The sequence below is a fragment of the Cornus florida genome, unplaced genomic scaffold (assembly GCF_030987335.1).
Source record: "Cornus florida cultivar Cherokee Brave unplaced genomic scaffold, ASM3098733v1 CherokeeBrave_3.0.0_Hap2_Chr06, whole genome shotgun sequence".
In the NCBI taxonomy this organism is placed as follows: Eukaryota; Viridiplantae; Streptophyta; class Magnoliopsida; order Cornales; family Cornaceae; genus Cornus; species Cornus florida.
In genome coordinates, this window is record NW_026775576.1 from 22,447,784 (window position 1) to 22,519,872 (window position 72,089).

General features: G+C 37.0%; 2 protein-coding genes and 1 pseudogene across 4 annotated transcripts in view; 2 read left to right on the forward strand and 1 right to left on the reverse strand.

Annotated features, from left to right (window-relative positions):
• The first annotated feature begins 420 nt into the window (after positions 1–420).
• Positions 421–519, forward strand: LOC132315218 (small nucleolar RNA R71; annotated as a pseudogene).
• Positions 520–18,279: 17,760 nt separating this feature from the next.
• On the forward strand, positions 18,280–36,597 carry LOC132311183 (uncharacterized). Its single transcript, XM_059808966.1, has 4 exons — positions 18,280–18,465; positions 34,962–35,209; positions 35,497–35,640; positions 35,939–36,597. The coding sequence occupies exons 1-4, from the start codon at positions 18,441–18,443 to the stop codon at positions 36,212–36,214; spliced, it is 693 nt and encodes a 230-aa protein (XP_059664949.1). The 5' UTR covers positions 18,280–18,440; the 3' UTR covers positions 36,215–36,597.
• Positions 36,598–56,181: 19,584 nt separating this feature from the next.
• LOC132311184 (nuclear pore complex protein NUP1-like) overlaps positions 56,182–72,089 on the reverse strand; it is a 22,741-nt gene continuing 6,833 nt past the window's right edge. The window contains exons 2-13 of one of the 3 annotated variants that reach the window (XR_009482875.1): positions 69,747–69,815; positions 68,942–69,192; positions 68,779–68,868; positions 62,155–65,270; positions 61,320–61,437; positions 60,202–60,412; positions 59,752–60,054; positions 59,566–59,658; positions 59,359–59,478; positions 58,766–59,263; positions 57,911–58,564; positions 56,182–57,828 (exon numbers count right to left, since the gene is read on the reverse strand). Coding sequence is in view for 1 of the 3 variants with exons in the window: in XM_059808967.1 (XP_059664950.1) it covers positions 59,162–59,263; positions 59,359–59,478; positions 59,566–59,658; positions 59,752–60,054; positions 60,202–60,412; positions 61,320–61,345 (855 nt within the window). In the remaining 2 variants the exon portion in view is untranslated. Of the gene's footprint in view, positions 58,565–58,585; positions 59,264–59,358; positions 59,479–59,565; positions 59,659–59,751; positions 60,055–60,201; positions 60,413–61,319; positions 61,438–62,154; positions 65,271–68,778; positions 68,869–68,941; positions 69,193–69,746; positions 69,816–72,089 lie in introns of those variants that run through there. The other 2 variants (XR_009482874.1, XM_059808967.1) reach the window with 2 other exon arrangements.

A 72,089-nucleotide genomic window follows, 5' to 3' on the forward strand; every position in this document is an offset into this window, starting at 1 on the left:
TTAGGTTCAATTTGCACTTGTCCATGAGGACAATGATAAGTAGAATGAAAAACACTAGAACAAGTCATACATGTTTCATTTGATGCACGATGAGAATGGTTAGGGAAGGAAGATACTTGGTTCGCCGAGTTTTGGTTAATCAATAATTGATCAAACCTTTGAGATAAAGACTTCATTTCGGCAGCTATTTCATTTGAATGGTCGACTTGATATAAGCCAACACTCTTCCTACCTTGTGAATTTCTACCGTTCTTGGATGATAATGTTCTATGCAAAGAATTTTCACTCATGCTCTCATAAAGACGCCACACGTCATCCTCATGCCTATCAATGTATAAGCCACCCATGGAAGCATCAACCATGCCTTTGTAATTGTCCGATAAGCTCTTAAAGAAATATTGAACTAATTGCCATTTGGGCATGTCATGATGTGGACACTTCCTAAGCAATTCATTAAAGCGTTCCCATGCCTCATGAAACGTTTCTCCATCCCCATGTGAAAATTCTCAAACTGAGGTTCGCATGGCATTGGTCTTAGAAACCGGATAGTACTTCTTTAAGAACTCTTGTTGCATTTCTGCCCAAGAAGTGATTGAAAAAGGCCTAAGATTGTTAAAACAATATTTTGCCTTATCTTTTAAGGTGAATGGAAAAAGTTTGAGTCTTAAAACCTCTTCCGGCATGTCCGTATATTTTACGGTGGAACATACTTCTTGAAACTCATCCAAATGCTTGTAAGCTTCTTCACTTGGAAATCCATGATAGTTAGGAAGCATTTGAATGGTTTGTGGCTTAATTTCATAGTGATGTGCTCTAAATGGTGGCAATTGAATGCATATGGGTGCATTGTATTCATTAGGCACATAGTGATCTCTTAAAGCAAGTGGAGGATTAGCAATTTGAGGTGCGACATGGGCACCTTGATTTTGATTTCCTTGAATGATGGGAGGTTGTGGAGCATACATTGGCCTTGGCATTCCAAATGGAACTTGGCCTTGTTGTTGTTGTGGTTGGTGAATGAATGGCCTAGGCATGTCTAATGGTGCTTGAATCTTCTCATGATGCACATTTGGATGAAGGATACCTTGTTGGTCTATATGACCAAGGTCCTCTACATACTCTTCATTATGGCCTTCCATTGATGTAATGGATCGGGTAGAACTAGAACTTCCTCTTCGCCTAGGATTTCTAACTACGGATTCAAGATGCAAATCAAGAGGGACAAGAGTTGGTCTTAGTGATCTACGACCATGCATGCACAATGTAAAAACACATAAACACAATGAATAAACAAACACTTTGGTTTCACAACAATTCAATGAATCTTCCTCCACAAACACTTAACCCATACTCCTATGCTTTAACAACAATGATGCAAAGAACAATTAAGAATGCCTCCACGCGGGCTCACGATTTATCTACGAAATTAAAAACAAGCCTCCACGCGGACCGACGATTTAACTAAGGGATTGAGTAAGAAAAAGCTCACAAAGGTCCTTTAGCACTTCAACTCCAAATTTATAGCTTAGCTTAGCAATTTTTTAAAAATTTTTAGTATTTTTCCTTGCTTGCTTAGCTCCTTTGCTTGGTGGCTCCTTTGCTTGCCTCCTAACTCAATGCTCCTTGTCAAAGATGAACAAACAAAATAAGTAACAAAAGAAAAATAAAAATAAAGTAAAGACACGATCAAAAGAGTACTAATTCCTAATTGATTCCACAAATACGACGTTGCCTAATCCCCGGCAATGGCGCCAACAACTTGTTGGTTGTTTGTCGCCGCACCACAAGCTTAAGAGTGTGCATGAAGGCGAGGGTCAAGTTTTACATTTATAGAAGCCACTACTACCTTCACTAAAAATATAGTTAGGGCAAGTAGGGATCGTCCCAAGGGATTGGAGTCGAATTTGGTTGTGGAATCGTTATTAGGGTTAGTAGGTCAAGTGATCAAACAAATGGTTGGTTGGTTGATTAAACTAGAGAGCAAGTTAAACTAAATAATTGAATGCAATAAAGAGTAAGTAAGAGAGAGAGAGATCTTGAGGTTTAGAAGTCACCACCAAATAATGCTTTTCTACACCCTTAACTAGTGACTAATTAGGGAAATGTGTGTTGCAATATTGATGTGTGTGTGTGTTTGGTTAATTCAACTAGCAAGGGTGACCAATTAAGCATACATTGTCTAATCAACATGTGAAAAGCACAATATATCTAGCAATTAAGTATATATTGTCTAAATAGCATGTGAAAAGCATAATATATCTAGCAAGTCATTAATCCTTTCATTAAGCTCACAAGCCAAATACACCACAAGGTCAGAGACATATGCTAATTGCATTCAAAAGTATGGAACATCAAACAACAAGCATAGATTATCCTCCCATCTAACCACTATGCTACCACTAAACTATAATTAAGCTAATGACATGAAATTAAACTAATTAAGCTAAGAGAGAGGTATAATCCATCAAGAAATGAGCATGAACCATCTAGAAAATTACAAGAGCATTCCTTTCAGCACTATGTTTTGACAATCTCTAGATCTATGGCATTAATACACATAGACATGCACCAATAACACAAAAAATAGAGACAAACACATGAACATCTATTCTAGCATACATAGACATATGGATAGAATGAAATGATCAATTGGAAGCATTAAACCACATAAATCATTGAATAAACAAGATCTATAAATATAAAAGTGCCAAAACATGTATTACAACATTAATCCCTCAATAATACACAAAATCAAGATGTAGAAAGCATGCTTGGGGCTAACTCTAGCCCCAAGAGGATGTCTAGCCACTCATGGTAGTGCTTCTCTAATCCTCAAGGGCTAACTCCATGGTAGAGATTTGCTCCTTGGTTGATGAAGAGTCTCCAATGGTGTCTCTAGCCTCCTCCTCCTCTAAGCTTGCTCTCTAAGAGTTCTACAAAGTATGAGATGATATCTTTCCTATGTAAAAAGCAATCCTTATCCTTATATAGGTAGGTCAAATGACACCCAAAATGAGCTGGGGTCGTGCACAAAATATTCCCCAATGATAAGATAAAGGACAACTTTTATGAGCTGGAAATTTAACTTTTTCACACTGGAGGAAGTTCAATCGATTAAACCTTGGACTTGGATCGATCGAACATAGCTGAGATCTATCGAACTTAGGCTTGATCGATCCTCAATGGTGGCGCTTTTTGGATAAAGACAAATCTGAGATATTTTGAAGATATTTCTGGGAAAAGGACAAAAGTGGTTGGTAGGGTGGTACAGCTGGATAAGATCTGGCATTAGGATAAGGATAAGAAGGTTCGATCGATTAAAGAATGATGTTGGATCGATCGAACTTTTGAGATCTCTGAAAATTGCATCATGGCTTGGGTCTATCTTGAAGTGCTGAGATCGATGGGAGTTCGATCGATCGAAGACTAATGTTAGATCGATCGAAGATGCTGAAATTCCACATTTGCTTCCTTTTTACTCTACTTTGCTCCTTTCTTTGATTCATCCCAGAATTACTTCATTTCTACTCTTATTTGGCTGAGTTAGCTTATTTTCGGGATAAGTGCCTGAAAATGGAAATAATACGAAATCAATCTAAAACGGTAAAGTAAGATAGATAAAAGTACTAGAATGCCTAAGCTTAAGGGGTTTAAATACGCACTTTTCAGCGCTCATCAATCTCCATGGTAGGACTGACCTCTTTCTTGATGGAAACCCTAGAAGAATAGAATAACTTCTAAAATGTGTAAAAACTCTCTCTAGTTTCTAGCCTTCTCTCCAAGATATGAGATATATCAAGATATGATGAATGTTGAGTGTTGCTCTTAAAATAGCTCCAAATCCTTATATAGGTAGCTCAAGTGTCACACCCAATGGTCTGGGCTCGTACACCAAGGTCCCTCCAATGATTGCACCATGAGCCAACTTTTAATGAGTTCGAATTTATTTTATTTCAGACTTGAGGAGGTTCAATCGATCGAACTGTGTTGAGATCGATCGAATTTTGGTGAGATCCATCGAATACTGCAGAGATCGATCATCCTTAGCGGCGCCTTTTTGAATAACGACAAATCTCTGAGATATTTTGGAAAAGAGACAAAAGTGGTAGGTGGGGTGGTAGGTGTGGATAAGATCGAATAATTTCGATTGATCGAAGAAAGGTTGGATCGATCAAACTTGTTGGATTCTTTTGGATAAGGACAAAAGCTTGTATTCATCTTGAAGTGTCCAGATCGATCAACATCAGATCGATTAAAGGAATATTGAGATCGATCGAACATGCTGAATTTCCACACTTTTCTTCCTTTTGCTTCCACTTTGCTCCTATCTTCCATTCAGCTTGAGATAACTTCATTTATACTCTTATTTGGCTAAATTGACTAATTTTTGTGATAAGCACCTGAAAAGGATAATAACATGAAATTAGAATAAAATGGGGAAATAAGATAGATAAAGGTTCTAGAATACTGGAGCTTAAGGGGTTTAAATGTGCACTTTTCAGCACTCATCAGAATGAGCATGCAAAACTTAAACTTATACAACTTTGCAATTCATGTAAATTAATCCAAAATGCTATCTGATATTGAAACTTCCAACACAATGCAATAAGATGCAAACTCACAAGGTTATCAACTTGGAATTTAAAATGCAAAATCAACCAAAGTGGATACTTGGACATCACGCCGGATCAAACCGACACCATAGTTACTTTAGGGTTACTAGCCCATGGGTAACCTCCCTATGTGCGCACTAGACTTGTAGATGGACAGTCCCCCGTACTAAAACCATGCCCTAGCCTTAGTCATAACAACGACATCCCAAGTTTCCAAAATCAACAATTTGTGTAACAATGTATATATTTTAGCATAAACATATATACACAATGTAAAACCATCTACCATGCACAAACCAATTTTGGAAACACAATACATGCCCTACGTTAACAACTAAAATGGCATGAAGAATGTTGAATCATCACTATCCAACTTATTACATTCTAGAGCAATATTAACCCATATTAAGAACATAATCTCATAATTGGGATACACGTCTAAAATCATGGTTTAAATAGGTAATCATCACAAAATAGATACTCAACTCATTGATACAATAAGGATGGAAATTAATTACACAAAATACTTAATTCCTCTATATTTTCATTTCTCATCCAAATGTGCTCAATTTAATATATGTTAAGGAATCTACCATAATCATTGCATATATTACTTCAAAACTTGATTTAAATCATAAGAACATATAAATGAAAATTAATTTAATTAATTAATTTCTCTAGTTTTTAAAACAACCCTAAATGACTTCAATTTAATATATGTTATGAATCAAGTCATGGCCTTTCCAAAAATCATGTCCTAGCTTAATTTCATGCGAGATACTATTTACTACACACTTAAAATCTAGATTAGAGACATGTATTCCATTTGTATCAAGATATAAAGCATATAAAACATCAAAAACATAACTTAGAACACCCACTACCTCAATAGAGAATTGAATCTCTATAAATCAAAGTAACCAAGCTTTAAATGGAAAACCAAACTAGGGTTTTGTAAAGGAGAGTGAGAGGAAGCAAAAGTATTCCAAGTTTAAAGGACTTAGATGAGTGGAAGGAGGTCAAAAATGAAGTCAAAGCCTTGAGTCAAGCTTTTTGTTCTATGGAGGTTAGGTTAGGGTTTGAGAACAAAGTGGTGACGAAGATGAATTAAAATGTGGTGAGTGAATGATTTAGCATTCCTCCACTCACTATGTGAGTCTACACCATGGTCTTCACACACACATGTAAGACCTAAAATGAACCCTACAGTTGTCATTAATATAAGGCTCCTTCCTACACTAAATCCCTAACCTACACTTGTCAACTATCTAAGCCAACAAGTGCTCTAATCCTAGGCCAACAAATGGGTGAATCTCCACCCTCCATGTGTCAAGAGATTAAGCTTCCAAATGGTTCCACCAAAATGTCAACAAGTGGTTCCATAGGAGACTTGTCACACTTTTCAAAAATTACAAAAAGGTCATTTTTCCAAAATATCTTCCAAATTAAATTGCAAAATAGTTCCCAAGATGAAAAATAATTACTTTATTTAATTACACTAAAACCCCACAAGTTATGAATATTACCAAAAAGTTATGCATCCATACCCTTTACAGGGAAAGTAAACACTTAGTATACTTTTCTACAAAAGTAAAAATGTAGATATCATGGAAATTAAATAGTATGCAAAGCCGGAGTCAAATCCGAACACAAAAGTGAGGTTTTGCAAGGAAAAATGATAAACGAGAAAAGGACAAAATAGGAAAAAAGATGAAAAAAAAATTACCGAAAAAAGAAATGAAGTAAAATGACCGAGTCATTACACATGATGTATATTTATTCCAGGATTTGTGATATGGTCACTATATGCGTAGTTATTTCATGATGAGGGACATAGTTCCCTATTGGTATTTTGTTTATGCCTTAGGCTTACATGAGATTTTTAGAAGTGTCAAGCATGACAGGAAGGGGTAAATTACGAGTATTTGATGATTTTTATTCGCCTAACTTGCTTTTGTATTGATGCTATCGTTGTGGATATTTGAGCACATATGTGTTTATATACCTTTAAAGTATTTGATTAATTTACTATTTGAGTAGTTTAGACATTTTTGTTGCATTGAGATCATTTTTGTCATGCGTGGGTCATACTGTGTGTGCCACTTTGACCATGGGTTCATTATGGTCATCATCGGGTTCGGGAGTTGTTTATGTATATCATGCATAACATATTTGATGGATAAATGTTATCCATAGGGTGTGGAAGGGCACCCATTCATATTTGCAAGTGCAAAATATGATTCCGGTAATCCCAGTACATCATTATTATAGGTGCAGAATATGATTCCGGTGATTCCCGCACATTATCATTGTGGGTGTGGAATGTGATTTCGGTGATTCCAGCACATTGTTATCATTTTTACATCATAATATGGGTTTATAACTGTATTTCATGGTGTTCATACCATCTTGTCACTCATTCATTATTGCATGAGGTTTGTGACCAACCGTTAGGATTGTGTGTCGATTCAATTGGTGACGTGTTTCACGATTTGGTGTTTTCCTGTTCCTTTGTGTGGTCTTGTGACCTTAAGAGTTGTCCGGTTGTATTTGTTGATCCATTCCTAGGTGTGGCATGGTGTCAGATTCTTATTTTTTCCTTCATAGGATGTGTCTGATTTCGGGGAGGAAATCTCTTTAAGGATGATAGGTTGTAATGACCAGGTCTTTTTTCTTCCTAACTTTTTCCAAGTTTTCTTTTTCCATCATTTTTTCACTATCTTTTTATTTTGCGTAACCTATCGGGTCATACTTGGATATGATTTCGACTTTGTATACATCCATTATACTTGATTCCCAAATGATACGCATTTTTACTTTTGTAGAAAAGCATGTTACATGTTTACTTTTACCCGTAGGGGTGTAAATGCAAATATTTTTAGAAATTATTTTTCTTGCTTGAGGTGTCTTTCGTAATTATCTTTTGATGATATTTTTTATTTAGGATATTTATAAATGTATTGTTTGAATGGCATTTCATTTTAGGCCTTTTGTGCGATTCACTTTTTGAGATATTTAGTGGAGGGGTCTTTGTATAATTATTAAAAGCTTTCAGAAAAGTTTTCATTTTGGGCTCAAATCTTTGTGAGGGGTTCCATTTTACTTTTTATTGACCTAGGCACTCCCAGATATTTTTTTGGATTTTTATTTCATTTATTTTGGAATTTCTAACCTCATTAGTCGTCAATCTTGTAAGGAGCATATCTTTTCGCTCGGGACTCAATTTTCGATGTCGTTTCTTTCATTGATCTTATAATTCTATTTAGAAACTTTTTTTGTTCACCTACCTTCTCCATTTGAGCATGTCTTGACAATTTTCATTTTTCGAACTCGGGCGGGACCCGTTTGGACTGTTCGGGGGCTCTTTTTGGACATTATAAATAGGTGGAGGAGAGAGAAGACTACTTTTTCATTTCCTCTACCCCAAGTCTGCTCCCAGCTACCATTGATGAACCTTGGGGCTGCCATCTCCTCTTTCCTCTTTTGATCATCTTCCTCTTTGATTCTCCCCTCTCTGATGAAGACTTTTTTTATGGCATCGATGATGCGGTGATTTCTATCCGTCCTGATTTCAATTTTGACCACTTTGAGTTTTGGGGTGTTGGTTCAAGTTTGGATTCAAGCGCTGTCACAAGAGGACTACTTGCTTTCTTCGTTGTCCCCGTCATAACCCCAAAGTTTCATCGCATCCGGAGTAGTTTGATTTTTGTGTGATTTGAGATTTTTACCTTAAAGTGAGGTAAGGGGCGTTTCATGTTTATAATCTTAGTGTATTTCATGTTTTTGAGGTTTATATAACTTGTATACATGTCTTTAGTTTCGATCTATAAATGTGTTTAATTTTAATTAAATGATGATTTAATTACATGATTGTAACATGCTTAGATTAGACTAAAAACATGTTATTAAATTAGCCCATCATTTGTTGTTCAACATATATTAATTGTGGAATTTTTTAATGAGTTTTGAAATCTTGTGATTTTCATTAAATGAATTAATTAAAATTTAATTAATTGTTCTAATGGCTTAATTAGACATTTGACTTGATATATGTGATGATCATGACATGTCTCTTAACATATGTTGATTTGAAGTCATTTGGGGTTATTGGAAATCTTGAGAAATTAATTGCCTTAATTTATTTAATTTCAATATTATTGTTCTAAGGATTTAATCATGTCTTTGATGATGTTTCCATACTTAAATTGTGGATTTGGTGCTTATAGAATACTTATATGATTATGCTGAATATTGTTGAAATTGAGGTTATGTATAACGAATCGCGCATTGAAGATTCGACATATTACATGCCATAGGAGTTGAGGACTTAGAGCATATCTTGTGTGATTCCAAAACTTGATTGTGCATGGTACTTGGTTAAGTGCATTTGGTATATGTGTATATACGTTATTGCACAATTTGTTAATTTTGGAAATTGGGGATGTCGTTGTGTTTGACTATGGCTAAGGCTCAGCTCTAGTACAAGAGATATGAGAGCTCCCTATTTTATAATGGGCACTTAGGGGAAGGTACCTACGGGCTAGTAACCCAAAAGTGGCTTTATTTGTCCAGTTCTATTCCGGCGTGAAGTCCAAGTATCCGCTTAGTTGATTTCGTATTTTAAATGCCAAGTTGATTACTTTGAGAATTTATATGTTAATACATTGTATTGGATGTTCTAATGTTGTTTAAATTGCTTAACTATTATGGTTTATGATGAGAATGTTCTAATGTAGGTTAGGATGATCCTATAGTCTCACTTTGCACATAGACGTTAGGCGGCATAACCCACATGGATTAATTTATATCAACTTGTAAAAACTTGTAAAACTTTAAGTTATAAGCATGTTTATTTCCTACGAGTAACTTGTTTACTCACCCTCGTTGTTTAGGATATTTTTCAGGTAAGGAACCATGTTTTAGGGATGCATAACATCCTTGAACTTGCCTCGTAGCTTGATGAGTTTGACATTTACCATTACATGCATTTGTTAGCATGTTTTTGCTTTATTTCGATTTTATATGTCAAAACTTGTATTTTTCAATTTGGGATATGTATTATGTACTTAAGTACATCCTTTAAGACCTATTTGACTTGTATGTAATGAGGTCAAGGGCCAAATACTTTACGTTTTACTTTTATGCTATTTGACTGTATGTTTAATTATTATAAATTAAGAAAATTCAAGGTTTTAATATGTCATTTTCTATTCGGATTGTGTAAAATGTGTATAAACACACTTTGTATGACTCTTTTAATATATATGATGTGTGGCCAAGGGCAAACGGTCTTTTGAATGTATTTATATCCGGTTGTTTCAAGTTTAATTTTAAATGAAATTTTTAGCAAATTTGAGGTTTGATACATCGTATTTTGTATCGGGCATATTTGGGAGTCACAAACCACTCCTGCACACTTTAAAACACATATTACATTTGCGTGCACAATCGTTTTAGCACACAACTTCATTTTTGATCATTTGAACACTTGAAGCAAATTTTATTTTTTAGGTTTTTTGTCAAATCTGTCATAAGGGCATTTTGGGTATTTTACTTGAAAAATAATAGTTGCTCTTGACATGGTTGACTAGAAAACATGATTTTAGGGGGGGTCATTTCACAAATTTTTTCCAAAAAATGTCATTTAGGTCACAAAAATGGGGTTTTATCAAATCTAATCTGTGCAGAGGCATTGATCGCTTGCGATGCGATCGATCGCACCTGCACCTGGCATTGATCACTTGTGATGCGATCGATCACATTTGTGATGCGATTGATCGCACCTAACCTTAATACTTTGCATTTTTTTTAATTTTGTTTCAAACTTCGGGACTTGATATTTTTTGCATCCGGATTCCAAATAAAGTGATTCTTGAGTCAAACTTTATTAATTTTTCGTTGTCTTTCCAATGGTATGCATGGTAGCATCCATTTCTATTTTCAAATTACTATTTTGACCTTAGGGTTAAACTTGTCAATTTTTAAATCATTCGCTTCCGCATTTGATTTCTTTTGGTTCCGTGACTCGTGGAGGGTCGTCACGTTGGTGTCATAGGAATGACGTACATCTCTATAGAAGTTGGTTTATCTTCGCTTTCGTATTTTGGGTCCGTTATCGAATTATCTTTCGGGTCACATTGATGCACCAGGTTAAAAAACCCAGGGCTGTCACATTTATTCCGTTATCTTTAGAGTTAAGTGCAAAAAAAAATCCTGATATATAGGATTTGTGCAAAACTAGTCTCTACTTTTAAAAATGTGTATAATAGTCCGTAAAATTCAAAAAAAAAAAGTGCAAATAAGCCCCTCTGACCACTTTTTGACAAAAAATAAATATGAAAACTCTATTTTACCCTTTTGATTCCCATTTTGTCCCTCACCCATTTGTGTATATAAATCCCTTAATACCCATTTGGTCACCTCTCTCTCTCTCTCTCTCTCTCCATATCTACATATTATTCCACATTTACATATTATTTGTTTACAAAACCCTCTCTCTCTCTCTCTCCCTCTCTCCATATCTACATATTATTTGTTTCCAAAAACCTCGATTACAAGTACTTCGTAATGAAACCTAAATTAATTGATAAAAATATAACAAAAACTGATAAGTATAATAAAAATATAATAAAAACACATATATACATACTGATATAATAAAAATTATAATAAAAATATAAAACTGGTAATATAATAAAAACTGATAATATAATATAATATGATAATATAACAAATAAACTGATAATAAATATATATATATATAATATTCTGATAATGTATAAAAAATATAATAAAATTGATAATATAAAAATATATATATAATATAATAAAAGAATATAAAAAACTGGTAATATAATAAAAATATAATAATCTGATAATATAATAAAAAAAATATATAATAGAACTGATAAGTATAATAAAAATAAAAAAACATAATAAAAATTGTTAAGTAGATATATGGTATAAATATAATATATATATATATATACACACAGATGTATATATGTACTGATAATATATATACATATATAATTATATATACACACATGTAGATACTAAAATTTTAATGGACTTTTGTTTTCATATTTAATTGAATTATTTAATTGGCCTAAACTTGATCCACTTAAATTTTTTAATTAGCCCAGTCCAGGTGATTAAATAAAAAAATAATTATTCCTAATAAAATATATTTGAAATAATTATGGATAATTATCACAATATATGGATAATTATCACAATATAACCAGCCCATCCCAATTATGATTTTGTTCTTATCAGGAGAGGACACGTGTCATCATCCTATTAATCCAAAAAGTCTATAAATAGAGGTGTGGAAGAAGGAGGAAGGGGTCTAGAAATTGAGAAACTCAGAAATCCAGGGGTCTAGAAATTGAAAGACTTATAAATCCAGAGAGCCAGAAATTCCAAAAAGAAAAACAGAAGCTCCGTCAATACTTATCCCCAACATCCAAACCTGAAGGCGAAGAGCAACAAACACATCAAATCGTGTCGTTATTCATCAGAATTCCATGGTGATCAGCAATAAGCACATCAAATCATGTCGTTCTTCATCAAAATTCCACGGTGATCAACAATAAACACATCCAAAGTCGTGCCATTCTTCTCCAAATTCAACAAATTCTCTCTGAAGATGAAGAACAACAAGCACATCCAAAGTAGTGTCATTCTTCCTCAAATTCAACAAAGGACAACAAGCACATCAAAATCGTGCCATTCTTTCTCCGTGATTTAACAAGTTTGACGAATCACCAAACAACACTGTCCAAGATCAAGCTTCATCAGCCGTCGATCAAAAATCATCAGTGATCTTCTTCAACTACAAATACTTGAAGAAGATTGTTAACAACCCGATTCAAGATCAAGCTCCGAAAGCCCTTGAATCCAACCAACAAAGGAGATCGAATCAAAGGATATATATATATATATATATATATATATATATATATATATATTGTAAATAACATCTCAGAGGATTGTATTCAAATTTGTACAAATTAATAAATTACTATTTGCCCTTCTTTCGTTCTTTTATTTGCAGATATGAAATTTGTGTGTACAAATTTTTGGCACACCCAGTGGGACATCCCTTGCCTCTCATCTCTTTCTCCTACATCAAATCCTCACCAAATTCATCATCAGAATCTATGACTTCCAATAAGATTCAAATAAAGAGTAAGAATACCAAGGACATCGCAGTCGTGATGGATAAAAGGTGGCAAGAAGGTTGTAACTTCATAAATTGGTACAAACATCTCTATAAGTTCATTGATGTGGAGCATGGTCAAAGTATCCATTCCTGCCAAAAGACAGCACGATATAATGAGAGTCAGTTTCGTCAAAGTAATAACTCAAACTCATACTGCCTTCACCTCACTGGGGGCAAGGAGGAAGGATCCTACAACCTTAAAGGTTGGTCCAGTCACAAGTTCAAGTTTAAGGCTGGTCTACCCAAGGCCAAAGAGTTTTTTCTGACTCCGTCACTATGCCAGTCATGATAACAGGTACTACCTCGTACGAAGAGCAATTGACGAGTATGGCCCGTGCAATTAAAAGATTACAACACACTCTCAAGGAGCAAGATGTGAAAATTGCCTCACTGACAGAAAAATAAAAATTGCATGACGACAATGTTAAGTTAAGCAAAGGCCGAGTTCCTCATTTTAATTTCATACCAGAGACCACTCCAAGTGATGATCAAAATAACATGTCCGCTAACCCAAGAATTGAAGCTTCCTCCATCACCTCACTTTCTATCCAATAACTTCAAGACATGATAGTGAATTACATAAGAGAACAATACAGTGGTGTTCCTCAAAGTGCTCATATGTACTCAAAGCTTTATACAAAAAGAATTGATATCTTAAAAATGCTGGTTAGGTATCAACCTCCAAAGTTTCAACAGTTTGACGAAAAAGGCAATCCCAAGCAACATGTTGCATACTTTATAGAAACTTACGGCAATGTTGGTACAGACGGAGATCTCCTTGTCAAGCAATTCGTTCGTTCCCTCAAAGGGAATGCATTTGATTGGTACACAGAACTCAAAGCTGAAGGTATTGACAGTTGGGAGCAGATGGAATGAGAATTTCTTAACCGTGGTTAACCTAAAACAGATGAAGGGTGAACCCATAGTTAACTACATCAACCGTTGCCAAGCTCTAAGTCTTGACTGCAAGGATCGTTTATCTAAAATTTCTGCAGTTGAAGCATGTATGAAAGGCATGCGCTGGGAGCTTCTTTACATCCTACAAAGGATTAATCCTTGCACATTTGAAGAGCATGTTACTCGAGCCCACGACATGGAGCTTAGCATGGAAAATCATGGTGCTAAGGAAAATGTTCCTAATATAGCCGATAACCTTCAAGAAGATGAGGGAAGTGAGTCCGAAGAAGAAAACAATATACTTCATAACTCGGATAACGAAATAGCTTCATCTTTTATTATAAACATCATCTCGATAGATTTGGATCAAAGAATACACCATGCTACAACAATGACTTCAACCGAAAGTGCAAAATCACTGGGGGCATTAAGTCAAGGAAACCAAGAAGAAAGGCATTAAGTCAAGGAAACCAAGAAAAAAATCCTCAAAGTGTGACGAGATAGTCCGTGTCCTCCAGTATAAGGTTGGATTGTCATTTTATTCTTGCAAAGTTAAAGAATAATAAAAATTAAAGTGCTCCTAGATACAAGTGTAAACTTTCGATGACACTCCTTGACACAGTTTAAACTGTTTATTTGGAAAAAAAAATCAAGAACTCCTTGACACGAGTATAAACTAACTACCTGAAAATATATATATATATATATATATAATTAAAAATAAAAAAAAAAATCAAGAACTCCTTGATACGAGTTTAAACTGTCTACCTGAAAAAAATATATATATCAAGAACTACGAGTTTAAACTGTCTCCAAAAATAAATAAATACACTCCTTGACATGAATTTAAATTGTTTACCTGAAAAAAAAAAAAATCAAGAACTCTTTGATACAAGTATAAACTGTCTGGGAAAAAAAAAAACTCCTTGACACCAATATAAACTTTTTCGGGAAAAAAAAAAAATTGAACTACGTGATGACTTGATCCCTGTTCAGGGTACGTAGGCATCTTGGAGGCCTGTTCCAAGTTCAGTCCACTAAAAAAAAAAAAAAAAACTCCTCAGAGTTGCAAAATGGCAAAGTGTGCTCCTTAAGAGATATCAAAGGGACTAGTCGCAATTAATCAACTTGGCTTACTGTCAAGATATTGTTGTCGCTCGTCACAAATTTTCAACTTAGCTCGTGATCAAGATGTTGGCACTCATTATGCGATATCAAAAGTGCTTGTCGCACCTGTCAACTTAGCACGCCACCAAAGTGTAGCTACGAAGAAATAAATTGGTTCATCGTCAGACTATAGCTACCAAGAAAATTCTGCTCGCCACTAAGGTATTACTAAAAGGGAAATTTGGTTTTCCGTCGAGGTGTCGTTGAAGAAAAAAATTATGCTCGCTGCTGAGGTATTGCTAAAAGGAAAAAGTGACTTTGCATGTCCAATGAAGTAGATAATTTAATATTAAGTCCAATGGATTCTTCATTAATCTAATCAAAATCGAAGTTGGTAAAGCCACAAATGGCTTTGCATGTCCAATAAAGTGGATAACTTAATATCAAGTCCAATGGATTCTTCATTAATTTGATCAAAACGGAAGTTGGTGAAGTCGCAAGTACCTTTGCATGTCTAATGAAATGGATAATTTAATATTAAGTCCAATGGATTCTTCATTAATCTGATCAAAACCAAAGTTGGTGAGTTCGCATGTAGCCTTGCGTGTCCAATGAGATAAACAATAGTAATTGTCAGGATCAGGCATTCAAATGTGTGTCCAAAGAGATGAACAATTTTCATTGTTAGGATCAGTCACTTGATGGCATTGCGACCGAGAAGTGAGTCAGATACACTTAATGTGGTTCCTTGGCCTCTTCGACCACTTTCACCCTCTAAGATAGTCATCTTTTGCTTTTTAAAATACTTGAATACCACTATGATGGAAAAACAAATAAAATTTGAAGCTCGATCGGTGTTGTTTGAGAAAAGGACTCAATCTTATGTTTTGCAAAATTTTGAAAAAAAAAAAAAGAAAGAAGACAAAAAGCGGAAAAGACAAAAATTAGAAAAAGACAAAGAAGAAAAAGATAGAGCATAAAAAGACGAAAATTAGAAAAAAGACAAAGTAGAAAAAGATGAAAATCATAAAAGACAAAGCTGAAAAAGATAAAGCAGAAAAGACAAAAAGCAGAAAAAGAAGAAAATCAGAAAAGACCAAAAAAAAAACCAATTAGAAAAGACAAAGAAAAAAAAAATGAAGTAGAAAAAGATAGAGCATAAAAAGACGAAAATTAGAAAAAAGACAAAGTAGAAAAAGATGAAAATCATAAAAGACAAAGTTGAAAAAGACGAAGCAGAAAAAGACAAAAATCAGAAAAAGACAAAAATCAGAAAAGACCAAAAAAAAAAAAAAACCAATTATTTGCTCGAGGCAAGTCGAGGTTGCAAACTGACAAGTCTTCAAGAGCTGCAATCTAACAAGTCTTCAGAGGTTGCAATATAATAAGTCTTCAGAGGCTATTGAAATTGATGTCAAACCCTATAACATTTGTGATATATATAAACAACAAAATACCTTCTATTTGTACTATGATTTATATAATTCAATTCAAATTGGAAAGGGATTTCAAAATACCTCCTATTTGTACTGGGATTTGTATAATTCAATTCAAATTGGAAAGGGATTTTAAAAGACTAAGTTAGATACTTCAAGTTCCACTTGAAATAAGAGACAAGTCCGACCAAACGTGGGACTCGAAGTGAGGGCAATTTTTAGACACTAAAATTTTAATGGACTTTTGTTTTGACATTTAATTGAATTATTTAATTGGCCCAAACTTGGTCCACTTAAAATTTTTAATTAGCCCAGTTTAGGTGATTAAATAAAAAGATAATTATTCCTAATAAAATATATTTGGAATAATTATGGACAATTATCACAATATATCGATAATTATCACAATATAACCGGCCCGACCCACTTATGATTTTGTCTTTATTAGGAGAGGACGCGTGTCATCTACCTATTAATCCAAGAAGCTTATAAATAGAGGCATGGAGGAAGAAGGAAGGGGTCTAGAAATTGAAAGACTTAGAATTCCAAGGGTCCAAAAATTTAGAGATTCAGAAATCCAGAGGGCTAGAAATCCCAGAGAGAAATACAGAAGTTCTGTCAATACTCATCCCCAACATCCAAACCTAAAGGCGAAGAGCAACATGCACATCAAATCGTGCCGTTTTTCATCAGAACTCCACAGTGATCAACAACAAGCACATCAAATTGTGTTATTCTTCATCAGAATTCCACGGTAATCAACAATAAACACATCCAAAGTCGTACCGTTCTTCACCAACTTCAACAAATTCTCTCTGAAGGGGAAGAACAACAAGCACATCCAAAGTAATGCCGTTCTTCCTCAAATTCAACAAAGGACAATAAACACATTAAAATCGTGCCGTTCTTTCTCCGTAATTCAACAAGTTTGACGAATCACCACACAATACTGTCCGAGATTAAGCTTCGTCAGCCCTTGATCAGAAATCATCGGCGATCTTCTTCAACTACAAATACTTGAAGAAGATTGTCAACAATTCGATTCAAGATCAAGCTCCAAAAGCCCTTGAATCCAACCAACAATGGAGATCGAATCAGAGGATATTTTCTTTCTTTTGTAAATAATATTTCAGAGGATTGTACTCAAATTTTCACAAATTAATAAATTACTATTTGCCCCTCTTTTTTTCTTTTATTTGCAGATACGAAATTTGTGTGCACAACACAAAACATATATGCATGAGTTGGTACTGATGTGAATGGTAACTATTCAATGTGTATTGTTTGAGATTAGGAAAGTAGGAAACGTAAATATTGTAATCATAGAGATACTAATATGAGAAAGAAAAGCTGGGTATGTTACAAAAGAACAAATCAAATAAGGAATCTGGCCCTTGGAGAAAAAAGGGGAAATCTTACTTTCGCGAACCAGTAATTTGTTTAAGTTCCTCCATCTGCATCTTTTTATAGAAGGAGTCCTTTCCCTGAATATGGTGTAAGCTTTTTGAAAATAAAAACAAGGTTTCGGATACAATGGCTTCTTGAGGGTATTATCATTATTTTACTTGCCCTGAATTTATAATTATTAATTTATTCAACTGAAGTGGGGGTATTATCGTCATTTTAAGTCTCCAGGGGCCTATTTGCACAAAATTGATAATATATTTGGGTTTTATGTTATGGAGGGACCTTTTTACACTATATCGATAGTAGAGGAGAGTTTTTTACACTTAACTCTTATTTTTATATATATTGCTAGTAATAATAAATTTTTTTTTTTTACACCAATAATAATAATAATAATATCCATGTGTGTGCTTGTTGTCGAGATAAAATAATAATAATAATAATAATAATAATAATAATAATAATCCTATTAAATGTTTTATAGGAACAAAACAAAACATTAAATTTTTTTTTTGCTAATAAATTGCGAAAAACACAAATTGGGAAGGGAAAAAAAAAAAAAAAAAAAAAACCAACAAATAACGGGTGGGATCGAATTGGTTTTTCACCCGCAATTTATAGCCAGGATAAGCAGATTTGGATGCTCTCCGATACCTAAGCTCCACTTCCAAGTCTCCCCACTCTTCCTAAAATTCTCTCTCTATATATACACATACACAACGATTAAGGGAAATCAGCTGTCTGAATTCTACCATGAAGAGGGAATCAACCAAAGAGGGTATAACTCCAAGCTAGGTTAAGTATCTTTATATTGATTTATGTTGGGTTTTTTTGAGGGGTTTCATTACATATTTTTGGGAAACATTACGAGATTTCATTGCTTATATGAGTTCGTTATACCTTGAATTAAGATTTTGGATTGTGCAAAATTTAGGGTTTATTGATTTTTTTTTAACCATTGTTGATTTCTGACCAGGTCGTTTAATCATGGTTCGCTCTGTAAAACTGCACACGCACATACATGCGTTTGTATGCTATTAATTTGCTAAACTGTCATTGAATAACTAAGGCTTATGTTGGTGGATTGAAACAAGTATATGCTTGGAGCTTAGCCCATGGACTAAGTTCAGGATTTGATTTAGATTACCAAATATGAAAAAAAAGAAGAAAGGACTATAAGATAGAGAATGTGGTCTGAAGGCGTATGGTTTTGTTTTCATGATTTCTTTACTTTTCCTTGAACAGCTTCTGTATGGTAGAGTAAGAAGTTTTCATGTCTGGGATTTCATATTTAGACCCTAAATTGATAATTGTTCTAATGGGCGTCACTTTTTAGGGTTTGAATTAGATTACCAAGAATGAAAATAAATGACTTTATGTAGAGAATGTGGTCTGATGGCAGATGACTTTGTTTTCTTTCCTTGAACAGCGTCTGTATGCTACAAGTGGTTTGAAGATCTTTAGACTAAGAAGATTTCATGTCTGGGATTTCATATTTAGACCCTAAATTGCTAATTATTCTAATGGGTGTCACAGTGCATTTTAGGGTTTGATTTAGATCACCAAGAATTAAAAGAAATGACTTTTAAGACAGGGAGAATGTGGTCTGCAGGCTGGTCACTTTGTTTTCATGATTGCTTTTCTTGAACTGCTTTTGTATGCTACAAGAGTGGTATGAAGATCTTTAGAGTAAGAAGATTTCATGTCTGGGATTTCATATTAAGACCCTAAATTGCTAATTGTTCTAATTGGTGTCACGGCCCTTTTGTTTGATGTTCTTTTTGGTTGTAATAGGATTGAACTAATTTTATTTATGCTGTTACAATTATTTTTTTGTGTATTGCTTACTTCGATTGGTATTCTTGATACAATTTAAGTTTGATGTCCTTTACAATGCATGTGTTGCACTTTTATTCTATTTAATAGATACTGACAGTATTGGCATGCATTACATTCTTTGTTGTGACTTGTTATCAATGGGGCTTTATCATTTTTGCTCTTGTGTTTTTAGGTTGATCAACATTTATTTTTTAGTAAACAAATGAATGTATGTATTCCTCTTGTATTTCCTTGTAAATTATATCCTTGGATTTTTGGTTTGCCATTACCATTGAAAATCTTATGGCATTAATATTAGTTTCATGTTCATTCATACAATTTCAAAAGTTATTATTTTTTTTGGTAAATGAATGAATTAAATAGATAGAAAAAAGAGAAATACAAGGGCAACTGCCCAAGGAAAGCCCACACAACAAGCAGCCTACATAAGGAAAAGACAACCCTAACAAAAAGAAGGGCTAAAGCCCTACACAGGGACAACACAACAGCCCTTAGCTAGCAACACAATAATGCACCAGTAGGGACACGCCATCACCAACAGCAGCTACAGAGGAGAAAAACAGAGGAACCATCCTTCAAATACTAAGACGAGTTGAAGACTGAGCTTGGCAAGCTCCAGGAAGCAGCAGTAGATCTATTTACTGTGTTGTCCCTCATCTTGGAAGAAAGAAAGTGGCAATGAATGACTTCAAAGATGGTTTTCCAAACAGCAACTGAAGTAGAGTGATTTCACCTGAAGATACGGTTGTTTCTTTCCCTCCAAATATAGCATAAACAACTGGCTAAACACAGCTTGAAAGTGCAAAATGTGATGGACTTACGTTTCTAGATTACAGAAGCCCACTCGACTGAAGCTGGTCAATCATAATGACCAATATAAATTTAAAAGTGTGCTGGTAATTGGTAAATCTTCCAAAAAGATGCAGAAAATGTGCAACCGGGAAAGAGGTGGGAGTGAGACTTAGCATTGGATATGCAAAGAGAGCTTATGTTAGGATGATAAAGAAAACCAAGACAATAGCCATCCGTAGTATGGAGTTTCTAACCAATTTCCATCTTTAAAACAAAAAGAATGAGAAGGCGAATTTTTATGAAACCAAATAAGATGTGACCAAGGAACTAAAGGAGAAGTAGAGGCAATAGAACTAAGAGTGTGCTTAAAATTGAATTGAACTAAGAGTCTCAGGTGGGAGTATTAATGGATTGGCATTGTTGAGAATTTTGAAGGGATGGGATAAGGGTGAAGAAGCTAGAGTGGACTCGCCATTGGTTGTGATGAATCAAGGCAATGACTTTGGCTTGATCCCCCCGCACGAAGTTAGATATAATTGAGCAATCAATCTTCTCATCCAAAGGACCTATTGGAAGCCAACATTCATGCTATTGCAAAATGTCTTTACCATGGCCAACTCGGTGGCGAATAAAGGACGAACAAGACCTATAAGGTTGAGCAAACGTCTCCAATTCAATGAGGATTGTTGAGGGACTTTAAGAGACCAGAAAATTTTAGATTTAAACAAATTATCATGGACCCAGTCAAGTCAACGGGACTACATCATCTTTGTATAAATTCCATATATGTCTCACTACAGAAACTGTATTCCACATGTCCAAATTTGGTTGTCCGAGTCTCTAAGATATCCTTGATCTTTAGGTTTGCAAACTTGATTCCTAGCCACTCTTGCTCTTGTGCTTTTAAGATCAACGCATGTCCAGCGGAATGCTCTGAGCCAAGGTTTGAAAAATTGGTTGAGTATTGGCGACTTGGCCGAGTCAAAATGGAATAGGCTCGTTGAGATACCGAGTGTGGTTGATATCTCGGTGTTAGTAAAAATTGCACATGACTCGACGAAGAAGAAGTTGTCGTTTGCCTTCTTGCTGACGTCGGAAAACCTTGTTGGAGTGGTCGACTTGAGGCGAAAAACGTTTAAGCTAGAGTTTCGTACTAGCGGCGACAAGGCTCAAGAAGGCTCCATTAATTTTTACGAGACGTGCTGATTGCCCAGATATGATCGTAGTCTTTGGGCATTACATTTAAGCCCTTCAACGTTCTAATTTTGAAAGAAAATTAAAATATCTTCCCTCATTGTTTCTGTTAGCATATATGATGGCCACGATTTCTGTTATCTGTTTGCATATATGATAACCACGATTTATGGAATAACTTACCATAATAGCTGAGATTTGATTGTGCTATAGAATATGCCATAAAATATGTTTTAGAATATGCTGTGATTTGATTTATATTTGATTTAGTTTCTTTTCTTGTAATATGAACATGTGCTCTTTTTACCTATAAATACTAGAGCTGTGAATGAGTGATTCATCTCATTCAAGCTTTTACACAATTCTCTCATTTATTTTCTTTTTATATTTCTACTTGGTATCAAAGCCAACACCTTTCCACACCTTTCAGCAGCTTTGCTACTTGTGCGATAGCCACCCTAGGCTGTTTGTGACATCGTGTGATGTTGCCTACACATGTTTTTCTGTGTTGCTGTTTTGTGATCGAAAACAGGTGTTTTTAAATTTTATAATTTCTTTTTTACTCTTCTAGGGTTGGGTAAATTAGGATAGTTGGTCTCCAACACCTAGAAGGCCTTCGGTAAAAAAAATTTAGTCTACAAAGAGGTTCCAGATATTAAGAAGGAGGCTGTCTGGCTATATGTAAGCAGATAGTGCTCCTTAAAAAAAGTATGTCTTTGGATTTTTCAGGAATGGTCTGAGGTAACATTGTTATTGTTTATGGTCTGAGGAGACCATTTGATTTATCAACAGAATTTGTGGTGTTTTTGGAGTTTTTTATTGTCGTGTGACATATTATGGCAGATTCAAGTTTTTCGACTGTTAATTCTCTTGGCTCAAGTTCTGTGGGTGGTGGTGCCATTTTTTCCACCAACTCATTAGAAAATCCAGGACTTCAAATCACCACAGTGAAGTTGGATGGTTCCAACTTTTTGATTTGGGCACAGTCTGCCAAGATGTTCATTGGTGGCAAAGGCAATATTGGCTATATTACTGGTTTTGAGAAAGAGCCAGCTGAGTTGAGAAGGCATATCCACAGTGGTTTGTAGATAATGCTATGGTTATGTCTTGGCTAGTCAATTCAATGCAAACAAACATAGATGTTGGCTATATGTTTTTGAAGACTACTAAGCAGATTTAGGATTCAGTTCAACGCACTTATTCTCAGAGGCAGAATAATGTATGAATTTTCCAGCTGGGGCGAGATATCACCAAGGTTTCTCAGGGTGACTTGACAGTTTCAGGTTACATCGCCAAGCTTCGTGCTATTTGGGAGGAGATGTCATATTATGAATCCTTTCACTCTTGGAAGAATCCAGATGATGCAGTTTTATATGCAGGGATTGTGGAGAAGAATCGAGTGTTTCAGTTTCTTATTGGGTTGAACGACGAGTTTGAGTATGCTTGTGTTCATTTATTGGGCTTATCTTCATTCCCCACTCTTGAGGATGTATACTCCTATGTGTTGACAGATGAGAGCCATTGGACTCATCCATTAGGTGTTGTTTCTGTTGATCATTCTGCTATAGCAGTTCGGGTTCCCAACCTTTTAGGAACTGCACCATCCCAGTCAGTTCAGAGCTCTATCACTGGTCCTCTTCTGGGAACGACAATGTGGACAGTGTGACCATTGTGGAAAAATTGGTCACATCAAATCTCGTTGTTATGCTCTACATGTACGCCCACCGCAATAGAAACAATAGTCTCGACCCTCTGCACATTCTATTACACAACCAGTCTCGTTGTCAACTCCTGACAACTCTGCCTCTACATCTTCTGCCACAGTTACCTTGACTCAAGCTGATTTGGACAAGTTCAAACAATTCTTCAACCAAATGGAGGCATCATCTCAGCCAACCTCCACTTATGCCCACTTAAGTACTATTGTGTCTGCACATAGCGTATCTACATCTTCGACACCATGGATCATTGATTCTGGTGCTTCAGACAGTATGACTGGTATGTCCTCATTCTTCCAATCTTATAGTATCTGCTTTGGCCATCACAAGGTACGCCTTACGGATGGCTCTCCATCTTCCATTGCTGGGAAGGGTCACATATCAGTTACTCCATTAAATTTGTCAAATACACTTCATGTTCCACAATTGACTACAAATCTTATTTCTGTTAGTAGTGTTACCAAACAATTAAATTGTAGTGTAACATTCTTTCCCTCTAATCGTATTTTTCAGGATTTGGTGTCGAAACGGATGATTAGTAGGCGTGAAGTGGGCGGTTTATACCTGTTGAATGCTCCTTTGTCACCTCAAGCACATTCAGCTTCATTTCTAATTTTGTTTCATCTAATAAAGCCCAGCTTATGCGTTGGCACATGTGTTTAAGGCGTATTTCTTTCGGTTGTTTAAAACATTTATTTCTTTTCTTATTTTGTAACGTGGCAGTGTCGGATTTATCGTTCATTTAGATGTGTGGGGTCCTTGCCCAGTTACTTCTAGTCTTGGATTTCGATATTTCACGTTGTTCATTGATGATCATAGTTGTGTTACATGGGTTTATCTTATAAAAACCAAAAATGAGGTGTACACCATTTTAAAATTTTTTATAACAACGGTTCAGACTCAATATGGTCATACCATTAAAAATATTCAAATTTGACCAGGGTACGGAGTACACTTAGGGAGGTACAACGGTTATGTACAGAATTTGGGATTGAGCATCAGATGGCCAATGTTAAAGCTCCTCAACAGAATGGCTATTTTGAGAGAAAGAATCGCCACATCCTTGATTTAGCCAGAGCAATCTGCATTGGCATGAATGTTGCCCAGTCATTTTGGGGGAGATGCAATTCGTGCAGCTATTTACATCAATAATAGGACTCCTTCTAGGGTTCTTAACTTTGCAGCCCCACTCTCAATCTTACATCCCAATTCATATCTTTTTTTGATTCCTTAGTGAGTCTTTGGGTTTGTGTGCTTTGTTCAGCAGTTGGGGCAGACTCGTACAAAGCTTAACCCCAAGGCTTTGAAGTGTGTGTTTTTGGGTTATTCTCACTCTCAAAAAGGTTATAGGTGTTACCATCCTCCCAGTTGTCGGCGGTTTATTTTCATGGATGTTTCTTTCTTTGAGCATACACCATACTATAGTGGTTTAGTTGGTTCTCGAAGTAAATGGTTCCCATTGAATATAATGGATTATCACCTTCTTATGTCTTCAACTCCTCTACCGTTACCTGTTTCGTCTTTTATGATTCCTCCTCATGATACCCCTCCAACAGGGGGAATTGTTCCTTTTCCACAGGTTTATAGTCAAAGACAACAGGTACAAGCTTCTACTCCCATGATTGACTGCCCTGGCACCAGCTCCGCCTTCTCAAGTTATTGTTTCGCTTGATGATCGCCCCATTGCTCTTCGAAAGGGTAAACATTCTTGTACGTACCCTATTTTTAATTTTGTTTCTGATTGAGCTCTCTCACCCTCCTATTGAAGTTTTCTTGTTTCTGTTGCCTTGGTTCCTTTTCCTTCTAGTGTTGCAGATGCACTAGCACAACCTTAATGGTGTGATGCTATGATAGAAGAACTACAAGCACTTGAGAAAAATCAGACTTGGAACATGGTTTCGCTTCCTATTGGACGAAAGGCTGTGGGTTGTCTTTGGGTGTTTATAGTTAAGCATAATCTAGATGGGTCAGTTGTTTGTTACAAGGCTTGGTTGGTTGCCAAGGGTTATGCTAACTTATAGCATAGATTATTAGGAGACTTTTGCCCCTGTTGCCAAGATGAATACCATCCATGTATTATTTTCCGTTGCTGCGATTCGATCTTGGCCTCTATTTCAGTTAGATGTCAAGAATGCCTTTCTTAATAGTGATTTGCAGGAGGAGGTGTCCATGGTTCCTCCTCCGGGCTTTCGTTCTCCTGCTCACTCTGGTATGGTATGTCGTCTTCGTCGTTCTCTGTATGGCCTCAAGCAGTCTCCTCGAACTTGGTCTGATCGCTTTGGCACTGCCATGCTCAAGTTTGGTTTCCATCAAAGTGCAGCTGACCATACCTTATTTTTACGTCATTCAGGCGATAAGACAGTTGCTCTTATTGTGCATGTCGATGATATTGTTCTTATCGGAGATGATACTACCGGAATTGCTGAGGTTAAGAGCTATCTTAACCGTCAGTTTGAGATTAAGGATCTTGGTCCCCTACAGTACTTCTCGGGTATTGAGGTGGCTCCCTCCAAGGCTAGCATTTTCATCTCTTAATGTAAGTATGTTCTTGACTTGCTTTCTGCTTCTAGTTAGCTTTGCGCTCATCCTGCTGATACTTCGATTGAGCAGAATCATCGGTTGGCTGATTCTGAAGGGGAGTTGCTGTCAGATGTTGGTCAGTATCAGCGACTTGTGGGGAAGCTCATCTATTTATCCATGACTTGACCTGAAACTGCTTATGCCGTGAGTGTCGTGAGTCAATTCATGCACTCTCTTCGTACCCCTCACCTTGATGCAGCTATTTGGATCCTTCGCCACTTCAAAGGGTGTCCGGCCATGGTATTTTGTTTGCCAATCATGGTCACTTACGTGTTGAGGCTTGGACAGATGCTGATTATGCAGGATCAGTTTCAGATAGGAAGTCAACTTCGGGTTATTGTACCACTATTGGTGGTAACTTGGTTACTTGGCGCAGTAAGAAGCAAGATGTTGTCTCTCGATCTAGTGCAGAGGCAGAGTATAGGGCTATGACTATTGGGGTATGTGAGTTGCTATGACTGAAAACCTTGATGACAGACTTGTGCCTTCAAGTGTCGCTCCATTCTCACTCTACTGCGACAACAAGTTTGCCATTAGCATTGCGGCAAATCCTATTTAGCATGACAGGACTAAGCATATAGAGGTGGACCGTCACTTCATTCGAGAAAAGATCATCTCTGGTCAAATTTGCACTCCATTTGTCACAAGCTCTTAGCAGTTTGCTAACATTCTTACAAAGGGCTTCAGCAAGATTGTGTTTGAGAATGTATTATCCAAGTTGGGTATTTCATATATCCACGCACCAACTTGAGGGGGAATGTTAGCATACATGATAGCCACGATTTATGGAATGACTTACCATAATAGCAGAGATTTGATTATGCTATAGAATATGGCATAGAATATACTTTAGAATATGATGTGATTTTATTTAGATTTGATTTAGTTTTCTTTCTTGTAATATAAGCATGTGCTCTTTTTACCTATAAATACTAGAGCTGTGAATGAGCGATTCATCTCATTCAAGCCTTCACACAATTCTCTCATTTTTCTTCTTTTTATATTTCTACTGTTTCATAATTACAAAAAAACTTAATTACATTGTGTAAATATAGAATTCCTAATTGAACTAAAAATAATAATTCACATTTGCTATCCTCTTATTATATTATTAATTTTATGTTATAAATTTGTATTTATTTAAGGTTTAAGTTCATTTTTACTCATTAATTTATTATTAAACATAAATTATTAAGCATTTAATAGCACCAATGACTTAGAATTCATGTATTGGCTGTTACTTATAGTAAATGATATTAAGAAATGTAACAAAAATCACTAAAATTTAAATTAAAAGAAACTTGTATTTATTGTACTATGTTGTAAAAGATAGCCCGACCCGCTGCTTCAATGGCTCAATAGGAAAGACGACCAGCTCCACAACTTTGAGTGCCATATCTTCCAAAACCGAGTTGTGTACCGTTCGGTTTGCAACCCCTACTACATCTGCCTTTACGATATTTACTATATTTCATATGTTTAGGATATAGCACATCCCCCCTTTTTAAACTATATGAAATCCACACTTTGACACCTGAGATTCCGTAACGAGTAGATACTTCTGCAGGAGCATTGCATACTCTAGTAAATTTGGGGCCCTATGTGTGAGGTTAAAAGAAATTCATGACCATGAAGTTTGGTATTTCTATTCTATGTTCTATTTAGGCCTTCCTTTTCTTGTTCTCCTGCTATTGGAAATTGTTCTTTTCCATTTATTCTGAAGGTATCTTTCTTGAGAAATGATTCTTTTCCATTTATTGTGGAGATACGCCTTCACTCTCTTTCTCTTGTACAATGTTTCTTTCCTTTAATGCAAGTTCTTTTCATTTAGAGGCATATACAAAGTTACTAAATTATTGTGGTATGTATTAATGAGTTATTTAGTAAGATATTGAAAAAGGTAATTAAACAACAAAAAAATGAGAGTAGTGTCAAAAAATGAATTTGGTTCTATGTTGGGAAGGTCAACTGTGAGTTCAAAGACGTGATTAAGATCTTTAATGCAAGGTTGGTAAAATTGCGATTCTGGGTCTTAGAATTGCACACCCCAGCCCCCAAAATCGATTCAAATCGCAACAAAATCACGGAATTCTAGAATTGTGGAATCGCACGATTCTGCTAGTAACTTAGTATGTTACTTAGTGGGTCTTCATGATCTACCCTTTGACCTACGTTCTATATTTGGACTTTGGAGTGGTACTTTTATACATTTTTTGTGTTTTGGAATTATTCTTGCTATGTTTTAGAGATACAATTGTTTAAGAAGTTAAATTAAATTGTTTTTTACTAGTTTGGTAGAATCTTACGATTCTCAATCCGATTCTACGAAGCCCCCAACGATCCTATGTAGAATGCTGATCCTTACAACCTAGCTCAAGAGGACTTACACAAGTTTATAGGCTGAAAAAGGCAATATATTGTCTCAAAGAATCTCACAATGGAGTGGTTTGATAAATTCAATCAGGTGGCATCAGCAAATGGATTGAAGAGCATTCATTTTTTGTCAAACTGGTTCCGATGAAACTGTAGTCTTTGTGGTCAGATGATATTGTGGTTATGGAAGTGATGTTGATGGCATTAGAAACTTGAAGATTTGCTTGAGTAAGCACTTCCACATGAGGGATTTGGGAAAACTAGGTTATTATCTACGTATTGAAATAGCTGGATCAAGGAAAGATATTTCTCTTTCTCAAAGGAATATGCAAGGGATCATTGGATCTTCTTGCTGATACAGGGATGTTTGGTGCCAACTCTTTTGTGACACCATAATGGATTTTAGTACCAAGCTTAGCATAGACTAGGGTGAAGCTTGTGAGGTTCCTGGATAATATAGAAAACTTGTGGCTAAAGTTGAATATTTGACTGTAACTGGGCTAGAGATTGTTTTGCAGTTGGAGTAACGAGTCAAGGTATGCAGACTGATGCTGTGTCTCATCTCGAGATACTTCAATAGAGCTCTGCATAATGAATTAGTGTTCAAATTATCTGACAACCTTAATATGCCTTCACAGATAATTGACTGGACAGGTGGTGTACTTGGCAAAGTAAGAAGCAGTGTAGTGGATCGGTTAAGTGCAGAAGTTGAATACACGGCAATGGCTCATGCAGCATGTGAAATGTTCTGCATAAGATCACTGTTAGAGGAAATGGGGGATTCAAATAGAAAGCCTTTGAAGATGTTGGTGGCTATGCACACTGCTAGTAACCCAGTATTTCATCACTCATGTATACACGAAGTATATTGAGATTGATTACCAAATTTTGAGTGATATGGTTATAAAAGAAACATATTACAACTTTTTGTAACAGGCTGCGTATGATTGAGTGGGAGTGCTAGGAATATATATAATTTTAATCTACTGGGTATTGTTAAGAGGCACTTCATCTACTGGGTATTATTAAGAGGCACTTATATACCTTCTTACTCTCTTTCCTGTGATTATATGTACTCGTATAGGAGTCAGCCCACTTGGCTTAGCGGACTGACATTCACTCATACATTTCTATCTCCCTCTTTCTCTCTCATAATGATTAATGATAGCGGTATCAGCCTCTTACTTCTCAAAGAGAAGTCAGGGGTTCAAGTCTCAAAAGAGACAAGTGTATGTGAGTACCAATTAGGAAAAAAAAAAAAGAAGATAGTGTGGTCATAGAGCACTGATTGGGTTAAAAAACTTTCAAGTTGGCTGACAAGGCCAAGTGCACTTGACAATACAGAATTCTGCAAATCAAGAGTATCATGTGAAATATATATATATATATATATATATATATATATATATTAGAATAATTATAAGGCAATATTAATTTGGATGAGTGGCAGTATGTAGTAACCAAAAATTCTCTCTATTTCTGGAAAGATTTTTTACAGTTCAAACAATTTTTTAATCTCTTTTCCCTCTATTTTTCTACTATTTATAGAGATTCACAAGTCTTCTAGAACCTTCCTCTTTCATCCTCCATGCTGGGCTGATCCCTTGGGCTTTTCTTTGGATATGGATTCATTTCCTCCCCTTTGATATTGGTCCTGGAGATCATATTAGTGAGGATTGGGCCCGTTGGGTTGTCATCCAACCAGGCCAGTAGCTCTCTCCGGATCCGGCTTTCAGTGGATTACTCTTGTCAATGATTCTCCAGAACTTGATGCACTGCAAGCCAGCTAGTTGGCGTCTTCTCTAGGCAACTGGGTGAATTTGATTTGATCAAAGCCTTTTGCTTCCTGCATAACAGCAAAACGATAGGCCTCCGTTGTTCTGTCTTTCATGTTGTACTCCCCAGTCACCTGTCTCACAACCGAGAGTCGCTGAAAGCGTTCAAGTTTTTGACCTTCAATTCTTTAGCAAGTCTCATCCCTGCTAACAATGCTTCATACTCTGCCTCATTATTGGTTGCTTTGAATTCAAGTCTAATCGCTTGACACAACGTCGTAGCCTCAGGGGTCTGTAGCTTGATTCCTACACCTGCTCCCATCTGGTTAGATGATCCATCCAGGAAGAGTTTCCATGACTGATTCTCGAGGACCTCCTCCTCATCTTCTATATCACATTCCAGCCACTGCCTGGCCCTTTATGGCTGTTCGGGGTTCATATGTTATATCAAATGAGCTCAATTCAATCGCCCATTTTGTCAATCTTCCTGACAGGTCTGGCTTGTGTAGGATGACCTTTATCGGAAAGGTGGTAAGAATAACAATGGGATGAGATTCAAAATAATGTCTGAACTTCCTCGTAGCATTCACCAATGATAAGATCACCCGTTCGGCCTTCGAGTATCTTTTCTCTGGATCAGTCATCGTTTTACTTGCATAGAATACCGGATACTGCTTTCTTTCTTCATCTAGAATCAGAACAACGCTTGTTGCTATGCTTGACACTCTGAGGTACAAAAAGAGTTTCTCGCCTTGCTTTGGGGCAAACAGGATTGGTGGGTTCTGCATATACTTTGGATAGGCTTTGTTTAGATTGGTGAAGTCAATACAGACTCTCCATTTCCCATTTTTCTTCTGGATAACCACCACGTTTGAAAGCCAAGACGGATATTGAACTTCCCTGATGAATCTTGCCTCGAGCAATCTGTCAACCTCATCAGCTATGATTTGATTGCGTTCTGGTGCAAACCTCCTTTGCTTTTGCCTTACAGGTTTGATGTTCAGATAAACGTTGAGGGAGTGACAGGACACAAAAGGATTGACACCTGGCATATCCAAGTGACTCCAAGTAAACACATCTGCATTCCTGGTCAGAAACTTAACCATCAATTGCTTCTCTTCCGTGGTGAGCCTGGATCCTATTTTCGTCGTTCTTTTCGGTATTAGAGGGTCGACCTGCACATCCTCGAGCGGTTCTTCAGTAAGTACTAAAAGCTCTACCTCCTCCCTAACTTCCTTGGGTGGAGGTTCCTGTAATTGCTATCTTGGGCTTGCAGAACGAGCGATCGCCTTGCCCTTCTCGCTGGCCTTGAGAGTCACCGAATAACATTCCTTCGCTACAACTTGATCACCATCAATGTCGATCACTTCGTTCGCGTTCAGACTTAGGCACCTCATAACTTAGTGCAAGGTCAATGGGACTCCTTAAACTCGATGGATCCACTCTCTTCCCATCAAGAGGTTATAGGATGGGTGGATGTCTACAACAATAAAGCTTTCCATTAACTCTCTTTTTGTAGCAATCACAGGCAATTGAACAACTCCAATTGGCTCCACTCGTTTCCCATCAAACCCTAGCAATGGATTTCCTGTGGTCCTGAGCTTCTTTTGAATCAATCCCCAGCTGTTCAAACGCCACCTTTGTCATGATGTTTGCGTTGCTCCTTGGGTCAACCAGGACCCTTCGAAACAAACAATCTGTGACCAACAGGCTTATGACCAATGGATCCTCATGCGGAGTTTGAATCTGCAAGAGGTCAGATCTGTCAAATCTTATTTGAGCTAAACTCTTTTCTTGTTGCACTGTGTTGACACTGCTCACCCTCTTCAGCGTGCTAGCTTGCCGAAGGCGTGTTCGGCGTAATTCCTCAGATTCCTCCGATGCCTCGGGCCATGGATTGCATCTATAATCCAGACTGGTTGAGCGTTATGATAGTTCGGCTTCTGGTTTCTTTTTACCTGCTCTGCAGGGCAGTTTTGCTCTGTTGTCGGTCCTTGGACATTGCTGGCGAACTCCCCCTTTGCTATCAGCATTTCTACTTGCCTTCTCAAATTTCTACATTCATTGGTCAAATGTCCGAAATCACTGTGGAATGCACAATGCTTGGACTGATCCCTCTGTTCAAGCGGTTGTCTAATTAGCTGAGGCGGACGGAACATGTTCTTAGTCTCTTGATTCAGCTTTGCCAGAGTGGTCCTGAGCGGAGTCACTAGATCTTCCTCCCTTGGCCTTTTCCCTGCTTTCCAAAGGATCGGATCTCTTGGTTGTGGCGGCATAGACGGCCTCAGATTCACCTTCACCTTAGATCTTTCTCCCACCGCTATCATTGTTGCTTTTCTTGAATTGGCCGCTTCCTCCTCCTTCTCCTCCAGACAAACAAAACCTTCGGACCTCTCATTCAGCTCGTCCATAGTTTTTGGTATATTCACCACCAAATTCGTATAGAACGGAGTCCCTTAGTTCATAGCAAGCTTGAATGCCTGCACTGGTGTGGAGGGGTGACATTCAATCACCATGCTCTTCTCGAGATTGAACCGAGTGAGGAAGGCTTGGAGGCGCTCTCCCTCCTGCTGTTTCATGGTAAACAAGCAAGATATGTCCCTGGCCAGACGTTGTTACCGTAGTACTGACTTATGAATTTATCACAGAGATCTCTGAAGCTATCCACCGATCCTCTCTGCAAATGCTAGAACCAGTTCAGTGCAGGTCCAGTGAGGCTCGTAGGGAAGACCTTGCACATCAGTGCGTCATCCCTTGTGTTTAAGGCCATCTTCAACTGGATATGGTAAGCATGTTCAACCAAATCCTTCGTTCCGTCAAACAAAGTGAAAACCGACATGGAGAACTTCCTTGGATTCGGAGCATTCAAGATCTCATCCGTGAACGGCGAGTCAGCAGTCCGAGCCGATGTGTGGAGGGCTTCATTATCTTTTGGAAGCACTTTCTGTTCAACCTGCGTTTTACCTGCATTTCTATGGTCACAATTGATCATCGGTGACTGATACATTGTGTCGAATGATCTGTCCGCAGTTGATTCCCTCCACCATAACGGATCGGTTTCGTGTCGAACTCCATCTCCCACCTATACCTTTCAGGATTCGGATCCACATGAACAGATCCTTCTCGATCTGCCTGTTGGTAGATATTCGGCAGCACTACCTCTGGCCTGATTCCTTCACGATGTGGATCCGAATATGCAGATCCTTCTTGATCTATCCGACGGTTGTCATTTGATAGCATCGCCCTCTTGTCTACCGGAGGCAGTGGTCGTGGAATTGGCGGAACATCCTGTCGTTCCATTCCAGCTCTCAGTTCCGCATTTTCTCGCCTCAAGATCTCAATCATGTTCATCAGTTCATCGAGTTTTGACTGCTGCTCATTCTCTTGCTGGTGAGAACTTTCCCCTTCGATCATAGTTCCTGAACGGAGCGGAGTCAGTCAATTCTCAAAATCAACTTATCCTAACTTTCTTTGCTTCAAATTGATCAGATCTAGCTTCGGTGCGTTCGGATCTTCTTTTTCACCAATAAAATCTGTCTTCTCACCAATCGGATCTGGTTCTTCTCCAATCAGATCTGGCTTTTTGCTGACTAGATCTGACCGTCCTCCGGTCGGATCTGGTTCTTTTCCGATCAAATCTGAATCTCCTCCGATCAGATCCGATTCTCCTCAGATTAGATATGAATCAACTCCGATTAGATCTGAATCTCCTCAGATTTGACCTGAATCAACTCCGATCGGACCTGAATCTCCTGAAATTCAACCAGTTCGCATCAACATACACAAGAATTGATTGAATCGCTATTGTAGTAACCGAAAATTCTCTCTATTTCTGGAAAGATATTTTACAGTTCAAACAAATTTTCAACCTCTTTTCCCTCTATTTTTCTACTATTTATAGAGATTCACAAGTCTTCTAGAACCTTCCTCTTTCATCCTCCATGCTGGGCCGATCCCTTGGGCTTTTCTTTGGATATGGATTCATTTCCTCCCCTTTGATATTGGGCCTGGAGATCATCTTAGTGAGGAATGGGCCCGCTGGGCTGTCATCCGATTGTGCCAGTAGCTCTCTCCGGATCCGGCTTTCAGTGGGGTGGGTTGCACCCGGCCGAACTCATTTTTGGTATCTTCACACTATGATGAGATGTTGGAATATGGGATGAATATATTTCTAGGATGCTAGAGGAGGACAATCGAGAACAAGATGACAAAAAGATATGTAAGATGACTGAACCATGTGCCCTGAAGATGAGCAAGTAAGCCTATGAGAAAGATTCACCTGGTTCAAATCAAGTGAGCTATAAGGAAAAGGAGGGAAAGAGAGGAGTAGAATGCAGGTCGGGCAGGAGCATAAAATGATAGCTTATTGTCACGGACACAGAGACATGTTCCAAGCGTCCCATGTCTGGTGTGCATTGAGTGGCCCTAAGCTTCTTAAATGGGTTTGGGAATTCCCACAAGTCACTGGTCCTTTTGGGTGTGGAACCTGCCCATCATAACATTATGCTTTAATGGAAAATACGGCCCTGCCCTAGATAAAGCAGCTTGGTGAAAGGATTCACGTAGCCAATCCCAAGTATTTGGGACTTGATGCCTTGTGAATAGAGTCTGAAATGAACGAGTATTCTCATTCCTAACTAATAGAAAATGAGCTTTTGATAATTCAGAAGCATGCATTGGTGGTGCTATTTCTGAAATGTATAATTTTTGAAGCACAAATTTGGAAAGAAGTATGGAAATTAAAAAATTATGAACAAAACCCAAACTCAGTTCACATTTGCTCTGGAAGATTGTTATTTTGCTTTTGGCGCATGGCAGCAGGCTTACTCCGCTCTAAAGCTTCTAATAATTATATTTTTTATTAGAATGTGAAATATTTATAACTATTTCAATTGTAAAATGTCTTCATAATCTTATTTGTGTGTCCTTTTAGCCAGACAAGATTCCTCGAACTATTTATTGCGAGTGATATGTGTGTGTTTTAACATCTTGTTATTGAGCAGGTCAAAGAGGCAATGCGACCAGACCCTTTCACCAGGGACAGATGCTGGATGCAAAAGTGGGATTAGAGAGACAAGGCAACAAAAAAATGAGACTCCAGTCCCATGAGCAAGACATGGAAATTAGTTGTGAGGACAAACCTTTGCCATTGACTTTTGAAGGTCTTGAGCGGAAATTCCGGGGTGAAATTATGAAACTGATGAAGGAACAGTGTGATGCAGAAGATTTAGAAAATGCTAGGCACAGAGAGGTCGGTGCGTGGTATAATAATTGCTTTTCCTTGAATAACACCTGTCATTTTTTCCATGACTGGTTATGATGAAAATTTGCTCTCTTAAAATGGTTAAAATACTTTCCGACAGGATGGACATGGTTTGGAAATAAAAATGTTACACATTTTCTCCTTCTGTCCCCTTCTTTTCCTCCTTCCCTTCCATAGAAATAGATGACAAGAAAAGTAGTGAGAAACACAATTTCAAAGTGAGCTGATCTTCCAATTCCCGAATTTTCTAACGTTTTTTTACTTCTGTTTTTCAGAAAATAAATAATATTAAAACCCGATATGGGCAGAAACTATCGTCACTCCAGGACAAACAAGCCAATCATAGCCAGGATGAAATTGTGAAGCTGATGAAGGAACAGTGTGATGCAGAAGATGCAGAAAATGCTAGGCACAGGGAGGTCGGTGCATAGTATAATTATTGCTTTTCCTTGACTAACACCTGTCATTTTCTTATTCATGAATTGTTTATGATGAAAATTTGCTCTCTTAAAATGGTTAAAATACTTTCCAGCAGGATGGACATGGTTTGGAAATAAAAATTCATAACACATTTTCTCCTTTTGTCCCCTTGTTTTCCTCCTCCTTCCCTTCCATAGAAATAGGTGACAAAAAAGGAGTAGTGAGAAACACAATTTCAAGGTGAGCTGATCTTCCAATACCCGAATTTTCTAACTTGTTTTTACTTATGTTTTTCAGAAAATAAATGAGATTAATACCCTATATCGGGAGAAACTACCATCGCACCGAACCAAACAAGCCAATCGTAGAGAAGAGTTGCTGCACAAGGAATTGCAGACACAGCAACACCAATATCAGCAAGCTGAAATGGACCACCACCTGACCAACACGGCCCAGTGGGACCCTTATGATTATGGTGGGGCTGCAGTGGCAGAAGCACAAGCGCATAAAGCGTATTCCGATGATCTTTGCAACAATACTGGTCCCTGTGCTTGCTATCAGACATTTGAGTGAAACCCTATCCCTTGGTCAGACATTTTACTGATCTCATCTTTTGCTTTAGTTGATGTTCATGGACTAGATATGCAGCAGTCAACTGAATATGAACCATCAATTTCAAAACTGGCTGTAAATGGCCATAATATATAGTTCCTCGCATTTTTAGGTCCAGAATGAACCCCCTTTCTTTTGCCTAGTCTATTATTTTCGTGTTGAAGTTGCAAATCTTTTCAACCCATGAGACGGAATTGGTTCAGTGTCAAGATCAGATATTTCTAAACATTAGATTCTTTGGTGTATGATGCGATTCTAAATCTTCTTGTGGTGGCATACTGGCATGTAATTTAATGAGTCATGACAATACATATATATATATATATATATATATTTCATAGTTACACAGATTTATATATATATTTGTATATATATATATGTGTATGTGTGTGTGTTTGTATATATAATTATAATCATAAATCTTATGGTGGCATGTCTTACTGTATTTCACGAGTTGAGTCTTGTGACGCCTTTAATTTCCCCAAAAAAATTCAAAAGTAATGAGGGGAGATATTTACATGATGTTCTATTTGGTTTTATATGTAGCACTGACAGTTGGTGCGTGCGTAGACTTCATTTTGTGGAAGAGTTGAATGATTTTACCTTTGCATTGAGAGAGAGTTGGAACTTACCCAATCATATGTTCTCAAGTGCATATACGGTTGAACTGAAAAGGATTACTGAAGTTTAAAGGCAATTTATAAACAGAGTAATTTATATGTTTTTTTGTTAGAATTTGAGAGCTAAACTCCAATTTTCTCATATTGTACTGGTGAAAGCTTCATTGCTCTATTGGTACCAAGATTGTTAAGAACCAGTCTGATTTCACCGATTGCCAGACAAATATTGATAGCAAAACAGCACAAGTTGGTAATATAAGTAATGCCATGCCCAAATAATGCACAACTATGATGTCCTTACTTCCGAGTGAAAGCACCAACATGTAATGCAACAAAGAAACTCACCCCATGGTGCTATGTCAGTGTAGAATCACTCAGTGCAACAACATTTACCACATTTACAGCATGCAAAAGCCTAAGAATAAAATATTTACCACCACTCCCAAGGGGGTGAAAAGAAGCATTTGAAAAATAAAATGCAAAATCAATGATAAAATGTAGACCAAAAAAGACGACTTCGTCCATACATGACAAATATTTGCAGGAACGGATCAATATATCAACTATGTTGGGGTCCCAATCCAAGTGTGAACCAATTTGTACTCCCTCAACATATGATACAATACCACAAACATAAAGACTACAATGATCATTTTCAAAAAAATCAATTAAGAACTTTAAAATAACAATACCAATGAGCCAGTGACCTAGCAGTATCAGCCTCTTACTTTTCAAAGGGAGGTCAGGGGTTCAAGCACAATACCATGCAGTATGCAAAAGAGGAACATCATGGAGATTATTATAATCATTCCAACAGCATACCCACTAATATAAGTTACTTTGTTACCACAAAATGGAATTGGAAAGATAATTGACAATCCAATCGTGAAAATACGAAGGTGGTAGATGTGTATCCTTAGAGAGTAGGGCAAAATAAAACACAAGAACGATGACAATCAGAAGAAATGTTTCTAAAAAAGATTCATATAATTTCTTCTTATGATACACGAAACAAGGTCAATAGTACAATTACCCAACACAACCCTATGAATTATTGCAACAACTAGTAATACAGTACAAAAACATCAACGGGTTCACTACAAAAGACATCCAAAATTGTGACATTTTATGCCTCCATTACAAAGAAAATTTGTGGAGGAGCAAACAGAATTACCAAAATTCGGAAGAACCTGATGTACATTTGCCAGCACAACGAATTTCCAAGTGGCTGACAGAAACAGTGAATCTGGCTGCTAATTTCTCGTCAAATACAATTTTCATATCAACCAATATTACCATGGCCTCCACCAAGAAAACTAGTTAGTGTGAGGTTCAATGCCTTCATTTCTTCCTAGGATTGCACTTAACTCTTACCATCCTTCGATTAGACTTATAACCAGTGCCCAACAAGAAACTCCCTCCAGCACTGAAATCTAAACTTCCAGATGCCAAAACGGAGATGGACTCTGTGGATTAGCTTGATTCTGTTGACCACCAAATTGAAAAGGAAGTGTTGCTGATGGGGTTGATGAACCAAACATGAGGCCAGATGGAGGTGAGACAGGTGTGGATGCTTGTACAGGGTCCTCAGCCATGCTGTCCTCCATGTTCATCTGATCGCTATTACCTGAGCCGGCTGTGAAGACCGAACTATTGTTTGGGAGAAGGATGTCAAAGAAGAGGTATTAGAAGTAGCTGTAGTGAAAGAGAGAATAGAACCCAACGATGCACCAGTAAATGATCCAAATACCATTGAGGGAGCATTGTCTGGCAGCAACAGAAGCTGGGGATGCTCCAAAGGAGAACCCAGTTGATGGAGAAGGAGAATTAAATAGAGAACTGCTAGATGATGCCCTGAAGATGGGAGACTTGATGGGCTGCCAATTGGAACCAAACAAGCTAGGTGTAGCACCACTACTAGAGCTGGCCTCGGAAGATGTAGCTGCAGAGCTCAGACCAAAACTACTGCCTGAACTGAACAGTTTAGCAGCAGAAAGATGAACTGAATAGAGTGTAGACACTAAAATTTAGTGGGCTTTGGTTTTAACGAATGGACCCATTAAATATAGGCCTAATGTTTAAATAAATTATTTTACCAGGCTTAGTCCACTTAAATTATTTAATTAGCCCAGCCCAGCTAATTAAATGAATCGATAATTATTCCTAATAAAATATATTTTGAATAATTATCTTTAGGCCCGGCCCAGTTATAGTTTTTTTCCTTATCAGGAGATGACACGTGTCATCATCCTATTAATCCAAGAAGCCTATAAATAGAGGCTTGGAGGAAGAAAAAGGGGGAGGATTCAGAATTCAGAAGTCTACAAATTCAGACACAAATTCAGAATTCAGAAGTTCAGAGACTCAGAAATCCAGAGACTCAGAATTCAGACATAAATTCAGAATCGAAACCCAAAAGCGAAGAACATCAAGCACATCCAACAACGTGCCGTTCTTCATCAAATTCCACAGTGATTCAAGAACAAGCTCGTGCAGCCCTTGGATCCAATCAACCAAAAACAAGGAGATCGAATCAGAGGACCATTTTTTTTTTGTAAAAGATATTACAAAGGACTGTACTCCACATTCATAAATTAATAAAATTCTATTTGCTCCATATTTTGTTTCTATTGCAGACTTACAAAATTTGTGTGTACAAATTTGTGGCACGCCCGGTGGGACCACCTTTGCCTCTCATTTCTTTCTCCTACCATCAAGTTTCTTCTCTATCAGATTCTATGGCTCCCCCTAAGATTCAGACAGACAAGAAAGCCCAAAAGAACATCGCTATTGCAAAGGTCGATGCTAAAGCCACCATGAAAAGTGGCACGAAGACCAAATTAAGTGATGGAAGTACCTTGACGGACCCTGTGACACGTAGCAAGTCCCAGGCGATGGCGTCATTCAAACTTCAGCAAGATGTGGTGAAAACTAATCCTGCAACACCGGCGAATGTGAAAACTCAACATGTCAAAAACCTTGACATTGTTCCAGAGGAGGCTCCACCACCAGATTCACTTCGTTCTATCTATGATGCTCACTCTAGTGTCGATTCACCCCCAGAGTCACCACGTTAGACTTCGGAGCAATCAATCACTTCAAGGAACGTGGATTCTCAAGGCCTATCATACTCAGATGTGGTTGCTACTATGATGACTGGAGCTGCTACGGTGGAGGAACAACTAGCAACTATGGCTCATTCCATTGAGAACCTCACAAAGACTATTGAAGAAAAGGACTTGCAAATCGCTACACTAATGAATAAATTGGAAGTTCAGACCTTCGGTGAAACACCAATGCCATCCGGGAATCGTGCAGCTTTCACATCACCACCGTCTGGGAAACCTACATCTTCCACAGCAATACTAACGGAGAATCCTAATTCTACAGCACAAGGTACTCACAGGGAGAATCCCAAACAGACGCCGGTGACAGAACAAGCGACCAGTCAAAACCAGACGCCGGTGACAGAACAAGCGACCAGTCAAAATCAGACGCCGGGGATAGAACAGGCGACTGGTCAAACCAATCATACCTCTTCTTCAGTCTCTTCATTATCTGTCGAACAATTGCAAGATATGATAACGAATACAATCCGAGCTCAATATGGTGGTGTCTCACAGAGCACTCTCATGTACTCAAAGCCCTATACAAGGAGAATCGACAGTATGAGAATGCATGTAGGATACCAACCTCCGAAGATTCAGCAATTTGACGGAAAAGGTAACCCCAAGCAACACATTGCCCATTTTGTCGAGACTTGTAACAATGCCGGAACAGAGGGGGACTTACTAGTCAAACAGTTTGTCCGGTCCCTTAAAGGAAACGCGTTCGAGTGGTACACTGACCTAAAGTCAGAATCAATTGATAGTTGGGACCAGATGGAACGAGAATTCTTGAACAAGTTCTATAGCCCTCGTCGTACTGTTAGTATGATAGAGTTGACTAACACGAAGCAATGGAAGGATGAGCCCTCAGTCTTGACTGCAAGGACCGTTTGTCAGAAGTATCTGCTGTGGAGATGTGTATGCAGGGAATGCATTGGGGCTTGCTCTGCATTCTGTAAGGCATAAAACCTCGCACATTTGAGGAATTGGCTACGCGTGCCCATGACATGGAGATCAGTATGAAATCCCATGACGGCAAAAGTCCCGTGACTATAGAACCACGCAAAGATAAGAAGGACTGGAAGAAGGGCGACAAGTCATCAAAAAATGCGGCTAAAGATTCAATGGCTATCTCAACCACCCCAATCAAGATATCTGTTAAAGATGACAAGAAGGATGATAAAAAGCCTCGCCAGTTTCAAGAGAGGGAGAGACAGCGTCCTACGCTAAAGGAGTTAGAGAAGAAAGAATACCCCTTCCCCGATTCCGATGTTCCTGGCATCTTGGAATGTTTACTTGAAAGTAAAGTTATAAAACTCCCTGAATGCAAACGTCCTCCAGAGATGGGACGTATCAACGATCCAAAATACTGCAAATATCATCGCATTATCAGTCATCCAATTGAGAAGTGTTTTATCTTCAAGGAGGTGGTGATGAATCTGGCAAAACAAGGAAAAATCTTGTTGGATATAGACGAAGTTGTAACTTCAAATCATACTACTGCTACTTTGACAACCTCTGTCATGGGGAGTGCTCGTTTTCAACCTTTAACTTCGGAGGTATCTTGCACAACTATCCAGTTTGGTTCCTTGGAACCAATCCCAATCTATATTGGCCAAGGGAGTGTACGTGACATTTCAACATTTGGAAGGGTTTTTCCTCAGGATGATGAAGAAGGATGGACTCTGGTGACAAGAAAGAAACCACGGAAGCAACAAGCTGATATTTTTCAGACTAATTATTCTGACAGAGGGCAAAGGAAGAAGAAACCCCAATATCACCATAAACAGTCTGGCCATAACAGAAAATGGGTCAAGAAGACACAGTCAACTAAACACACCTCTATAAGCAAAAAGAGTCAGAAGCCTATTACTTTGCAAGAGTTCTTTCCAAAAGGATACCTAAATGACGAAGTTGAAACAACTTACATGGTTTCAACTAAGAAAACAAGCCTTAATGATGAGAAGAACGAGGATCAAGATGAAGTCCAGACTGTAGAGAACCATAATACAGCCATCATTGAAAAATCTGATGATGATGAAGTGGTCAGAGGTACGTTTGAGTCATGTTGTGCACCAATTGTTTTCACGAACGAGGATCTTCAGTTGGGTTCGAAGCCGCACAATTGTCCTCTCTTCGTCTCCGGTTACATAAAAGAACGAAGAGTTACTCGTATTCTTGTTGATGGTGGTTCGGCGGTGAATCTAATGCCAAAATTTACGATGAAAAATCTTGGCATCACAATTGACGAGTTATCGCGTAGCCGTCTTATTATTCAAGGTTTTAACCAAGGAGGACAGAGAGCTATCGGCATGATTCGGGCAAAGCTAACTATTGGCGAGCTCCAAGCAGAAACCTTATTCCATGTGATTGATGCAAAGACGTCCTACAATTTGTTGTTGGGAAGGCCTTGGATACATAGTAATGGCGTCATTCCATCGACTCTTCATCAGTGCTTCAAATTCTACAAAAATGGCGTACAAACGGTTGTGGCGGATCATAAGCCATTTACAGAGGCAGAATCTCATTTTGCCGATGCCAAGTTCTATATCGATCATGATACACCTTCGGAAGAGCCCATCCCAAGCCTTCCGTTTACACAAGAGATTCAATCTACAAAAGCAAAAGAAGCATTAAGTGATCCACTAGACGTTTCAGTGACAGACATTGTAAAGGTAGCTAAAACGCGAGGGGTCTCGATAAAAGCACATCGGACGAAACCTATTTTAAAGTATGTTCCCATATCTCAGCGACAAGAAGGGCAGGCACCTGTTATCGAGATAATTGAAACTAAGGAATTTCGATTAAAGATGTCACAAACCAAGGAAAAAGAAGATATGCAAAAGCTTAAAGGAGAGTTAACTCTTCCTCTCCCTAAGATTCAGAAGTCTTCGCCTTCCAAGTCTCCGTTAAAAGGGTTCGTGCGGCCTTCTCAATCTATGGTTGATCATTTATTACTTCCAAAACAAAGGACCGACGAAGGATTCGATCCTAAAGCATACCAACTCTTGGCTAAGTCGGGGTATGATTTTACAAATCCTGCAAGCCTTGGAAAACTGAATGCTGAGGTCACCGGTGAGAAGGTGCACGGCCTCAATGAGACACAGAAGAAGTTGAAAGATCAAGGGCATAAAATCATTTCACCTAAGTCTGGTCTCGGTTTCGTAGCTTCTGAGCCACTTCGAATTCAAATCACAAAGAGGGATAAGAAGTCAAGCACCTCATACATTGGGTTTGAAGAAGTTGAGGATGAACAAGATCAGCAGACTGGGCATCAAAAATCAGTCTTTGACCGTATAAGAGCTCCATGCGATCGAACATCTGTATTCAACAGGTTGTCAAGCCGAGAATCAAATGTTTCAAGTTCTCATATCAGCAATTTGCCTTGTAACTCTGTTTTTAATAGAATGAGCTTTCATGACCAAGGAAGAAAATCTGCACAACCTCAATCTCGAAAGTCAGTATTTTCTCGAATTGGTACTATCCATGATGCACCACTAAAAAACAGCAAGATTGTGAAGTCAGAAGAAGCTAACATCGACATGGTGAATAATAGTGAGGTTCAGAGCCTAGTGCCTTCACGAATGAAACGTAAGACAGAGATAGATGTCACCAATGATGTTACATTGAAAGCTCGAAGGTGAACCATTGTATTTACTAATCAATCAGCAGAAGTGGATAGAATAGAAGGCACTGGCGAATTGTCTTGTGTTACTTCATACCACATCACTGTTGAAGAGGAACCTGACTGTGAACAACCAGATGATATCGAGAAAGCTCCACCAACACTAGAAGACAGGGGACTGGCTACTGTTGATCAACTCAAAGAAATCAACTTAGGAACTGACGATCAACCCAAACCAGTTTTTGTTAGTGCATTCCTAAACCCCTCAGAAGAAAATGATTACTTTCAATTATTATCTGAGTACAAGGATGTCTTTGCTTAGACATACAAAGAGATGCCCGGTCTTGATCCTAAAATTGCAGTGCACAATCTCGCTGTCAAACGTGGAACACGTCCGATTAAGCAGTCTCAACGTTTCTTCCGTCCAGAGCTAGTTCCAAGGATAGAGGAAGAACTCAACAAATTGATTGAAGTAGGGTTTGTCCATGAGGTCAAATATCCAACATGGATTTCGAGCATTGTTCCAGTGAAGAAGAAAAATGGACAGATTCGAATCTGTGTGGACTTTCGTGATTTAAATGAGGCATGCCCAAAAGATGATTTTTCTCTTCCCATCCCTGAGCTCACTGTAGATGCAACCACTGGACATGAAGCTCTCTCTTTTATGGATTGTTACTCTGGGTACAATCAGATAAGAATGACTCCGAGAGACGAGGAGTTAACTGCCTTTCGCACTCCTAAAGGCATATATTGTTACAAAGTTATGCCCTTTGGACTAAAAAATGCGGGAGCAACATACCAACGCGCTATGCAAGGGATCTTCGACGACATACTCCACAAGATTGTTGAATGTTATGTTGATGACTCGGTGGTTAAGACAAAAGAACGAAGAAATCATTTACAGGATTTACGTACTGTCTTTAATCGCCTTCGAAAATATCAACTTAAGATGAATCCCCTTAAATGTGCATTTGGTGTGACTTCAAGGAAATTCCTGGGATACGTCGTACGTCATCGTGGTATTGAGATTGATCCTAATAAAATTGAGGCCATTCAAAAGATGCCGCCACCAAAGAATTTACGTGAACTTAGAAGTTTACAAGGTCAACTTGCGTTCATTCGTCGGTTCATCTCAAATTTAGCCGGTCGTTGTTAGCCTTTTAACCGACTCCTAAAAAAAGATGTTCCATTTAATTGGGACCAATCATGCCAAAATGCTTTTGATAGCATCAAAAGTACCTTCTCAATTCTCTGGTATTGGGAGCACCGGTACCTGGAAAGCCACTCATACTTTACATTGCTGCGCAAGAAGAATCGCTGGGTGCCTTACTTGCTCAGAATAATGAAGAACATAAAGAGAAGGCATTGTATTATTTAAGTCGCAGACTCACCCCGACGGAGCGAAATTATCCTCCAATTGAAAAACATGCCTCGCACTTGTCTTCGCTTCTAAGAAATTGAGGCATTATTTCTTGGCTCATACGATACATCTTGTTGCAAGGGCAGATCCTCTCAAATATGTCATGTCTAAGCCGGTCCTTTCCAGACGATTGGCGAGGTGGTCAATTTTGTTCAACGAATTTGAAATTATTTATGTGCCACGAAAAGCAGTAAAAGGACAAGTCTTAGCTGATTTCTTAGCTGACCATCCTATTCCAGCCGATTGGGAAATTTCTGAAGATTTTCCTGATGAAGAAGTCTTCCTCGTGGACATCCTCCCTCTATGGATGATGTTTTTCAATGGGGCAGCACGATCAGATGGGGCTGGAGCAGGTGTAGTTTTTGTTTCTCCAAAGAGACATGTCATTCCATACTCTTTTGCACTTGCTGAAAACTGCTCAAATAATGTAGCTGAGTATCAAGCCTTGATTATCGGCCTTCAAATGGCGAATGAGATGAACATCACGGACCTCGAAATATATGGAGACTCTAAGTTGGTGATCAACCAACTTCTTAAAGAATATGAGGTTAAGAAAGATGATCTAGTACCGTACCATCGTTACGCCTCTCATTTGTTGGAACGGTTTGATAGCGTCATACTAGAGCACATTCCAAGAAAAGAAAATCGGAAAGCTGATGCTTTGGCAAATTTGGCTACAACATTGGCGTTAACTGATGAAGACCTGGTTGATGTTCCTGTATGTCAAAGATGGGTCTTGCCACAAGTCTTGGAGGATAAATTTGAAGAAAGTAATGTGGTTTCTTGTTGGACACAAGAGGAAGAAGATTGGAGAATCCCTATCATTGATTATCTGGAACATGGAAAGCTTCCCGAAGACCTACGCCATAAGACTGAAATACGAAGGCGAGCACCTCGTTTCATCTATTACAACGATACATTGTATAGGCGTTCCTATGAGTACCTTTTCCTTCGCTGCCTTGGAAATGATGAAGCAACGCATGCAATAAAGGAGGCACATTCTGGGATTTGTGGAGCTCATCAATCTGGTCCAAAGCTGCACTTTTGTAATACCCCTGATTTTAAAAGGATAGTCTCGGTATTTTTTAAAAAAATTATTTTAATTGCATTTAATTATTTAGTTGATTTCTTGGCTAATTGTTTACTTGTTTAATTGATTTAATGTGTTAATTGATTTAATTGTTTAAATGAAATTGTGTGTGATGATGTGTATTTATTTAGGAATTTAATTATTTTATTTTATTTTTATTTTAATATTTTTAGGGAATTGGATATAGATAGTAGTAATGGACCAACTAATTGGGCTCCATGGACTACTTGGATAAGGGGTTTAATGGGTACGGATAATTACCCATGTATATGTATATTTAATAAATAAATAAATATATATATATATAAGGAAAGTCATATATATTTATATATTACATATAAAAAGGATTACACATAGATTATACGTACCATATATTTTAATTACCTTTTTAGTATTTAGATTTTATTTTATTTTTATTATTAGTTTGGCTTGGATTGGGAAAAGGATTAGTGTTATTTTATTTGACTATAAATATATAATTATAGGGTTGTGAAAGAGGTTAGAAAATATATTACGTACTATATTTTAGAGAGAGAAAGAAGGAAGAGGAAGGAAGAGAAAAGGAAGAAGGAGGTTAGGGTTTTTTATCTAATCCCTAAAGGCAAGTTCTAATTCTTCTCTTCTCCTTTGATTCGTACCCTATGCATGCTAGATTAATTCTAGGTTCTTTAAATAAATTAATTGAATCTAATTACATGAATTTATTTGGAAATTGTATTTCATGTTTTAATAATGGGTTTTAATTAATCTGTTATGCCGAACTGGCACTATTGGTGGCCTTGATTTTTAATTTAATTTAATTTAATTTATTTTATTTTACTTGAATTAATACTCGCATGTGTCAGTATTGTGTATATATATATGAAATCAAAATTTGTTCATGCTTAAAGAATGCACACGAAACGAGGGAAAATTAATGAACCAGTTTATATATTAATCGGTGTATGCATATATAGGTAAAGTCATAAGGTGTTTTTGCATAATTTGTGTGCGCCGAACGAGAAAACCATTGATAAGGGATTTAAATAAAAATCAGACTATGATATAAAGGATAATGAGACTTTGTGTTTTGTCATACACGCCGAACGAGGAAGAACAGCACAGAAATGTTTCAGTTTATCTCATTGTATTTGCAATTGAAATTTCACTTCCTTTCTAATACATACACGCGGCACGAGGATGGAAAGGTCAGCTTAGAACAATTTGATATTGTGAGAAATTGTTAGAAAGGAATCTGGTATATTACAAAAATTAGTGATGCATTAAATATTTTAAAAGTTAGACTAATTAATGTTGGATATTAAACTGAGGCTATTGTTTTGTTATTAAGGAATTTTGTATTAAATATTTATTTATTTAATAGATTCATTAAGAACTGAAGTGCATAATTTAAGTTTACATGTTAAGTATGGGTTTAATTGTAAAAGGATAAATTAATTAAACATGGTTGGGTTAAATTATTTTAATCAATTGTTTAGATTTAAATTAATTTAAACAAGGCATGGAAATGTACAATTTAGTGGAGTTGCATGTTAATTTCTTGTGATGTAAATTAAATGCATGCCACTTAGAGTTGATATTTTGCTCAAGTAAATGCAAAGGATGTGTATATGATTTTTATCATATTTATTTGGATTGTTATATGTAAACATTATTGACATTATCCTTAGATTTGAAATTTTTATTTGATTATGATATGGATTAATGCACCATTATGGGATGGGGGCATATTAGGGACGGATTAACTTAAGAGTTAAGTCCTACCTATTTTAAATAAGGGAACGGATTAACCATAGTGTTAAGTCCTACTTATTCGTGTCAGGTCAACGGAATAGTTGGATGACATATTATTAAAATAATAATTGGATAGTTTACTTTGATGATTGGATAGGACGGATTTTATATATATAATTATACGCCATGATATGAGCTTAAGTCTCAGGATCAGTGGTTAGGGTGCGTATATTGCCAGGGATGTGTAGCTAGATATAGCGTAGTTGTGTACCCTGGTAGGTTTAGGTACTCATGCCCACTATATGTGCGTTTTGCATGTTACCTACTATTCAGGTTGAGACAACCCTATAGTCTAGTGAGGTTCCTTTAGTGTGTATATATCTATTTATGGACTATTTAGTTATTGTTGAATTAATTAGGATGTGTACGTGTATCGGGTCTCTGTTTGGGATGTAGTAGATTAAAACTTGTATGTGGGTCTGACCCACCATTATTTTTCAGGTGTTCGTCAGTTCCAGTCTTAGAGATTGTTCGTGCCAAGCAGAGACAGTCATTCACTCTTCCGACTCTACGTAGGACTCTTCTTCATGGTTTAATTATTAGTTTTATTTCAGTTCAGTATTTCAGTTAGGATATTGTTAGGGGTCCACAATATGGATTCCCGAGTTGTAATTTAATTAATTACTAGTATCCGAGAATTGGAGGATTTTATTATTGGATTTTTAATTATTATTTATTTGAGAATTTTAAAATAGGGATTTATTATTTAGTTTCCTTCAGCTTATTATTTATTTATTTTTAATTCATCTTATATTCCAATGCTTGTTTAAATATTAATTGTTTGATATCTCTCAGATCTGTGCTCGGACTTGATCACCGGTGACTCTAGAATCGAGGGGTATCACAACTTTCGCGTCAAAAGAATGGGTTATTATTGGCCCACTATGGTCAAAGATTGCTTGGAGTATGCAAAAAGGTGTCAAGCCTGTCAATTCTATGCCAATTTCATACACCAACCACCGGAACCATTACACCCTACTGTGACGTCATGGCCATTCGATGCATAGGGATTAGATGTAGTTGGTCCTTTAGAAAAGTCTTCAAAAGGCCACTTGTATATCTTGGCTGCAACTGATTATTTTTCAAAATGGGCGGAAGCTGCACACTATAAACATGTGAAAAAGGAAACAGTGGTTGACTTCATCAAGTCCAACATTATTTATCGATATAGTGTCCCTCGATACATCATCATTGATAACGGGACGAATTTTAAAAACAGTTGGGTAACTGACCTTTGTGAGAAATTTGGATTCAAACAATGTAAATCCTCCATGTACAATGCCCCTGCAAATGGTCTCGCAGAAGCATTCAATAAGACTCTATTTGAGCTATTGAAGAAAGTAGTCAACCAAACAAAGCGAGATTGGCATGAGCGAATGGAAGAAGCATTATGGGCATACCGCACTACGCATCGGACACCTACTCAAGCAACTCCATATTCTCTGGTTTATGGCGTAGAAGCAGTTCTTCCATTGGAACAACAAATCCCATCATTAAGGATAGCCATACAAGAAGGTCTTACAAGTGAAGAAAATGCCATCTTACGTCTTCAAGAACTGGAAGCATTGGATGGAAAGAGATTAGAAGCTCAACAACAGCTAGAGTGTTATCAAGCTCGACTTTCTAAAGCGTTCAATAAGAGAGTTCGACCTCGGTCATTTCAAGTTCGAGACTTAGTATTAGCTGTTCGTAAACCGATTGTCATAAATCGTAAGGGAAATAAATTTGTATCCAAATGGAATGGACCGTATGTTGTTCGCGAAATTTATACTAACGGCGCATATCTCATTATTGATGAAGACGGAGTAAGAGTGGGGCCCATTAATGGCAAATTCCTGAAGCGCTACTACCCATGAAGGCAATGTTTCTGATCGTACGAACTTAAACTGCACTATGCTCCTGGCCTACATGAGTTAAAACTGTGATTGCAAAAAAAAAAAAAAAAAATTCTATAAACTCCTGACCCGCAAGAGTATAAACTGTGAACGGTGAAACAAATAAATAATGATAACATCTTTGTAAATAAAATGGAGATAATAAATCATTTGTTTTATTGCTAAAATTCAAAGTTACAACTTTGTTTTTGAAAAGAAAAAAATGATGATCAATACTAAAATTCCATAGCGATAATTTCGTCACGTTCTTGCCATAATATCTCTTCCAGTTGCTTCACTACTTCAAGATCGCGATTCGAGATGACGTTAGCTTCTTCTATTGATTTTCGATCTTCCCAAAGTTTAGTGATGGCTTCCTTCTTCTGAGATAACTGTGCATCCGTTGTCGATATGAGGACTTTAAGCCCTTGAGTCTCTTCCCTGGCTTCCTGCAATTCTTTCACTAATCTAGCTTCTTTAAATTCAGCTTCACTCAAACTAGATTGAAGTGATTCTATACGCTTAGCACCATCATCTTCTATAGACCTAGCGTTGGTGAGCTGTGCATCAATACTGGCCAATCGTTGGGATTGAGAGTCTGAAGTCATCATACAGGCATATAAAGAAGATGTAGCAATATAATTGGCCGCATTATTGGTATATGAGTCAATTCGCCTCTTCAAAGCTGAATGGTCTCCAGGGAGTTTTGCGAGTCCTTCATAAAGTGTTTGAAGTTTAGGTGCTCGAGACGGTATTTTATCGGTAGGAGTATCGCGTATGATATTCTTTACAAAATCAATAAAGAATAAAGCAGCACGACGATGAACATCAAGAACAATCTCTTCCGCATTGAAAATTGACATTTCAGAAGGGGCAACACGATGCAAGGGTGGACCATGTTCTCTTAAAATCAAAGAAGGGATAACTACATGATCTTTACCAATATTTTCAACCGCCTCCATAGCTTGACTAGTCACTTCAGCAACCCCCAAAACATCCGAGTGTTGACTAACTCTGCTTCTTTGTAGTGAAATCTCTGTACCTTTTCCTATCGCAGTAGCCAACTCTAAGGCAGACGGTCCATAAATAGATTCTTCACTACATGTTGGGTTAGCAAAAATGACGACATCTTCCCCAAGAAATCCCTTGCTGTCTTTTATCTATTAAAAAACTAATAATAAATAATGGTAATTTGCAGTACAAAAAAAAAAAAAAAATTAAAAAAAAAAAATATATATATATATATATATATATATATATATATATATATATAAAAAATAACAGTTACCTGTATAGGTTGTGAACTGCTAGGTACCCCAGTAAAAAATTGATCAAGAGAAGTGGCAACACATTCCTGTACTGAATCAAGTCTCACTTTGTCGGTGACATGCTTTCAGTTACGATCCTCATCATAAGCTTTCACATCCTCATCTAACTCCATTGACAACTGACGACGGCGACGGTTTTTGATTAGTGGTGGGACATCTTCTGCTGTTTGGTGATGGCCACTAGATCCTCCAACAACGTCACAATCATTATGAGATTTGATGGTTAACTTTGGCACTGGCTTAAATGGGAGATTTGACTTCAGCCCCTTAATTAAAACCTTCCTGATTTTAGTTGGTTTCTCTGGTGGGGAAATCGTGCGTTTAGATTGCTTTGAGGTAGTTTCTTTCTGTGTAAATAGATCAATATATACGCTGGACCACCATTTGGCATATGCTCTGGTAACTGAGGATTTTTGGTGGCTAAAGGTTGAAGGAAGCAACGCATCATAACCAGAAGAATAATGAACGGATGACTTCCAATGCTTTAAAAATTCCTCTAAGGTGCAAGTACGAAAGTCATTTTTTAATTTTCCAGGAATATCTTGATGGTACCCAAATTGTCGGCTAAATCTGTGTGAACTATACGGCTCAACGATAAGACGGTCATTTTGGCGCAATGTCAAATAAACATGATCGAAGATTGATTAGGGTGTCAAAGTCAGCCTTTTTCATCTCCCCATTATCTACAATAAGTCGCTCTTTTGAAGATCTTTTAGCCATTCGAGTTAAGTTTATTCCTTTACATGATCTGAATAAATTTTGGGCTTCAAAATGGTCAAAGTATCTTGCTCCTCCTTCGCCTGCATATAATGTCATTCTAGGCCAATAGTTGGTATTAGGAATGGTGAAATTAGTTCTGAAATATTCACTTAACCATCCGAATACATAGTGAATAGGAAATATCGCAGAGCAGCTTCCAGGATCTGGTGAGGAAACAATCTCGTTCAAGCCTCTATAAATACTGGCCAGAACTGGGATGGAAAGACAAATGTTGCAGCCATCTGCTAACATGCTTGCGACCTTGAAAGTCCCAGGACGAATTATGTTGCCAGGGTGTGCAGGTAAGGCAAATTTGCAGAGCCAACAGGCTAAAAAAGCAGCTAGATAAGTGGTGTCTCTCGATGTTTCATCTACACCAAGGTTGATGAATACTTCTTTCTCTTTGGTGGACATCGATCGGACAGGAGGGATCACACCAGACGGATTTTGAGTCCTCATAGGGCGGTGAACTTTATTTTTTGTTGATTTCTTTGAAGGTTTGGCATGTCTTGATGCACCTTTAAACCAGAAATTAATCCAGTCAGATATCTTCACATTCTGATCTCCTTTATACTTCTTGAAAAGTCTGTGGAAGGCCAAAAATAGGTGTTGACAACTCAAAGGGATAGAATTTTTGTTGTTGCCAGCTCTTGATAGTTCATCTGCACAAGGAATAACTTCATCATAAATTGTTCCTTGCTGAGGGAGACCACTTAGCATATATAGATCTCGAAGAGAAATTGATAGCTCGCCAATAGAACAATGAAGTGTATTAGTGGCTGGGCACCAACATTCAAGGAATGCTCTGAATACATCTTCATGATGATCATAGGAAAATAGGGAGGCGAATAAAACACCATATAGTTGTTGTTTTGATAGAAAGTCATGAAAACGCGCCAAGACATCTTCTAACCACTCCCAATATAGTTCGGTGTATAGCAATTCAGCAGTTTATAGGGAATACTCCATGATATTTCCTTCGCCTGAACATTAAGACCCAATAGTGAAAACTGGTTTTCTTCAACAACTCTCTCATGAAGTGAAGAATTTAGTATCAAGGCTTTAGAGACAATAGATTCTTCATTAATCTGATCAGCACCAAAGTCGGTGAGTTCGCATGTGGCCGTGCATGTCCAATGAGATGAACAATGTTTATTGTTAGAATCAGGCACTTGAATAGCTTTGCGACCAAAAAGTGAATCATATACACTTAATGTCGTTCCTTGAACTCGTTGACTATTTTCGCTCTCTAAGATAGTCAGCTTTTGCTTTGCGAAACACTTGAACACCACCATGATGGATACCAAAGCTCGATCGATGTTGTTTAGAAAGAGGATTTCAATTTCTATTATGGCTGACAAAACCAATTTGCTATACCTTCTCAAGTCCTTCAAAAAAAAAAAAATAAATAAAAATAAAAAAGAAGAAGAAGAAGAAGAAGAAGAAGAAGAAAAGGAAAGGAAAAAAAAAATAAAAAAAAAAATAAAAACCGTGCAAAAAAAAGGAGGAAAGAAAAAAAAAAAGGAAAGAAAAGAAAAGGAAAAAAAAAAAAAAAAAGAAAGAAAAAATATAGCGTGAAAAAGAAGAGGAAAAAAAAATCCGTGAAAAAAAAAAGGAGGAAAGAAAAAAAAAGGAAAAAAAAAAAAAAGAAAAAAATAGTGCGAGGAAAAAATTTTGATTCCTCCAAGGCGTGAAAAAAAAAAAAAAAAAAAAATTGTGTTTCTCCAACAAGTGTGGAAAAAATATATATATAAATAATAAATAAATTAATTAATTAATTTCAAATCTCAATCCTCCAGGAAACGTGGAGGAGGGAAAAAAAAAAAGAGAGAAGAAGAAGAAGAACATTCATACCTATGTGTTCAAGCAGATGCCGCAATCCAACACAATCGTCAGAGGCCACAATCTTACAAGTTCTTCAGAACTGATTGAAATTGATGTCAAACCCTATGACTTGGGTGGTATATATAGGCAAGGGATTTGTATAAATTGGAAAGTAAAAATCCAATAAAAAAAAAAAAAGTTAGATACTTCAAGTCCCACTTGAAAAAGGAGACAAGTCCTGTTAAGCGTAGAACTTGAAGTGGGGGCAATTTGTAGAAACTAAAATTTAGTGGGCTTTGGTTTTAACGAATGGACCCATTAAATATAGGCCTAATGTTTAAATAAATTATTTTACCAGGCTTGGTCCACTTAAATTATTTAATTAGCCCAGCCCAGATAATTAAATGAAACGATAATTATTCCTAATAAAATATATTTTGAATAATTATCTTTAGGCCCGGCCCAGTTATAGTTTTTTTTCCTTATCAGGAGATGACACGTGTCATCATCCTATTAATCCAAGAAGCCTATAAATAGAGGCTTGGAGGAAGAAAAAGGGGAAGGATTCAGAATTCAGAAGTCTACAAATTCAGACACAAATTCAGAATTCAGAAGTTCAAAGACTCAGAAATCCAGAGACTCAGAATTCAGACATAAATTCAGAATCGAAACCCAAAAGCGAAGAACATCAAGCACATCCAACAACGTGCCGTTCTTCATCAAATTCCACAGTGATTCAAGAACAAGCTCGTGCAGCCCTTGAATCCAACCAACCAAAAACAAGGAGATCGAATTAGAGGACCATTTTTTTTTTGTAAAAGATATTACAAAGGACTGTACTCCACATTCATAAATTAATAAAATTCTATTTGCTCCATATTTTGTTTCTATTGCAGACTTACAAAATTTGTGTGTACATAGAGTACTAAAGGTGAAAGTAGTAGGTCCAGTGAAGCCAAATACTGGAGACGAGGCCGATGACCCAAATTGAACAGGCAAGGTTTGTGTAGCAGTTGCAACACCAGTTCCAGTAGAAGATGCTTGTGCACCACCCAGCGATCCATTGCCATTGCCAAAAGGAGAACCCAGAGGCTGATTTTTTGCAGTTGAAGTGGCCAGAGCACTGAATCCAATAATGCTACTCCCAGTGCTTGTTAATGTCATTGCACTAGATGCACCAAGGAAGCACGGACACACTAAAATAGGCGAAGAATTCGTGTCTGACACGTGTCGAACACCGACACTTGTCGAACACGCCCCAACACATGTTGGACATGCCAAAAAACGTGTCTAGAATTTTTTATTTTTTTTTTAATTTTCGGACATGACTCAGTTACAGCAAGAACACTCCGCAGACACGCGTCCGACACGTCAAGGGAGTATGTCTGACAAGCGTGTCTTATTTTTGGGGGTCTAAAAGAAAATTTTTTTAAAAAAATTGAGTTAAAGTATAAATATGTGAAATTATTTAACAACTTTTACTCACTTATGTGGCCAGTACATAATAATTTTAAACTTGTAATTAAATGATACTAGTTATTATTCTAATGTTTTGTTTTTTTATTTGGTTTTATAATTCTGCAACATTGTTCTTTTATAATTTATTAGTTATGAGTTATGATTTGTGTATTTTTTTCATGGTGAGGTTGATGAAAAATAGTAACACTCAAGTAATTTTTCAAGTACTATATATATATATATATATATATATACCATTCACCATGTCCTCGCCGTGTTCGTGTCCTAATTTTTTTGGATTTGCCGTATCCAGTCATATCCGTGTCCCATATCGGCGTCCGTGCTTCTTAGGCCACCAGAAGATGCCTGTGCGCCACCCATAGATCCATCGCCATTGCCAAAAAGAGAACCCTGAGACTGATTTTTTGGAGTTGAAGTGGTGGTCGGAGCACTGAATCCAAAAATGCTACTTCCAGTGCTTTTTGCACTAGATGTGGCACCAAAAGGTGAGCTGGTTAGGTTGGCAGTGGCTGTATCCTCTGTATTCGCTTTTAAATTTGTATTTTGCGCACAAGACGTTGATACTGCTGCAATTGATGTTGATGGAGAGCAACAGAGGGACCAAATCTGAAAATGGGTCTGGCAGAAAATGAAGGGGCTGCAGCCGAGCTAGTGAGACTGCTACTGGAGGCAGTTGTGGTGGTGGCGATGCTAGTGGAATTTTGACCTGGGCTGCAAAAGAGAATATTGAAGGGCTTGAAGCAAGCAACCCATAATTTAGACATGAATTATTGGCAGGGGCAACGAAGGAGAAAATGCTGCTTGTTGACGATGAATTCGATAAAGCAGAAGAAAATACTTTATCGGATTTTCCTGTTAAGTCTCCAGCATTCCGAGTATTCTTATCATCAAAATTTTCAGCCTCAGAAGTTCTGAGACAGCATCAGTTGCACCAGAGGCGACAGTGACAAAGCTACACACACATTAAGGAAAATCAGAAAATGCTCTAATTAATTTAAAATTAGACAATTGAAAAAAAAAAAAAAAGTTTGGAGACCATATTTATCTTTTCCCCCTTTTTTCCCCTTATTATGGTTGTATTAAAAATAAATGGCTGGATCTTGTCCACTTCATGCGGAGATATCTCAGGGAACTGAAACAGAAAGTACCATCCAGCAGACCAGAACACAAAATTTTGGAATAGTAAACAAAACCACCAATAATCATCAATCCCCCATATATCACACTTTTACCAAAAATCCCAAAAAAGGTGCTTGCATATGTAACTATGCACATTTGGACAATCATACTTATTTAATCAATGTATGTAGTTGCAGCTTTCAACTGCAATTAGTTTCAACAGGTCTTCATGCAGAGTACCATAGCACAGCAGATCAAGTAATTTCTTCTGTCTTTTGGTTGAAGAGGATATTATATATATTTTTTTGATAAGTAGTTGAAGAGGACATTATGACAAGAAGGATTAAAATAGTAAAAGAAAAAGGAAAGTAAAGAAATGTATAAAAGATTAAATGCCCAAAAAAGATTGTGACTGCTTTCTCAAAATCCCAGTATGCCAAACATCCTACACGGTAGTTTTTTTCTACACACACGAAGGTTAAATATAAGTGTTCATAAACAGTATTCCTTACAGAAAATATAAGTGTTCATAACCATATATTTCAAATCACAAGGTTTGGACACATCCAAAATGCAAGGTCACAGTTTTGACATGTTGTCAAACATTAGTAAGGTATAAAACATCCTACATGGTCTGAGTTTTTTTCTACACATGCAAAGGTTAAATATCACTCTTTTCTGAAAAAAGAGTGTGCACGGTACGTATGCATAAATAGTATTCACTTATAGGAAATATAAGTGTTCAAAACCATACATTTCAATTCAAAAGGTTTGGACACATCCAAAATGCAAGGTCACAATTTTGACATATTGTCAAACACTAGTACGTATTGTGTGAACAGATTGTACTGCAGCACCAATGGCCCAAGACTTGTGGTAACCTCTCCAAAGATTTGTTTGGTTCTACCAAGAACAATTACTAATCTTTTCAATGGATAAATTAACTAAATTAACAAAATGGTAAACTCACTTTAATTGAAGGGGGCCCCCTTCTTCAATGTACAGTGTTTGGAAGGGAGGAACAGAGTATTATTGTATGAGTGGAGTTTTCATCTCACCAATTGAATACTAAATATTTCTTTTTACTACACACACACACACACACAAATGTATACAGGTCAAGAGTGCATTAAAAGGTAACTTATATTCAATTTCGGGAATAAATGCAACTCTCTTCAATTTGTGTGGTTTCCTGCATTTCGGATACTTTTCATCTCACAAATTGAATGCGTGCTACTAAAATATTTGTTTGATGTATATATAGTTTTATACAGGTCAAGAGAGCCTCAAAGGGTAACTTTACTTGTTCTTTGGAATAAATGCAGCTCCTATCAATATGCGGTTTCTGCATTTTAGTTTTTTAATTTTCATTCAAAACAATTTTTCCCCACTGCTCAATATGCATCAGCTTATAACAAATTTGAAGCAAGGAAAGCCAAAATAAATGTTCAAATCATCAGAAATGATATTATGAGGAGAGAGAGAACTGACCCATTCGAGCCCGACAAAGCACTAGATTTGAGGTCTGAAGATTCACTAGCAGGAGACGAAGGAATTTCAAATGGTGGAACTTTATCAACATTTTTAGAACCAAAACTAAACAAGGGAGGTGGAACACCTGCTTCTTTTAATGGAACAATTTTATCAATTCCTGAGGTTGATTGTGGAGTACGCAAAGTTGGCTGGAGAGTCGAGCTGGGAGCAGCTGTAGGGGGAAGGTAAAGATGAAACTTTTCTCACCCACCACAGACCCATTATTAGTCTCCAAACCAATTCTTTGGCCGAATTCAGAACCTGCAGGAGGCTTGACTTCACATGAAGCTGATTTTTTGTCCACTGCTTCAGTTTCAGTACCAACAGCCTTGCTTTCCACCACAGACGCCCTCAGTTTTTCTCTCCCTTTCAGTGGTTTGGAGGTGCCACCATTAGAATGTACATCATAATCCAGCTCCAGAGAATCCTTCATAAAAGAACCATAAAATTAGATTTTGTAGCACATTCACAAGAACATTAAATAGAACAAGGAAAACATATTATAAACAACTAAAACACATCAAATAATAGTCTTCTCTAAATCAAACCAAGAAAAAACAGCCAACAGACTTGGAAGATATTCATATGCTGACTTAACTCCGGTGACAGCATTTTTTTTTATATACAAGTATTTAACTCCAGTGACAGCATTATCAACCCATAATAGTTCATGCCAGCCACATTTCACTTCCTTTTTAGAAACCAGGAAACTTTTTTTCCAGACTACAGCAACTCCAACCTATAGAAAGGACCAACCAAATAGTCAAAAGAACCTCAGGTACATTTATACAAAGTGTAAGGGTGAGAAACAAGGACTACAGAATCATAGAACTGTATCTGAAGTAAAAAAATAAGTACATTAGAATTGATACAAGCCAAGCAGAAGACTGAGGACAGAAAATTGTCCAAGGGGAACTATCAGAGTACATGACCAACAAACCTCATGCGCACTCATCTGAAAAGCCCGTTTCTTTTGTGGAGGTAAAGCGACAAAATTTGCAGTAGCAGGACCTGTATTTTTAAAACTGGGTACAGTATCTTTAACTGAAACTGTAGCATCCACACTATTTACTGCAGGAGTTGACATGTCGGAATGCACAATGCTTTTGGGTCATTTTCTTCAATTTTTTCTTGCTTTTGAGAAGAGTCCCGAACATCAGGTAAAATGGTGTTGTGCGAGAATCCTCCAACTTACGACCATCTTTGGCATTCTGAAGAAACCTTGATGCATCAACATCTTCCGGGCTTCTAAAAGCCTTTCCACTTGGTGTCAACTTAGCGGGTGATTTATCCCTTTCAGCAGCTAGCCTGGCCTCGGATGATTTCTCCTTCAGGCTCAACCTTTCAAGCTGCTGCAATATTTTTGTAGCCATCTCAGTAGATTTAGCAGGAACATGGGTGAAACTTGAACTACAAATGCTGTTATCCCCATATTCTCCTAGCATTGTTGAAAATTTATGATTAGGTTCATCCAATAAAAGCACTTTTTTTGTTGACCATGAAGGACGTTCAGCCGTATCAGAACTGACTCACACTGGACCTCCAGACACTGGTATTCCTAGGAGAGAGAAGATTAATCTTTTGTCGAATTCTGCGTATGGGACCAACAGATCCAATATCATTATCTAAGACAGAACTTCTACGTTTACGTGCCTGCATAACATATATAATTAAAAAAGAATTAATGGTATAATAATGGTGAAATTCAAGGGGAAAAGCTCAACCATCTCCCACACATACCAATTGTTTAGATCCAACGCATCCATCTTGCTCCCATGCATACTGTGACAATGATGATGGTTCACCATAACCATCACTTATTGACTTGACACCCTGGAATTCGAGCAAAATATTATAAATTTCTAATATTGGGCAAGCAATAGAAGGAAATTCCCTAAGCAGATAAAAATGGCCACAGAAATAAACCTTTTGGTTAGCAGTGGAATAAATCCCGGAATACGGTGTCTGTGCCATATTGTATATTGCAGGTCTGCCGTGAGACCTTGGGTGGTAAAACCCATTTTCAGTGACCCCAAGACGTAAAGCAGATTTTGGAGTCAGTGACATGATGGATGATTTTGGAGAAAATTGTGTATTATTTAGCAAAGTTGCATCTTCCCTCGGTGCTTGACTGCGCAAAGCTAACATTGACGTTGTTGCCTTTGAAGGCCTACTTCCCATGTAAGCTTCGGCAAGCTCAGCAGGTGAAGCAACATCCTCTTCACGGACCTGAAGACATTTTAATCTCATAAATGTGAAAAATAGTGCCATTAATAGCAAAAAAATATTTATCATTATTAGAATGCATGCAAAACAGAGGAACTGCTCACTAAATTGTCAATCAAAATTACAAAAAAATTGAGTGTCTCATCTTACTCTTGAACTGACAATAGGAGTAGAAATGCCTCCATGTAATCGACAATTCTCAGTCCCAGATTTTAGCATTGGAGTATTTGCAAATTTGTCCTTCCTCTCAAAAGCAGATGGTGGCTTTGGAAGATTTGCTTCAGTCTTTCTGTTCTCGTTCCCCACAGGTAAATCAACAGATCTTGAATGCAACAATTCTGTCAAACGATCAATATCAGATCTGTACATAACAATTCATATCAGAAATACTGCAGAAGTTCAGACAGACATGCAGACATTGAGACCTTCAATTGATAGAAGCAAACATTAACAGCCATCCAATTCATAAATCTAGTTAAGAGCTTGAGGAAAATGACAAGAAGCCCAAAGGAATACAACAGGTTCAACGGTTAATTAATTGTCAGGGAACAGATTAGCTAGCTATATAAAATAGAAATGTTCGAGGCAGCAATATTACATAATCCTTAATTACCAGAAAAAAAAAAAAAAAAAAAAAAAAAAGAGTACATAACCCTTATCTGCTATTCATGCTTGCAATTTGGTGAGTACAGGGGGGGTCTCCAACTTTGAAAGTAGCAAACTGTAGACTACAAAATATAACTCCCTTCGATTAATTTTCAATTCCAACACTTTCCCTACTCGCTATTTCATAGGTCCCATACCCATTCCAATAGGTTCAGCACAGTTGTATGGGGTAAATAATACTAGGTAGAATTCCATAACTATATGCAGAAGAGATTGCAGCCCACATTGGTGCAGGTATAAACAATAAATGCACAAGTGCATGAACAAGCAGAAACAGTTTGTCTCACAAAATTGGGAAAATATCACAGTATAGATAGCTCATCTAAACCATGAGTTGGAAACTGCAAACATGCCACAAGTGCATGTGCATGTGTGCAATATTATAGCAACAAGTATACAATCAGTTCTTGAGCATGTTAAAAAACCATTAGGAGTCGATTCAAAATTTTACATTATTCAAAAGACTCTGGCGGAACCATCAGTACTTGAAGTAAAATGTTCCAACAAAAAGTCACCTTTTTATGTATATATGTACATATACAGATGGACACAAAAGCACACAGGAATAAGGTATACTGAATATCCAGCAAATAAAGAAGTACCTGGTAAATGTCTTCTGCCTCAACATTTCCTCATGTTCAGAAATTCTGCTACTGTTAGAGATATTACTTAAATTGCCGCCATTGTTTATGGCTGTGATTCTTGAGCCCCAAGAGGATTCTTCACACAAAATTTGTACAAATCAGATATATATAGAACACTAAGTGATAAGTGCTGAAATATGCACATTTCACTACTACATAAACAAAAGGGATTCACAACAATTTTACGTGCACAATTGCACAAATTCGCGTAAAATGAAGATCAAAGATTCAAAATGCCTTAAACGTAAAACAATTCACATTAGCTTATTTACTCCAACAGAGTTTACACACAGCCACTAGAAACAAATATACATTAAAAATATGCATCCATAGGAACCTAAAAACAAAGTATCCCAAATTCATGTCCCTTGGCATTCATTTAAATGTGAGAATGTGGTTTGTACAATGCCATTCTCGAACAATAAGTAGGAGACAAGAGGTTGCAGTGAGGTAACGTTGTTTAACACCAAACTTTTCGTATTTACATAAACAAAAATAAGTGAATATACAAATGCAGAACTGCCATATCCAATTTCCAAAGGCTACAATTAGAGGAAAAGAAAGCTTATAATGCTAATGCTTTACAAAGAAACTCAACAATTTAATGCATCAAACGGATGCCCCACCACTCAGATGACGTTATACACGACACCTTTAAAAATATCAAGTAAAACTTCTCCAAAGAGACTGTCTTGTTGTACTTAAAGAAGATGATGCAGACTGATATCACAAACCATTATGAAGTTAATGGCAATCTGGAACTCAAAATAGTACACAAATTTGAATTACTTACAGTATGTGATGAGAAGAAACTTCCACTCTAGGATGACGAGAAAGGTGTTCCAGGACAATCTAAACAAGTTTGCTCAGTCTGTGGTATGTTTGGCAGTGGCAGGCCATGCCATGTAGGCAATTGCTGCAATAGTTGAGAAAACAGCAGAAGCCGAACCAGACCCAGAATAAAAGGCATCCCAACATTAGGTGAAGATATACCATGCGAACCTGAACAACAAAATTGTTGCGAAGCCAAAGGTGCATGTCCTTGCTGTGGCAGAAACCCGTGTAGCAAATGGATTTGCTCAGAGTGAAATATTATAGATCTTACAAGAAGCAGATAAGGGAGGCTCGTGCACTAGGCTAGCCCCTTATAGAAGAAGCAGATAAGGAATGACGCGGAGGAGGAGAAGAAGGGAGGGGGGAGGGAGAGAGAAATATTTCAAGGCCAAAATAACACAGCTAAACAATATAAATTATTGTAAAAAGGATTAGCAGAAATATATTTTACGATATTATAATCTTGGGCAGGAAAAAGAGACTGAACCAAGTACTAAAACTAATTAAGTTGAACAAAAACTCATGCCAAAGGAAAATATATAATTCTTCAAGTTAATCCAGTCCAAGATTGGTCTGAACTGTCATAATAAATATTTTGACAATATCCTAAATTCAATTTAGTCGACTGAAAACTCAAGCCAAAATTGTTGCGAACCCAAAGTTTCCTGTCCTTGCTGTGCAGAACCACATCTAGCAAATTGATTTGCTCATGGTGATCATATTATAAATTTTAGAAGAAGCAGATAAGGGAGCCTCGTGCACAGGGCTAGCCCTTTTAAGAAGAAGCAGACAAAGAATGACATGTAACTCAAAAAGGAGAGAAGTTTACCTGCATAGGGAACGTTGTAGCATAACTTTGAGTACCCATTGATCCAACTCCAGGACACTTTTACAGGGGAGAGAGAGAGAGATGAAAGGAGGGGGGGGGGGGGGGGGGTTGGTTTGGAGAAATATTTAGAGGCCAAAAAAAACACGGCTAAACAATATAAATTATTGTAAAAAGGATTAGCAAAAAATATGTTACGATATTATAATGTTGGCCAGCGAAAAGAGAGTGAACCAAGTACTAAAACTAATTAAGATGAACCAAAACTCATGCCAAAGGGAAATATTATTTTCTTCAAGTTTATCCAGTCAAAGATTGGCCTGAAGTGTCATACTAAAGATTTTGACAATATCCTAAATACAATTTAGTTGACTGAAAACTCAAGGCAAAATTGTTGAAAACCCAAAGTTGCCTGTCCTTGCTGTGCCATAACCACATGTAGCAAATGGGCTAGACTGATACAGTACATCTTTATTCTAATGCTATTTAATGTTTTACAATTGGGAAGGGAAAAAAAAAAAGGACAAAAAGTCTGAAAATTAACGTTGATTTATCTACTTGTTAAAGCTTGAATATCGATCATCCACTGATCACTTATGATCCAAAGTGGATGTGTTAATTACTTTGGATGTGTTAATTATTAACCACTTATTAACATAGAATAATAATAATAATTAGTAGTTCAAAAGTTATATCTGATTATTTTATGACCTCATCATCATCACTTACTCATTAATATGTAGAAGCAAGCCAAAGCCAGCCTCTTTTAGTACAAGTTGGTTAAGTCCAAATCCTCACCATTTAGAGAACAAAACCTTACAAGAAATAACATTCATTTACAGTGATGACGACCAACTTGCATAAAATGTGATTAGCTGCCTTACAATTTCACTTCACAATACCAATCACTAAATAAGGATTTCTTTGCCAATAGGCATGGCCACAAGATTCAAAATTTCACTATTATGTCATTAAAACCTTGATTACATTAAAAAATAATTCCTATTTTAGTATATGCGAGCAAAAACTTGAAAAAGGAAACATACACAAGAACACACGAGCTAATCACTGCCAGCGCACAATATTTTTCTTTGTTCTCTATATGGGAGTCGGTCAAACAGGTCGGTCTTCATAAAAATTAGTTTTTCTCCTTACAATATTGACTACCACAAGATCATTCTACAATGGAGTCCCAGGAAGTCCAAGAAAGAAAATATGATTAGTTCTACCAGAATCTATAACTTAGAATTTTCATACCTTCCCCCGATGGCTCAGATGCAAATGAACATGATGGGTACGTACCAGTCCTTGTAGATGCTTTCGATGCTTGGAGCTGGTTCCATTCTTAATAACCTCCTGCAGCAACTAATATTCATATCACAAAGTGGTTTTTTTTCCCGGTTGATTGGTGGTGGGGTGGGGACCGTGGGGTTAAGGGACTGGGTAAGGTACTCATACACACATTCACTATTTAGAACTTGAACCCTCAACCTCCCTCCCCCAAAAAGGAAGGTGATACCAAGAAGGTAAAGAAAAACCTTCCGAGCTTTACTTCTAGTTATTATTTTTTCCCCTTCCAAAGTGTTTCAGGTGAAAAGAAACCTTGTACAATAAATTTCTTCAATGAAGAATATAACGAGTTCCATGACTAATATAATTTCTGATTTAAAAAATAAATAAGGGAATTTGGAACATGGACAATTACCAATAAGACCACCTGTACAAAGTAACAAAAGATGATCTCTAATACAATGCAGTAAACAATATTTTCTCATTCTATTTGATCTCTTTAAAAGATAACGGACACTAATCTGATGGATTGAGGAAATCCCTGGTGCCGGAAGTTGACAGTTTAGTATCACAAATGGTGACAGCTGTCATATGTAACCATGTCTAATGAGAAAATAATAAGCATAATGATTCAGATTACTCGATCCCTTTTATACTAATGAAATGCATAATAACAATAATAATAATAAGTGATGCTAGTGCCAAAAACCATTTCACTTCTACCACAGGCAGCAGGGTGAGCTGCTAAAATTGAAAGCACTAACCTGTATAAGTCGTTGAGCATTATCAACTTCTGAAGAGGTGCCTTCCATTTCGACAGTCATCTCGTCAGGAATGCCCTCAGTCTCTGACACAATAAGATTTGCTCCATTAGTATGGTGAATGTAAGCAACATTGGCTCCACCGATCCCAATAACGTCCTCGGCCTCTAGTAATGATACTTGCATTGATTGCATTATCTAAGACAATATAAAAAATAACAATATAAATAATATCTAATCATAATAATAACAAGGGTAAAGTGAGAAAAACATCCCTAATGTTTAAATTTTGGGTAAAATAACACCCCTAACCTTTATTTTGGGTATATAAGTTTGTAGTTTTAAAAAATGGGTAAAGGGCTTAATTCGTATAATATGTGAGAAAATCACATTTAAGTATAATAAGTAATAAATTCTCTAAAATACGCTTTTGGTCTCCCCAAAATGCCCTATTACCCTCTCGATACGAAGTCGTTATTGGTTAAGGCACTTTGGTCATTTTACATTTTACTTTGTTTTTCACCTTCTTTTTTTTTCAAATACATAAGGGCACTTTAGTCTTTTAATCGGTCCACTGACAACAGGCCCTTGTTCTCACCAAAGATTAGGGACTGTTAAGAACGTAGAGGGGGTAATACATTATATGCATACCATAAGGGTAATAACAACAACAATACTAGCATCAAGGAACGGTAACAATTTCGATAACAGGGAAATATAAAAACAAAATGGCAGTAAACATGATCAGCCCTCAAACTATAAGTTTGGTGTGTGTGGAAGAAAATGGACTTGGATCCTCTAAATTATCCTAAGTTGAATTCTCCACCGAATGATGTGGCATTTATGATACATCTGCGGCCTATATTAAACCACTTCAGCTAATTTTTAAATACAATTTAGGAAACTGCACTGTTTTAAGATAAAGCTTTAAGATACCTTAATGACGTTACTTCGCTCTCTCTCTCCTCTTCTCTGAAATAAGATCGCTCCCTCTCTCTTCTAGTTCAGTCCAATCTCAAACATTTTCTGATAGGCTTGGTATGATATGCTTTAGAGCTATTGATTGCAGAATCAATATTTACACACCCTGCATTTACACTTAATTGCATGCCTTTTATTCAACCATTTACACTTCAATTTATTTCTGAATCTGAATGAAAATGCATAAAGTTTTTACCAACCAAATATTTAGTAGTTCTAAATAATAAAGAACGTGTGTTGATATCATGTCAAACTATGCTCAAAACTCAAATTTCACAAAATTCATCGAATCAGAGACTATATACTATTAAATTCAAAACCTACTATTTTGAAACAGACGTAACAGCTGATGTACATGAAGAACCAATCCACTACAGTTATTTTCTCTTTCAAGATTTCACAATTTTGATGTTTTCCTCCACAGATTTTAAAAAGATATCAGAATGAAAACCCTGATCACAACATTAGTGCCTATACAATACTTGCAACTAGATTAGTAACTCCAAGATCACACCAGTAATATTGTGTACTTTAGTGAAGATGTGCATGTTAAGATGAAGAGACTTTGAAAGGGTGAAGTTTCAGAAAACTGCTAATGAACTTGCGATCAGAATGATCCCTTTGTTGCCTGCTATCAATTCATTGAGGGTATCATTTCACCCACAATGTGATTCTCTTGAAATCCTAATAATAACATTATTTAGCTTTTCTCTATCGTTAAATACCATCAATACAAAACAAAATGAACAAGTTTGATCCAAACAAACACTAAGACAAGGCAGACATTGCAGGATGATTAGAGAAATATACAATTTACATTATATGGGCCTTCTTTAAGAGAACCAAACTCTGATTTTCACGGTGCATAGGATTCCTCCATAAGATATAAGAAAAACTAGGAAAATTTGAACACCACAAAAAATTGCATACTTTAGTGAAGATGTGCATGTTAAGACGAAGAGACTTTGAAAGGGTGAAGTTTCAGAAAACTGCTAATGAACTTGCGATCAGAATGATCCCTTTGTTGCCTGCTATCAATTCATTGAGGGTATCATTTCACCCACAATGTGATTCTCTTGAAATCCTAATAATAACATTATTTAGCTTTTCTCTATCGTTAAATACCATCAATACAAAACAAAATGAACAAGTTTGGTCCAAACAAACACTAAGACAAGGCAGACATTGCAGGATGATTAGAGAAATATACAATTTACATTATATGGGCCTTCTTTAAGAGAACCAAACTCTGATTTTCACAGTGCATAGGATTCCTCCATAAAATATAAGAAATCCTAGGAAAATTTGAACCCCACAAAAAATATAGAATGAATCGAACGAAAGTCTGAACAGATTAGAGAATCAATGCAAGAAAACTACATATAAAATAAGAGTTAAGCTTAAGGCAAACACTAAAAGAAGTCTATCTATTAGGGAGCAATGCCGGGAGAAAAAGAAATTCCTGTATCAAAAAAATTTAATATGGTCCATAATTAACACACGTGAATGTTCTAAAGACAACAACGAACAACTAGTCCAGAAGGGTGAAGAATCAAATAATTACTACTATATAAACAAAAGGGATTCACAACAATTTACATGCACAATTGCACAAATTTGCGTAAAATGAAGATCAAAATGCCTTAAATGTAAAAGAATTCACATTAGCTAATTTACTCCAACAGAGTTTACACACAGCCACTAGAAACATATATACATTAAAAATATGTATCCATAGGAACCTAAAAACAAAGTATCCCAAATTCATGCCCCTTGGAATTCATTCAAACATGTGAGAATTTGGTTTGTACAATGCCATCCTCGTTTTGTTGCCCTCAAAGAAAAATTAATTCACTAAAGAAGGAAAAAAGAAGAAAAGAAGGAGACAGATAGTCATTTCTCTGCAAATACAGGAGGAAAGCAAAACAATAAGTAGGAGACAAGAAGTTGCAGTGAGGTAACATTGTTTAACACCAAACTTTTCATATTTACATAAACAAAAATAAGTGAATATACAAATGCAGAACTGTCATTTCCAATTTCCAAAGGCTGTGATGAAAAGAAAGCTTATATTGCTCATGCTTTACAAAGAAACTCAACAATTTAATGCATCAAACAGACGCCAATGCCACTCAGATGATGTTGTACACGACACCTTTAAAAATATCAAGTAAAACTTCTCCAAAGAGACCGTCTTATTGTACTTAAAGGGTAGGGGGCTCACATCCTGAAACATGATCCAAAATATACATCAGCTTTGGTCTAGGTACCCTTACCAAAAGACAAAGGAGGTGAAAAGCGAGGATGAGCTTTGCCAAAGAAAGATACACGTTAGAATCCTCATACCAGTTGCTGGTAACAGCAGAGTTCTTTATGTCACTCACACAACATCAAATTTGCACTAAAATGCCAGACTTGACTTGCAGTTTTTTACGCCTTATTTGAACCCTAATCAGCTCTGACTGACTCTTCAACCCCCATTAAGTGGAAAACAAGGAGCTTAGACTTTGTATTTCTTAAATTAACCACTCAACTGAAATATTTAATAATAGTACCATGCAGCTTCTCTGATATCCTACGCAAATTTAACTCTCTAGAGTAGAATTAACAAATACCATTCAAGCGGCCAGTATCAAGGAAACATAAGGACATTGTACAAACAACAGAGAAGTTCTAAGATGATAAATACTAAAAAGAATTCAATGAAGGGTGAATTCTGACTTACTGGAACTGTTGCAGCAGTAACTGAGGGTTGTTGCCCAGTCACCTGCACAGGTGTAACATTTGTTTGCTGGTCGAAAGAAGATGATGCAGACTGAAATCACAAACCATTATGAAGTTAATGGCAATCTGAAACTCAAAATAGTACACAAATTTGAATTACTTACAGTATGCAATGAGGAGAAACTTCCAGTATAGGATGAGGAGAAAGGTGCTCCAGGACCACCTAAACCAGTCTGCTGGGTCTGTGGTATGTTTGGCTGGCCAAGCCTTGGAGGTCATTGCTGCATTGGTTGAGAAAACGGTAGAGGCTGACCCAAACTAACAGGCATCCCAACATTAGGTAAAGATATACCATGCCAAAAAGAACAAATAGTTGCGAACCCAAAGTTGCATGTCCTTGCTCTGCCAGAATCACCTGTGTAGCAAATGGATTTACTCATAGTGAAAATATTGTAGAACTTATAAGAAGCAGTTAAGGAATGACGGGTGGGGGGTGGGGGCTGGGGTATGGGAGAGAGAAATATTTAGAGGCCAAAATAACAAAGATAAACAATATAAATTATGGTAAAAAGGATTAGCAGAAATATATTTTATGATATTATAATCTTGGGCAGGGAAAAGAGAACGAACCAAGTATTAAAACTAATTAAGTTGAACAAAAACTCATGCCAAAGGGAAATATATAATTCTTCAAGTTAATCCAGTCAAAGATTGGTCTGAAATGCCATAATAAAGATTTTGACAATATCCTAAATTCAATTTAGTCGACTGAAAACTCAAGCCAAAATTGTTGCGAACCAAAAGTTTTTCTTCCCGTGACAGAACCACGTCTAGCAAATTGATTTGCTCATAGTGAACATATTATAGATCTTACAAGCAGCAGAAAAGGGAACCTCATGCACTAGGCTAGCCCTTTTTAGAAGAAGCAGATAAGGAATGACATGTAACTCAGAAAGGAGAGAAGTTTACCAGCATAGGGAACGGTGGAGCAGAACTTTGAGGGCCCATTGATCCAACTCCAGGAGGATTAGGATAACACTGCTAAACAATATAGATTATTGTAAAAAGGATTAGCATAAATATATTTTACGATATTATAATTCTTCAAGTTAATCCAGTCAGATTGGCCAGAACTGTCATTATAAAGATTTTGACAATATCCTAAACTCCATTTAGTTGACTGAAAACTCAAGCCAAAGGAAAACAGCCCAAGTTTCAATACATTGAAAATGACCAAAAATTAATGGAAAATATGTGAGCAGCACAAATCTTCGCTTAAATAAATTTATAATTAAAAAAATAAAAATAAAAAAAATAAGTTCATAAATCTTGGGCAGGGAAAAGAGAATGAACCATGTACTAAAACTAATTAAGTATAACAAAAACTCATGCCAAAGGGAAATATATAATTCTTCAAGTTAATCCAGTCAAAGATTGGCCAGAACTGTCATTATAAAGATTTTGAAAATATCCAAAATTCAATGTAGTCGACTGAAAACTCAAGCCAAAATTGTTGCGAACCAAAAGTTTCCTGTCCTTGATGTGCCAGAACCACGTGTAGCAAATGGATTGGCTCAAAGTGAACATATTATAGATCTTATAAGAAGCAGATAAGGGAGCCTCATGCACTAGGCTAGCCCTTTTTAGAAGAAGCAGATAACCAATGACATGTAACTCAGAAAGGAGAGAAGTTTACCTGCATAGGGAACTGCGGAGCAGAACTTTGAGGGCCCATTGTTCCAACTCAAGGAGGCCTAGGAGGCTTTTACAGAGACAGAGACAAAAGCGGGGCGGGGCCCGGGTGGGGGGGGTGGGGGGGGGGGGGGGGGGGAAGAGATATTTACAGGCCAAAATAACACAGCTAAACAATATAAATTATTGTAAAAAGGATTAGCATGATTTGGCGTCTGAAGGTTTACCGCAATCCACACTTAGCACGGTTGGAATCTGGTCCAATACAATTTTCAAAATTCTCTCACATATTATCCTAGGTTTTTAAATAAAATAAAAATAAAAATTTGAAACTCAACATCAGATGAATACATACACACTTTGGGACTGGGCAGTGGGCACAACCCTTTTCTTTCTTTTTTTCCTATTGGTTTTTTTGTTTATTATTTTTCTTTTGTTTGCATTTATCAATTTCGTTGGCATGAGTCCGAAAATGTAAATCATCGCCATTGTGTGCTACTATTAAAACTTGGAGTTTGATACAATTTGTGCGGTTGAAGATGAAAACCCACCCCAAGTCACGTGAGGTGAGAGAGGATGTCGAATACTTTGCTTAAAATACATAGAATGAAACCTACCTGTCTTTGGCCACATCAGATTCGGTGAAATTTCGGGAATTACTATTCTGGTGTTATATCATTATTCTAAAGATTTTGACAATATCCTAAGTTCAATTTAGTTGACTGAAAACTCAAGCCAAAGTAAAACAATCCATGTTTCAATACATTGAAAATGACCGAAGATTAATGGAAAATATTTGAGCAGCACGAAACTTAGCTTAAACAAATTTATAATTGAAATAAATAAATAAAAGTGAAAAAAAAAGTTCATATACTTTGTATTTAAAACTGTTGGAATTTAGGTGGGATGGTTGAGGTGTTTGGATGATAGATGGAGTAGACTGGATAGTTGTGAACTAGGTCGTAGGAAGAGAGATGGAACACTTTGTACAAGGAAAGATATATTTTTTTTTATTGATTGGAGCACTTGCTCTCCAAGTACAAGGCTTTGGATATTGGAAGACTTGGCTTGCTTGCTTCACTTCAAGGGCAACCCCCTTAGGGTATTTATAGTCCCATTTCCACCTCCTTATTTTTTATAGAACATTCTAGAGTACTCTAAATCTAGCACTTTCTTTTTCACATAATTTCCATATGTTATTTTCTAGAAACATCTAACTAGAATTTTCTCCTATATATTTTTCACATGTAGCTTTCGAGAAACTATCTAGATTTTGCTAGAACTAATTACATAACAACCTTTATGTCTTCTAGAACTTTCTAGAATAGTGCATCATTTTTTAACACTCCTCCTTGATGCACTATTCTGAAAATCCAAGCATGCTGCATAGTACGTGAAACTTTCCACGTGGCAGCGCTTTTGTGAAGATATCTGCCACTTGCTCATTAGTGTTGCAATACTTGAGCACGATCTCCATTTGCTTCGACTTCTCTTAGGAAGTGATACTTGATTGCAATATGTTTTGTTCTACTGTGATATACTGGGTTCTTAGCCATTGATATAGCCAACTGGTTGTCACAATATATCTTTGCAGATTCATCTTGTTGTTCCTCCATATCT

What these genes read in the sequence shown, in the direction of transcription:
- LOC132311183 (XM_059808966.1), top strand. Translation starts at nt 18,441, where the DNA reads ATGAAGAGGGAATCAACCAAAGAGG. An exon ending in GAGGGAATCAACCAAAGAGG is followed by an intron (nt 18,466 to 34,961) that starts GTATAACTCCAA and finishes GTTATTGAGCAG; the next exon opens with GTCAAAGAGGCAATGCGACC. An exon ending in AAAATGCTAGGCACAGGGAG is followed by an intron (nt 35,641 to 35,938) that starts GTCGGTGCATAG and finishes TATGTTTTTCAG; the next exon opens with AAAATAAATGAGATTAATAC.